Below are 66096 nucleotides of genomic sequence, written 5' to 3' on the forward strand. Positions count from 1 at the left end.
TTGATTTTTGCAGGATGACTTGCAGTTTTCATTGGTATCATTTTGGGGTAAAAAGCACTTTTTGATCGCTTGTTATTAAATTTTTTCTGTGGCGACTACGAATAAATTAGCAATTCTGGCTTTTTTTTTTTTTTTTTTTACTGCGTTCACTGTATGGCATAATTTATATGATATTTGTGTAGTGTGGTTCATTACAGACACGGCAATACGAAGCATGTGAGGATATTTTATTTTTGCTATTTTTTTCATTGATAAGTGTATTTTAAATGAAAAAAAAGCATATTTTTTATTGGATCTTTTTTATTTAGTTCATTTTTTTTAAACTTTTTTTTACCACTTAATAGTCCCACAAGGGGGGGGGGGGGGGACTATAACAGACAATCTTTAGTTGCTTCTAAAATACAATATCCTTATAGAGCATTGCATTTTAATGTTAGCGCTATACTGACATTGACCAGCAGAGAGGTGCAGCCTTCTGGGGAACACTCAAGGCAGGCTTGGGGCCTACACCAGGTCCCAGCCAGCCTATAGACACATCGGCACCCCGCAATTGCATTTGCAGGGTGCCGATGGAAGATAGAGGGAGTCCACTGGTGGGTTGCCCACATAGTTTGACTGTATGTTGTCTGTCCAGCCGACTGCAGGGATTGCCAGAGAAGATTGATTTGCTTTGCTATAGCATCATTATCATCTACAGGAAACTGGAATTAGCCTTGGGGAAATTCATTGACAACAGCAGAACACACAGAGCTAGGAAGATTTACAGTTGTCACCCTGTTTTCTTAGATTGTTGCTATGCAGGCACATGCTACCTGATATTTTATTATTTAGAAACCCACAAAAGACAGCAGTGATATCGGGTCAAGATTACAGGAAATCGCTTTGGAAACTGTGGTTCTCACCAGAGTTTTCTTTCAAGGCAGTTATGGTAAATCAAGAACTTCACTCAAAAACAATGCTTTAATGTTCATCAGCTTTGTCATCACATGTACAATATTGAGGCAGTTTTATTAAGCAATGTCAATAAAAACAATAGTAAAATTCTTCGAGGGATAAAGTATAGTGCAACAATTTGTATGTCCCTGAATTTAAGGAATTCTCCACTGAAATTTATTGTCATAGAAATCGGATTAATAAGGCAGGAAGAGAGTTCTGCTGAAAGCATCTGCCCCATCTACCTTGAACTGAACACCTGAGTAACATTAAAACAGAATGGTTGCTATGGACGAGTAGCTTGACAACCTTACTTACAATTAGTTGTTAGGCAGTGAATCCCTAGCAACCAGACTCAAATACATTTAGTCCAGAGATCCTCAAACTGTGGCTCTCCAGCATTCACAAAGGTCCAAATCCCAGCCAGAGGCTTGGGACCACTAAGACCATTATTAATCTGATTTTTAAAAGAGTAAATTTAAGGGCAGATCCCTTTTTAATAAAATCTACATATTAACAATACCATTCATTTAGATTACATTACAATACAAGGGACACAATTACACTAGTGCAGAATTGTATGTTAATTATTATAACAATGCCGACACAGATTAGTAGAATTTTTTTCTATGGTAAATTGGAAATTAATTTCAAACGACATGATTAGTTTCATTAAGAATCTCCTCTGCAAGGGCAGTGAAGGGGTCAAAAACGTCACTCACCTTATGGAAGCCCTGCCGTTCCAATGCCACAGATCCCTATGCAGTCAGTGATGTGCCTGCCATTCTTGCACATGTGACAACTGAGGTCAGTGATTGGCTGCAGCAGTCACATGGATCAGAACAGCATGTCATCACAGTGGACCTGAATTAAGGGAGACGGGAGTGGTGGTGTTGGAATAGCTGTCTTTCATAAAGTGTTTTTTTTTTAACACCCCCCTTCCTATCCTGCCTCTGCTTCACCTTAAGTTAAGGTTGGAGCACCCCTTCAATGATGATTATGAATAATAAAACTAAGGCTACTTTCACACTAGCGGCAGCCATCTCCTGCAGGTTGTTCTGGCGGGGGAACAGCCTGCCAGAACCGTGCTACCGCTCGTGCACGCATGCCGCCGGAGGTCTGCTTCGGCCCCATTCACTATAATGGGGGCGGGCTGGAGGTCCGGTGGCAGCACCGCAAACATGCCAAGAGGCGGCCGGAATAAAACTATGACAAGTTGTAGTTTTATTCTGGCCGCCTCTCGGCATGTTTGTCGTACTGCGGCCAGACCTCCGACCCATCCCTCCTTATAGCGAATGGTTCCCCTGCTGGAACAGCCTGCCAGAGAAGGCTGCTGCTAGTGTAAAAGTAGCCAAAATGAGGTACCATTACAAGTTTTCCAATGCAGCCCCATTGTTACTTTTATGTGCATTATCCCAGTTTGACAGCACTATTCTTGTCTTGTGGCATCACTGTGCACATTATCCTTGTACTGTGATATAACTGTGTGCATTATTGCATACCTTGTAAATATATGTTTGCATTTGTATGTAATACAACATTGGATCTGTACTGTATTGTTTAGCAATAAAGTGTATTTGAAAAACACATTATTCCTGTGCTGTGACATCACCGTGCACATTATCCTTGTACTGTGGTGCCACTGTGTGCATTATCCTTGTACTGTGACGCCACTGTGTGCATTATCCTTGTACTGTGACATTTTTGTGCATGATCCCTATACTGTGAGCTATTGCATGCGTGTTTCTTGTGTTGTAGCAGCTAAGTTAATTATCCCTTCACTGTGAAGTTGCAAAGTGTATTATCTCTATGCCATATCATGGTGAACCAAATGCAAAATGGTTATAGGCTTTTCATGTTCTCAACATGATGGTGGTCATGCTGGAATGCTTCCAAGACATAGCACCGACCCCATGATTATTTGTTACGACCCTGGATAGGAGTTAGGGCTATAGGCAGACATTAGCGATTCGGGGATAATTTAATAAAAATGGCTTTCCTAGTACATATTACTGACATCCAGTGCAGAAGTGCAGCAGTACTAGAGAGTTCTTGTACCATTTGTCATGTATTCCTCATTAAGACTATGTTCATCTCTGCATCGTATTCCCTAGTAATCACTCCCTGCAATCCAGTATTATCCTATTATTTTCATTTAGAAATGTTAGAGGATACCATTGGTAGTCTGATTAAGCATAATGAAGAGCACTCTAAACAGTGTATTACATGGGCAGATTTTGTGCGTAATAATCGCTAACAAGAGTTTGTATGAACGTTCGTTAGCCTTCATCTTGCAGTGTAATACTGCCACCGATTGCCTGATTAATGGGTAAACATTCGTTCATTGGGCAATCCAGATCATTCAGCATGCTTAAAGATCAGGATTTGCTGGCGGCAGATCATTCTGTCTAATTACGATCTGCCGCCAGCGAACCACTGCACAGCATGGGGAGAAGAGTTGGCCTAACGATCGCGCCTCCCCAGGTCTCCTCCGCTAATGAGAAGCCGATTGCCAGGAAGGGACTCTTCCCTCCTGACAATCGTCTGCCTGATAGGGGAGTCTAATACACCCTTAGGGGGAGATTTATCAAACTGGTGTAAAATAGAACTGGCTTAGTTGCCCATAGCAACCAATCAGATTCCCCTTTCATTTTTGACAGCTGCTTTGGAAAATGAAAGGTGGAATATGATTGGTTGCTATAAGCAACTAAGCCAGTTCTACTTTACACCAGTTTTATAACTCCCCCCCTTAATATTTTGGGCTTTCTTTGGAGACTTCTTTGGAGATATCACAGAATCACAACTGATGGGAGAGCCATTAAATTCAGTAGATCTGTGCACTGCATGCCGAGGACTTTCACCAGTGCTATTATCTGACTTTTGCCAACCAATGAAATTTCAGAAAATATTAGTAGTACCTAGAATATAGCAAATATATTTTATGCAATGAGCCAATATACATTCATGGCTCTGTTTGCTGGACTTCTTGAAGACTGCCTGTATTCACTAGACAACAGGTCTAATAGTTTAAAGAAGTTTTCGGCTTTGGTCAATCCATTTTTCCTAGAAGGATTCCTGAACAATAAGCTATCTTAACCCTTTCATGACCAAGGGTCATTGATGCCCCAGTGTCCAGGTCAAAATTTACAAATCTGACATGCGTCACTTTATGTGGTAATAGCTTTGGAACACTTTTATTTATCCAATCCATTCAGAGATTGTTTTCTCGTGACACATTGTACTTCATGTACTTTCATTTATGAAAAATTCCCAACTTTACCAAAAATGTTGAAAAATTCGCAATTTTCAAAATTTTTATTTCTCTGCTTTAAAAACAGAAAGTGATACCTCATAAAATATTTATTACTTAATATTTCCAGTATGTCTACTTCCTGTTGGCATAATTTTGTAAATGTAATTTTATTTTTTTATAGGATGTTACAAGGCTTAGAAGTTTAGAAGCAATTCTTAAAATTTTGAAGAAAATTTCCAAAATCCACTGTTTAAGTACCAGTTCAGATCTGAAGTCACTTTGTGGGGCTTACATAGTGGAAATCCCCCATAAAGGACCCCATTGTAGAAACTACACCTCTCAAGTTACTCAAAACGGATTTTACAAACTTTGTTAATTCTTTAGGTGTTTCACAAGAATCAAGGAAAATGCAGATGAAATTTCAAAATTTCACTTTTTTGGCAGATTTTCCCTTTTAATACATTTTTTTCTTTAACACATTGAGAGTTAACAGCCAAACAAAACTCAATATTTATTACCCTGATTCTGCGGTTTACAGAAACACCACAAATGTGGTCGTAAACTGATGTAAGGGCACACGGCAGGGGGCAGAAGGAAAGGAACTCCATATGGTTTTTGGAAGGCAGATTTTGCTGGACTGGTTTTTAGATGCCATGTCCCACTTGAAGCCCCCTTGATGCACCTTACAGTAGAAACTCTCAAAAAGTGACCCCATTTTTGAAACTAGGGGATAAGGTGCCAGTTTTATTACTATTTTGGGGTACATATGGTTTTAAATTGCTCTATATTACGTTTTTTGTGAGGCAAGGTAACCCAAAAATGGCTGTTTTGGCACAGTTTTTTTTTTTTTACAAGATTCATCTGACAGGGTAGATCATGTGCTATTTTTATTGAGCAGATTGTTACAAACACGGTGATATCAAATATGTCTACTTTCTTTGTTTTAGGTTTACATAATAAAGCATTTTTTAAAAAAGAATTTGTGTCCATTTTCTGAGCGCCATTTTTTTTATTTTTCAGCCGATCGTATTGTGCAGGGGCTCGTTTTTTGCAGAAAGAGTTGAGATTTTTATTGGTACCATTTTTGGGTACATAGGATTTTTTGATCATTCATTATTACACTTTGTAGGGCAAGGTGACCAAAAAATTTGTTGTTTTGGAACATTTTTATTTATTTATTTTTACAGCTTTCATCTGAGGGGTTAGGTCACATGACAGTTTTATAGAGCAGATTGTTATGGACGTGGCAATACCTAATATGTATACTTTTTCTTATTTTTGTTTTACACAATAATAGCATTTTTTAAACCAAAATTGGTACATGATTGGTACTATTTTGGGTGGCATATGCCTTTTTGATCGCTTGGTGTTGCACTTTTTGTGATGTAAGGTGACAAAAATGGCTTTTTTGGCACTGTTTTTATTTTTATTTTTTACGGTGTTCATCTGAGGGGTTACGCCCTTGTTACGGATGTGGCGAGCATCTTGTTACGGATGTGGCGATACCTAATATGTACACTTTTTTTTATTTATTTCACTTTAACACAATAGCATATTTGAAATAAAAAAAATGATGTTTTTGTGTCTCCATGTTCTAAGAGCTATATTTTTTTTTATTTTTTGAGTGATTTTTTTATGTAGGGTCTTATTTTTTGCAGGATGAGGTGATGGTTTTATTGGTACCATTTTTTTTGACATACACCTTTTTAATCGCTCTGTGTTTTTGTGATGTAAGGTGACAAAAATGTCTTTTTTTGACACAGTTTTTATTTTTATTTTTTTATGGTGTTTATCGGACGGGGTGGATTATGTGACATATTTATAGAGCCGGTCGTTATGGATGCGGTGATACCTAATATTTTTTAATTTATTTTTTTCATTTTTTTATAGGAAAAGGCAATTTTTTTTTTTAATTTACATTTTTATTTATTTATTTTAACTTTTTTTTATTTTCAATTTTTTTTTATCAAGTCTCACTTGGATCTTGAAGATCCAGTAGGGATGATGGCTGTACTGTACTTTGCAATGCTCTTGATACAACATACATTTCATATTTTCTTTAACCTCATGTGCCCATTGTCGCCTCCTGCTGGGCAACAATTTATTTGATATGATTACTTCTCAATTATTCAGCTGTTGTCCTGATATACTGCCACCTGGGGACAAGAACATGTAGAGGGAAAAAAAAAATTGCCATTTAAGCAAGTTTTTATATAGGGTTCCCCCTCAAGCTTTATGGTTCCAGATGATCCAACTTCGAAATGTGAATAGTGGTGCATAAAAAACAAGGTGTGGTCGATTTCCCTAGATGAAATATAGACGATCCAAGTAACTAGACAGAAATCCCCTTTGTCTTTATGAATCAGTCTTTAGCTTCGCTTGTATTTCCTATATGGTTAGTTTCAGCTTTGTCCTCTTCAGCCCTGTTGGGGTCTGCTTCTTCAGCCTGTATCTCGCTGGGTGGTTCCTCAACATGGGTGACTAGTTCAAGACTGGGGATAAGACATGAGGGATTCAATATACAGTAACTCAGATTTAGTTGCAAGAAAGTACAACCAATAAGATTTCCTTACAGGGATTTTCCAGGGATTTTGTACTGTAGGAAATTATCCTATGGCACACCATTGACATACATATACAGTGGATATAAAAAGTCTACACACCCCTGTTAAAATGTCAGGTTTCTGTGCTGTAAAAAAATTTGACAAAGAAATCATTTCAGAACTTTTTTCACCTTTAATGTGACCTATAAACTGTACAACTCAATTGAAAAACAAACTGAAATCTTTTAGGTAGAGGGAAGAAAACATAAAACCTAAAATAATGTGGTTGCATAAGTGTGCACACCCTCTTATAACTGGGGATGTAGTTCAGAATTAAGCAATCACATTCAAAATCATATTAAATAGGAGTCAGCATATACCTGCATCATTTAAAGTGCCTCTGATTAACCCCAAATAAAGTTCAGCTGCTCTAGTTGGTCTTTCCTGAAATTTTCTTAGTCGCATCCCACAGCAAAAGCCATGGTCCACAGAGAGCTTCCAAAGCATCAGAGAGATCTCATTGGTATAAGGTATCAGTCAGGAGAAGGGTACAAAAGAATGTCCAAGGCATTAGATATACCATGGAACACAGTGAAGACAGTCATCATCAAGTGGAGAAAATATGGCACAACAGTGACATTACCAAGAACTGGACGTCCCTCCAAAATTGATGAAAAGATGAGAAGAAAACTGGTCTGGGAGGCTACCAAGAGGCCTACAGCAGCATTAAAGGAGCTGCAGGAATATCTGGCAAGTACTGGCTGTGTGGTACATGTGACAACAATCTCCCGTATTCTTCATATGTCTGGGCTATGGGGTAGAGTGGCAATACGAAAGCCTTTTCTGTTGAAGAAAAACATCCAAGCCAGGCTACATTTTGCAAAAACACATCTGAAGTCTCCCAAAAGCATGTGGGAAAAGGTGTTATGGTCTGATGAAACCAAGGTTGAACTTTTTGGCCATAATTCCAAAAGATATGTTTGGCGCAAAAACAACACTGCACATCACCAAAAGAACACCATACCCACAGTGAAGCATGGTGGTGGCAGCGTCATGCTTTGGGGCTGTTTTTCTTCAGCTGGAACTGCGGCCTTTGTTAAGCTAGAGGGAATAATGAACAGTTCCAAATACCAGTCAATATTGGCACAAAACCTTCAGGCTTCTGCTAGAAAGCTGAACATGAAGAGGAACTTCATATTTCAGCATGACAACGACCCAAAGAATACATCCAAATCAACAAAGGAATGGCTTCACCAGAAGAGGATTCAAGTTTTGGAATGGCCCAGCCAGAGCCCAGACCTGAATCTGATTGAAAATCTGTGGGGTGATCTGAAGAGGGCTGTGCACAGGAGATGCCCTCGCAATCTGACAGGTTTGGAGTAAAGAAGAGTGGGCAAATCTTGCCAAGTCAAAATGTGCCATGCTGATAGACTCCTACCCAAAAAGACAAAGTGCTGTAATAAAATCAAAATGTGCTTCAACAAAGTATTAGTTTAGGGTGTGCACACTTATGCAATCATATTATTTTATTTTTATATTTTTTCTTCCCTCTACCTAAAAGATTTCAGTTTGTTTTTCAATTGAGTTGTACAGTTTATAGGTCACAGTAAAGGTGGAAAAAGTACTGAAATGATTTATCTTTGTCTCATTTTTTTACTTCACAGAAACCCGACATTTTAACATGGGTTTGTAGACTTTTTATATCCACTGTATGTCACGGAATGCCTTTAGTCAAAGGTTTCTCCCCAACTGACATTTATCACCTACCATTAGACAGAGCCCCCACTGATCACTAGAGCAGGCGCCCTAAACACACCATTCCTCCTCACTGCTCAACTCTTTTCAAACCTTTCACTGTGGTTATGAAGTGAAGGGTGAGCAGGGTCAATGGACGCCAGTTCTATTGTTTGTGGGGGTCATTTAAACATTTATAAATTCTCTGGTAAATCACCGATCACTACCTAAATGATGAGAGGTAGGTGGGGAGTATTCAAGATTTTGTATTAGGGTCCAGGAGCTTTATGTTATGACTCTGGTCACCTATGATGGCTACTCCAGTACTGCCATAATATCCAAGATCAGTCCTTAAAACTTATTTGAAGCTATTACAATCTAAGAACAACAGTATCAACATCCCATTATCCAAGCATATTCTGTAATGTTTAAAGGGGTACATATGCATCTGGTTCGCTGGCAGTGGGATCATTTTCAACTATGTTTGCCTCATCTAGATACAGATACAGTTTAAAACTGTGGGGGAATAGGAAGTCATCTGTCCCCTGCCCCCTCATTCACTCACAACCTTCTTTATAATTATAGGGTTGGGGTCATGGGCAGCATGGCAAAAAGGGAGATGAAGAGATCAGCAATGCTCCTCCCTCTGCCCTGCACGTCTTGTTACAGTTGAAGGACCTGCTTGGTCACCTAACCACATCTGTGTAGGTCCATGGAGAAAGGTCCTGTATCACAGATGAGAAGGATTGTCCCTGTGGTGGAAGGTTAAGAGGAAGTATGGAGAGTCTGGGAGAAGGGGGGGTGGAGGAAGTAGACCAGTCTGTGTGTGAACCATGAGCTGTAGTGTGTGTGTAAGGAAGAGAGAGGAGGAACCGTACGGAGCAATATTACAGAAAACAGCTACATGGAGACTAGTCTGTATGAGAGAGGGTGGTACGGAAAAGCATTCTATGAGAAAGATAGCATCTGGAGCATTATACACTTCTCATTTCCAGGGGTTACGACCACTCTGCAATCCAGCAGCGGTGGCCATGCTTGCACACTATAGGAAAAAGTGCCTGCATAGGCACACATGTGCAGTAGCTCCCATCCCGGTAACCTTATATCTGCACTGCAGTAGTGATCATAACCCCTGGAGACGAGCAGTGTATAATGTGATGGAAAAATTTATCCAGTCAGCAAAGGAGGCAATATGGACAATCACAATACATTAGTAAGTGCCTGGTATTAACTTTCTCTACATGATAAATGCCATTTACTGAAGTGAAACAGCCTCTTTAACTGGAAGGGCGGGGTTCACTGGAAAGGGGCCGAGGTCCAAATGCGTAGTTTTGTGTCAAAATCATGTCACAATTCTGAAAGTAAGCCAATAGTTGGTATAGAGTTAGACAAAGTGTCTACCCGTTCACCACATTTGTCATCCAGCCTGAGCCACTGTGATAAATCTGGTGCAGGTCTAGACTGCCTGTCTAAGGGCTGTATTACACCTGCAGATCAGCATTTTGATTGTCGGGAAGGATGCGTTCCTTCCCGACAGTCACCTGCTTGTCAGTGAAAGAAGCGTTCCTTCCCGACAATCAGCTGCTTGTCAGTGAAAGAAGCGTTCCTTCCCGACAATCACCTGCTTGTCAGTGAAAGAGAGGCCTACATTTACATGCATTGATCTCCTCCACAGTATGGGGAGGAGAGATCGCTAATGCCATTGCTCTTCCCCATACAGAATCATTATTTGCCGGCAGCAGAGCGTGATTAGATGGCAAACAAAGATTTTTTTTGTCTGTTTCATGGGATTATCAGCGTTTTGCACAGGGAGATCATTGCTAATGAGCTTTACTACGAACGTTTGTTAGCCATAATCTTGCGCACTATCTCCGGGTCTAATACAGCCCTAAGTTTATGCCATCTTTAGGATAAGTAAAGTGGATCTTTCATCAGTTTAACCCTAGTCTAATTATGATCTTACCTTATAGGGCGGCGCCCACTGATGCCATGGCACTTTTTTTTCCCCCAAAGATCCCTCCTCCCTGTTCGTCCGCTCTTGGCCCTGTTGATTTCGGCGGCGCCTTATATTATAATGGAGCCGACTCGGTTATACTAGGCGGAGACTTGCAGTTTCGCTGGGGGCGGTTCTCTTCTCCCTGGCTGTGAGCTCATCCAATCAGAGAGCACCGCTCTTAGCCAGGGAGAAGCGCATCCAATCAGAGCGCACCGCTCTTAGCCAGGGAGGAGCTCATTCTCCCTGGCTAAGAGCGGTGCGCTCTGATTGGATGCGCTCACAGCCAGGGAGAAGAGAACCACCCCCAGCGAAACTGCGAGTCTCCACCTAGTATAACCGAGTCGGCTCATTATAATATAAGGTGTCGAAATCAACGGGGACAGGAGCGGAAGAACAGGGGGAGGGGGGTCTTTGGAAAAAAAAAAAGTGCCATGTCATCAGTGGGGGCCGCCCTATAAGGTAGGACCATAATTAGGCTAGGGCTAAACTGATGAAAGGTCCTCTTTTAAGTATGGGTCGTAAATCATGCACCTTTGCTGAATTCTTGCCCTTTAGCTAAAATTTCCCAGCCAGCGCCTGCAATAAAACATGACATCATTTTCATTTTAACAAACGGTCTATTCAAGTATTGCACAGGTTTTCCAGATCGAGAGATGCCCTTTCTAGCAGTTCACTGTGGTGGCTATTAAATAAGGGTCCTGAAGAGGGAACACCCCTCTATTAACTCATAATAAGGTACTTGAAAATGTTTTTTTTTTACTATCCCTGTGAGTCATTACACTATTGGCATTGGATTATTGGATGTCGTAACTCCATATTTTAATCTATGAGGGAGTCATCATTGTATTGGCTATATTTGGGATGCTCAGTAATCCATTATGACATTAGGCTTGTTCCGCGAAATGTTTTTGTAAAACTGTGAAGTTTTGTTTAAAATGGCAAATAAAATCATGCAATAAATAAAAAATAATATGTCATTTACAAATTAGATCAGAGACAGTTCAGCTGATACTTACTGTGGATCAAAGCCTAAAAGGAAACGTCCTCTTTTTTGACCTAATGGGAAAAAAGTAATTTTGCGCATCTTAGACAAAGATGAAGCGTCACAATTTGAAATCATTTACTTAATTCACCCTACTAAAAACTTCAGATGGATTCAACCAATATGCTAAATATCAGCCACCTCTATTTTATGTTTCTAGATATCCAAAGACCAGGGTTATGGGGTCTTTCCATAAAACAAAGCCTCCTCAGTTTTAGAATACAATGTCAGCTTAAGAGTCCCCAATAAAATAAGCTGATTACATGGGACCCTCAGTGATCAGATGTAGGCCTCATGCACACGACTGTTGCAAATTGCGGATCCGCAAAACATGCATGGCGTCCGTGTCTGTTCCGCAATTTGCGGAATGGCATGGACAGCCATTGATATAACTGCTTATTCTTGTCCGCAAAACGGACAAAAATAGAACAGGTTATATTTATTTTGCGGACCACGGAACGGAGCAATGGATGCGGACAGCACACGAAGTGCTGTCCGCATCTTTTGCGGCCCCATTGAAGTGAATGGGTCCGCATCCAAGCCGCAAAACCTGCGGCTCGGATGCGGACCAAAACAACGGTCGTGTGCATGAGGCCGTAATCTGTGTTTAATCCCTTAGACCTCTTTCACATGAGTGTGACGAATTAGGTCCAGATGTGTTCAGGAAAACTCGCACCATTTTGCAAGCAAGTTCAGTCAGTTTTGTCTGCGATCGCGTTCAATTGTTCAATTTTTTTCCACGCGAGTGCAATGCGTTTGGATGCGTTTTTCACATGAGTGATAAAAAAAACACATCTCCTAGCAACCATCAGTGAATAACGCATTGCATCCGCACTTGCTTCCGGATGCAATGCGTTTTTCACTGAAGCCCTATTCACTTCTATGAAGCCAGGGCTGCGTGAAAAATGCCGAATATAGAACATGCTGTGTTTTTCACGCGACGCAGAACTGATGCATGAAAAAAACCTGCTTATGTACACAGACCCATTGAAATGAATGGGTCAGAATTAAGTGCGGGTGCTATGCGTTCACATCACGCATTGCACCAGCACGGAAAACTCGCTTGTGTGAAAGGTGCCTTAGGAAGTCTTTTTAATTTCCCTGCTGTGCCACCATGGTGGAAATTAAGTATTACATAGTGCCCATTGAAATCCATGGACTGTTCATGAAATGCAGTGATATGTTGAGTCCTCCACAGAGAAACCTTCACTATAGGCAGTCTCCATTCGGGTTCCTGAAAGGACCCCCCGTTAACTCAGAACTCCCTAGTAGGGTATTCTTAACCAAACAAAACCTTTAAATAATTTCACTCACCTTTTAATTTCAGAAGCATCACACAGATCACTATTAGTGCAATTAAAAATACGCTAATAGCAATGATGATTGTACTTTTATTCTGCAAAAGAAAGACATTTTAGAATAGTGGTCTAGGGAATCTACCACTTGGTATCTCAAAAAATCTTAGTTTAAAGGTTTTCCTATGGTATGATTTCATTACATACTGATTAGACAGGCTCGGACTGGCCCTCCGGGGAGGCGGGGGATTCCTCAGGAGGCCCCCAGTCTCCTGTGCCTGAGATAAGATGGAGGAGTAATTATTTCTCCATTCTCAGGAGAAATAATTATCGTAACCACTAGGTGGCAGCCTCCTACTGGTGTATATTGTACAGGAGGTCCCGCAGTATCTTCTAAACTTCCCTGGTGCTGGCAGTGAAGGAGGAGAGAACATGTCTAGCCTTCCTCCTGCCCTCCCTGCTGTCAGAAAACTGTGGTTGCCGGAAAGAAGGACTCTTCTGCGGTGCTGGGCTGATTTCTCAGGTGTGTGACAGTAGTGAGCTGTAGGAGACTGTAAGGGGGAAATAGGGGATTTTTTTTATAGCAGACACAGATATATGAATGTGTGCTGCTCTCTGCAGAGTTCAGAGTGGCATTGGGTGGACTCTGCCTATGTCCCCCCAATGCCTCTGCTTTAGGTGCACCCCTATCAGTGCCACAGCTCCAGATGCCCCTACTCTAAATGCACCTCTAATATTGCCTCTTCTCAAGTTGCCCCCCTAATACCTCTGCTCCAGGATCCCCACTATTACCCTGCCTCAGGTGACCCTAATGCTTCTGCTTTAGGTGCACCCCCATAAATGCCCCAGCTCCAGATGCCCCCACTCTAAATGCACCGCTAATATTGCCTCTTCTCCAGTTACCCCTGCTCCAGGATCCCCACTATTGCCCTGCCTCAGGTGACCCTAATGCCTCTGTTTCAGTTATGACCCTCCGTTTGTGCCCTTTGCTCACGTTGCTCCTCTGGCACCTTTGTTTGGGCTTTGTTAAAGGTTATGACCTGCAAAGTGGGTTGGACTTATGACTGAAAAATTCTGCACAGTGCGTCACATTCTCCAGTACTGACACGTATGGTTTATATGGTGGTAGTGATGATATTCCGTATTTACAGGCATCACTGCTGCCATGTAAAGAGATACTGGTGGAGTGGTAGAGGATTTAAAGGGGTTGGGTCCAGGTTTTCAAGTTATACTCTCCACACCATTGGGCATAACTATATGAATAATGGGGTCCGATTCTGCAACCCCCACTGATCCCAGGAATGGATCCTGTTCCCCCTTTTTGATGGTGTGGCAGGTCACACATATGCCCTGCTGCTCCATTCATTCTCTTTGGGACCACTGGAAATAGCCAGTGTTGTACATAGAGAAGGATGGAGAGGCAGGACATATGCTCGACCTGCCACTCAATCAAGAAGGGGGATCAGTGGGGACTCCAGCGTTCAGACCCCCACGGATCACTTAGTTATTCCCAATCCTGTGGATAGAGGATAACTAGAAAAGTAGACACAGGTCCTTTAACAGGCAAACATTTCTATTTTAGTTTGACCTTTAAGGATAGGGAGTGTGAAAAGGTCCAACAGCTATGACACGACAGGTGATAAGTGTCTGATTGATGGGACCTCCATGATTAAGGGAATGTTGTCCTAAAGAGGACCTTTCATCAGAAAATAGTGTGTTAAATTCTTATACGACCTTATGGGGCTGCTCTCACTGATGTCCGGACCCTTTTTTTTTTTTTCAAACGGACCCCCCGTTCGGCCGCTACGCTCTCCGTTAGTTTCGTCGCCTCATATGCAAATGAGGCGACAAAGTTATAGTAGGTGTTGTTCTCTAAGTTGTGGTGGGCGCGGTTATGCTCTCCCTGGCAGCGAGTGCATCCAATCGCAGCGCCCCGCTCTTAGCCAGGGAGAAGGAGCTCAACTTCTCCCGAGATTCGCAAGAACTTGAGCTTCTAGACATCCGGACCGAGCGCCATCTTGGAGTCCCCAGTGCAGAGCATCACGCTGGGGACTGCAAGATGGCGCTCGGTCCGGATGTCTAGAAGCTCAAGTTCTCGCAAATCTCGCGAGAACTTGAGCTCCTTCTCCCTGGCTAAGAGAGGGGCGCTGCGATTGGATGCACTCGCTGCCAGGGAGAGCATAACCGCGCCCACCAGAACTTAGAGAACAACGCCTACTATAACTTTGTCGCCTCATTTGCATATGAGGCGACGAAACTAACGGAGAGCGTAGCAGACGAACGGGGGGTCCATTTGAAAAAAAAAAAAGGGTCCGGACATCAGTGAGAGCAGCCCCATAAGGTCGGTCGTATAAGAATTTAACACACTATTTTCTGATGAAAGGTCCTCTTTAAGACCCTTGTGTACATAGATTAGCGGTAATGTAATTGAATGTCTAAGGACCTCTTTTTTCATGATCAGTGGGTGTTCCAGCAGTCAGACCCCCAGCAATCTGATATTTATCGACTATCTTGTAGATAGGCAATAGGTCATTATGGTAGGACAACCCTTTTAAATATACTGTAGATAATGTGCAATATGAGAGGTTAAGATTTGGTAGATCTCATGCCAGACATTTCTGCTTAAAGGGGTTAAATGGTTTGTCTCACTTCAGTAAATGTCATTTATCATGCAGTTAATACAAGGCACTTACTAATGTATTGTGATTCTCCATATTGCCTCCTTTCCATCACATTATACACAGCACGTATCCGTCGTTATTACCTCCGTGTAATCCAGCAGCGGTGGCCGTGCTTAGACACTATAGGAAAAGGCTGGAAGTGCGCATAGGGCAACACCTTTACCTATAGTGTCTAAGCACGGCCACCGCTGCTGGATTACACAGTGGTAATAACCACGGATACGTGCTGTGTATAATGTGATGGAAAGGATGCAATATGGACAATCAAAATACATTAGTAAGTGCCTTGTATTAACTTTCTCTACATGATAAATGCCAATTGCTGATGTGAGACAACCCCTTTAACCCCTTTAAGTGTGCTACACTTAATAGGGTTAGGCATAAATGTCTTGGTGTGTGCATTGTGTGTTTCCTATGTGTGATTGGTGTGTGCTATATATGATCTATGTATCAGTGGTGTATGTTCAGTATGTGACATATGCATAAGTGGCATGTGACCCATGTATAAGTGTCTTGTGTGCCACATGTGTCCAATTAGTGATTGGTGTGCGCTGCATGTGTCTTGTTTCTGACTGATTTAAGTGCAGGATATCCATATATGTGTAAATTCTGCCACATGTATGTTTGTGCATTTTGCTGTAAATGTCTACCATCATACTTCATCTTGAATATTCCTGTTATCACTGTAAGTGCTCATGAACACGACCGTTGGATGTTTTGCAGTCTGCAAATTGCGGATCCGCAAAACATGGATACCGGGTGTGTACAGAACAGCCGGCCTCTAATAGAACAGTCCTGTCCTTGTCTGTAATACCGACAATAATAGGATATCTTCTGTCATTTTGCCGGCCATGCGGACATACAGACATGGAATGCATAATGAGGCTTTTTTTTTTTGGGTGACCCCATTGAAGCGAAGTGAACTGTACAGACATGAAAAAAAAAAAGAAAGTTAGCATGCAGGAGCCCTAAGGTGGGCCCCCAGAATCAGTTACACTGGTGGGCCCCTAAGTACCCCAGTCCGACACTGTGATTAGATGTCAGAGTTTAACCCCCACCGATCATGAGTATAATATAGTATAGTCTCTTTAGCTTTTCTTCATTAACAGCATCGCCCCCTGCCAGCTGCTATCCCATAAAATTTTTAAGAATCCAATCATTATTATAAATGTAGAGGTGCCGCATTGTCATAAATTCCAATTTAGGGGGCTGTTCAGATGGAGTTTTTTGCAAGCTGAATTTAGCAAAGATCCCATGCCTAAAAGTCAATGACCATCCATGCCGAAATGGCTTCCCATTGTTTTCAATGGTAGGACACGGTTTATAACCATGATCACACCAAGAAAGCGTATGTCCTTACTTGGCACAGTCAAAGCAATAAACCACAGCCTTCCAATGAAAAGAATTGTTGCTGCCTCTTAATGAAAATAATGGTTGGCGGTTCCAGTGGGGCTACACTGTACCAAATTCAGCCTGCAAGACATTTAAATACTACAATCATTAATACATACTTATGCTGTCTTACATACAGTTCAGACACATATGCATATTGGTTGTTACTCTGGGTTCATTAGCAGTAGTGGATTAGTGAAAGGTTAGAAACACGCCTAAGGCCTTGGGTTGATCCCTGATGCTAGTAGTAATGATGCAAAGGGCATAGTATGGGTATGAACCAGAGTATGGGGCCTCCTTATATCCAATATCTGCTGATATTGGCCAGCTACTGACCCATAGAAGACTTGCTATCAGTAATTAATACTATAATCTAACTTGGAGTTTTTTTGGCCCATACTAGATTTTCAGGATAACTTTTGGTACCATGTAGTCAATAACTGTTCCTGAAGTTTTACCTTTTTCAGTAGTGTTGTGACATCTTCATGAAACAAATCTGAGATGCCTACAAATAAAACAAAAAAGTTAAAGTGACAACACCCAAAAAATATATGTTTGCATGACTGTCCCCCAAACACTTATTGTGCCAATGCAGTGACCCAGTGATTCACTGCTAAAGTTATCGAATGGTTCACTGCTAAAAGGTTTAGCAATATGGTTCACTGCTAAAAGGTTTAGCAATATGGTTCACTGCTAAAGCTGTTAAAATGTCAGTGGTACAAATGGATAAAGTGTCTTAACTATGCAATATGTATTCCAAAAGGCTGTATATGGGTAAGAAAAGTTAACTGGCAGTTCTTAGTGATAGTTGCTGGGTGGTGCCAAGAGCGAGGATGTATATGCAGATGCTGGTGTGTAAGCCAGAAAAGCTAAAGCAGGAGAAAATAAATCTCTCCAGGGTGAAACCATTCCTGTGAGGGAAAAGCTGCCAGAAAAGCAACTGTGCTAAGAACCAACCTCTGAGGGAGAACAGAACAGACTCTTTACAGAAGGTGGAGGACCATTAAAAGAGACATTGGTGGACATTTATCAATGACTTTACGCCACAATTGCATCTGTGCACCATAATTTGTGACTTTGTGGTTCTTGGCACAAAAGGGGCATGGCTTCACGACGCTCGCCGAATTTACTATAACTTTCCCCAGCAAGTGGCGGAAGTTATAGTTGAAGTTGGCGTAGACTTCCGTTTTTGGCGCACAACAGGGCAGGGCACAACAGGGCAGAGGTGCGCCTGATTTGTTAAGTGGCTTCTACATTTCTGAATTTGATTTCTGTTTTCTGTATTATTTTGTCGCTAGTCATTTGTTATTTTGTCTCCCTTTTACGAGTACCAATTCGGACCATGCACTTACATAGGAAGGGACTGATGACTAGTTGTGGGCTGCTATTTGGGGTGGATCGTGCAAATAGGTAGGGACAGTGCTTAGGCAGGAGTTCAGGGCTCACTGTTCCCTACCGTGACACATATGGTATGCGTTGGATATTGCAAAATTCATTTATCTTCGTATTTCACATACAGGTAGAAAAACTCAGAGTTTTGTCCATTATGGATTGAACTGTTTATGGACTTGGATTTTTTTTGGCTATACTTTTGAATTAAGGAGACCCCAAAGTTCAGTGTGTGCCTCTGGGGTTATAAGAGTTGCAACCCTCCCAGCCAGGCCTGGGAGAGTGCTGAAGCAAGGTTACTGTAGCTCGGGGTTCGGCAACTATGAACATAAAGGGGCTATGCCAAAACATTGTATTTAAGTCCTACTTAGCTTCTATTTTTCAAATGTTTCTGCTGAGCTCACAAGCATTTATATTAAAGGCGAGAATGTTAACCACTGAGCTATATGGCTCAATGTTAAACTGTTGCAGAAAAACCTTATAGTAGTGTCTCATGTATTAGGTATTCATATACAGGGGCAGTATCATTTTATATTTTTTTTAGTAATTGTAAAAAAAAATGTATGGCACAAATAAATATGTAATTACGAAAAATAATATTTAAAATGATACTTCTGATATATATGAATGCACAATACACTAGAAACTACTACTGAAGTTTTAAGCCATAATATATTTTCAGCAGTTTAACATGGAGCTCTATAGCTCAGTGGTTAAGGTTCTTGCCTTTAATGTAGATGGCTGTTAGTTTGAATCCTGGCAGAAACATTTAAAAAATAAAGGCTAAATAAAACTTAAATGCACAGGGTATCCCCAGCAGTGTAAAGTTTGATCTTATTGAAAAAAAGAATGGAGCAAAACGTAAAATATGATATATCACCTGTGTTAATCCAAGCCCCAAACCACGTCAACCTTTTTAACTTGTGTAAACTTTTGTTGGGAAAGGTGGCAACCCTAACAGAACCCCAGCTCAAGACCTCTATAGGCCGCCCATCCTCAGTCAGTGCTATAAACATCAGGACTCACTTTAGAAAAAACTAACATTTTTTCTGACCCTCATAACTTTTTTATAGTTAATTATACGGGGATAGGTGAGAGCTCCTTTTTTGCGGGACGATCTGTCGTTTTTGACAATACCATTTTGGGGTGTGTATGAATTGATCACTGTTGATTCAATTTTCTTGGTAGATAAAGTGATGAAAAAAATTAATTTTTTTCTTACACCATTCACCATATGGGCTAACTTTTTATTTTATTTTAATAGTACAGGCATTTTTGCATGCGGCGATGCCCATGATGTTATATTTTTTTTTGTTTATTTTTATTTTGGGGAAAGGGGGTGACTTGAATTGTTATATTTTAAAAACTTTTTTTTGTAACTTTTTGTTTGGTCCCCAAGTGGACCACAACTTGATATCAGATTGCAACTGAACTGCGATAGTGATTTCTATACAGAATAATGGAGCAATTTCCATCATTCTGTATAGAAATCACTATATTACAGTTCAGTGTTGCCACCTAGTGGCCTAAACTGGGATATACTAATAATCGCCAGGGGAAAGCGTGCCTCAACAGGAAGCCCGTTTCCGGTTTTTAACACTCTCAGATGCTGTGGTGACATTTCACCATGGAATCTGAGTGGTTAAATGTCCAGGTCAGCATTACCGCAGATCGTGGACATTGGTATAAAACAGCAGGCACCCAGTTGCTATGGCACCCACTCCGCTCCAGGCCAGGCACCATCTTTAATGACCCGACACGTGCCTAACATTTAAGACGGATGTCAGAAAGATGCTAAGGGTCACATGACTAAATGTGTATAGGACAGAGCTTTCTCTATGCACGGATTGCTGAAGCTCGTGGAGGTACTTTGGGAGAGAGGAACTGTGTATGCCTGTGAGCAGCCATGTAAGGGAGGGTCCAGTGGTGTGCAGTGCAGTCCTGGGGTACATGCTGTATGACGACCTGATCCATTGCTGTAGATTTTTGTGAGTGAAGGAACTCCTTGCTGTGAGGGAAGGGGGCATGTGGCATATTCTGGGACAATGAGGGTGAAGATCTGTGTGAGGAGTGTATAACTCTGTGAGGACCGAAATCGATAGAATGTGACTGTGTTGTTAGTACATTATTAGAAGATTTGAGGCCCCAATTTTAATTTTGCCCAGGGCCACATTTTGTCTAAAACCGGCCCTGCCTGCGGGCCAGCATGCAGCACTAATTCCTTAAATTTGTTCATGCAGGAATTTAATATTACACAAGCAAAACCTATAAAAGAGCCGCTTGACTATTACAGGCTATTTACAGTTCTGGTGTCCTGTGATATTGCAGAAACCAGGGCCTAGGGGTATCTACAACCTCTGCTCCTGGAACCGTTACAACTCTGACTGGAATCAAAGGTCCAGTACCTTACCCATCCTACATATGACAAAAATAATGCTGAAATTAGCCAGTAGCCCCCAAATAGCATTTTCTGTGCCCAGAACCAAAGTATGGAAAAATCAGGTCTGCTGCTGAACGTTGTAGGCACTATTTTTGTGGATGTGACTTAATAATATTAAATCATTTAAATCACTAAAACAGGAGGGGTGCGAGGAAGCACTAAAAAAACATTGAACAAAAAATTTAATATTTAAAAAACAAATGAAAGCGGCCAAACTAGAGACCGAGAGATGAATTGCCAAAGAGAGCAAAACTAACCCTAAAATGTTCTTCAATTATTTAAATGGTAAAAAGTATAAATCTGAAGGTGTCGGGCCTTTACAGAGTAATGAGGGGGGAGTTGCTGAGAGCGATGAGGAGAAAGCAAAGCTATTAAATATTTTTTTCTCCAATGTATTCACTGAGGGAAATAAACTGTCAGATGAAATGCATAATGTAAAAGTTAATTCCCCATTAAAAGTGTCCTGTCTGACCCAGGAAGAAGTACAGCGGCGTCTTAAAAAGATTTAAATAGACAAATCGCCAGGATGGCATACACCCCCGTATCCTAAGAGAATTAAGTAATGTTATAGCCAGACCCTTATTTCTGATATCTAAGGACTCTATACTGACAGGGAATGTCCCATAGGATTGGCGCATAGCAAATGTGGTGCCAATATTCAAAAAGGCTACAAAAACAGAGCCGGGAACTATAGGCCGGTAAGTTTAACATCTGTTGTGGGTAAACTGTTTGAAGGCTTTCAAAGAGAGGCTATCTTGGAGTACCTCAATGAAAATAAGCAAATAACGCCATATCAGCATGGCTTCATGAGGTATCTGTTATGTCAAACTAATTTAATCAGTTTCTATGAGAAGGTAAGTTCTAGACGTGACAGCGGCGAATCAATGGATGTCGTATACCTGGACTTCTCCAAAGCATTTGACACTGTACCACATAAAAGGTTAGTATATAAAATGAGAATGCTCGGACTGGGAGAAAATGTCTGTATGTGGGTAAGTAACTGGCTCAATGATAGAAAACAGAGGGTGGTTATTAACAGTACACACTCAGATTGGGTAACTGTCACTAGTGAAGTACCTCAGGGGTCAGTATTGGGCCCTATTCTCTTCAATATATTTATTAATGATCTTGTAGAAGGCTTACACAGTAAAATATAAATTTTTGCAGATGACACTAAACTGTGTAAAGTAATTAACACTGAAGAGGACAATATACAGCTACAGATGGATCTGGATAGATTGTTGGCTTGGGCAGAGAAGTGGAAGATGAGGTTTAACACTGACAAATGTAAAGTTATGCACATGGGAAGGAATAATGCAAGTCACCCGTACATACTGTGACGGTATGCGAGGCGAGGTGGTGGATGATAGGTATGTTTCACCTCGCATGCGCTCTGTTGTGAGGGACTGAACCGGAATCCGACCCGGGTTTTTTCCAGCCTCTAAGGCAGGCTTGGTTCCGGTCCAGAGATTGTGGTCCACTGGAGTTCACCTCCAGGTGGACTTTAAATAAACAGGAAGAGAGCACAACAGGTCTCTCATGTGCTGAGTCTCAGGATTGTAACCTGTGTGGCTGAAGGGAGAGCTATGTTTGGATGCAAGAGAAACTAAAGGTTTGCTTTACCATTTGTGTTGGCGGTGTCGGGGAGCAGCCCCACACCGTATAGTCAGGACATAACTGTATAGCTTAGCGCCGGACGGCAAGGATTTACTTTCTGTTTTGTTTGTTTTCTGCTGTGCAAACCTTTTGGGCTAAATAAACCTGGCAACCAGCCAGACTTTCAAAGAAACTGCCTGCATACGGACTGTCTGTTTTCAGAAAAGGTGATCCCCACCAGCTAATCTCCCACACGTGGTGGACTCAGCGGGCATTTTCTGAAAATGGAGGAAATGTTAAAGGCCCTGCTACAGGCCAATGCAGCTCAGCGGGAATCCAACCGCCAAGTCGCAGAGGCCGCTGCAGCACAACAGGCTGCCCAACAGGAGATGAACCGGCAGTTCGCAGAGGCTCTTGTGGAGCTGAAAAAAGGGTTCGCACCTCCTGCGCCAGGGGAACCAAAATTGGTACGTGCCTCGTATCACCTACAGAAGATGACACCTACTGATGATGTTGAGGCCTACCTTGCGACTTTTGAGAGAGTTGCTGTCCGCGAGGAGTGGCCAAAAGAACAGTGGGCGGGTCTAGTGGCCCCGTTTTTGACCGGGGAACCTCAAAAGGCGTACTTTGATCTCGAACCGGAAAAGGCCCAGGACTATGAGACACTGAAGACGGAGATACTTGCACGCTTGGGTGTCACCATGGCAGTCCGAGCCCAGCGTGTGCATCAGTGGACTTACTCCAGCGGCAAGCCACCCCGTTCTCAAATGTTTGACCTGATCCATCTCACCCGGAAGTGGTTGCAGCCAGAGACCTTGACCGGCCCTCAGATCGTGGAGCGTGTAGTAATGGACCGGTACCTGCGTGCGCTCCCTGCGACATTGAAGAAGTGGGTCGGACAGGGGGACCCCAACACTGCAAACCAGTTGGTGGACCTAGTGGAGAGGTACCTTGCTTCTGAGGACTTGTTGAATCCGTCTATGCCCCACCGTGGAGCGTCTTGGGACGCAAGATCACCCCCAGGATCTGGTAAGACTGTTCCAGGGTTCAAAAGCAGGGGTAATGTTAAGACTGATTTTGCAGCTAATGAGACTGTGGGTCCTAGACCTGGAGACTGGCCAAAGAAGCCAGGAAGGTCTTTGGGACCCTTAAAAGGACTGGGGGTAGAGCACATACAGTGTTATCGGTGCCATGCATTTGGGCATATTGCTGCAAACTGTCCGTTAAGCGATGAGCCTATGCAGTGTGACTATGCTTACAGGAAAAGACACATTTCTCTTTTTGCACAGGTCGCGTGTACTGCAGCATGTTCGAGTCACAACGAGAGACAAATGTGTGCTATCTCTGTGGATGGAAAACCACTCACAGCCCTGCTAGACTCGGGTAGTGTGGTGACACTAATCAGGAAGGATTGTGTAAACCCCTCCAAACTACACCCCAGTACTATCGGGGTCATTTGTATTCATGGGGACACACGGGACTACCAGACAGCAGTGGTCGAGGTTGATACCCCTTGGGGCAGTGTGACACATTCAGTCGGGGTGGTGCCGTCACTGCTTCACGAAGCGTTAGTGGGGAGAGATTTTCCCCATTTTTGGAGCTTATGGGAAGGCAAGGGGAGACTGGTAGATAGAGCTCCCCCTGCTGGGGAGGCACGGGAGCTCTCGCCAGATCCTTTTTTCCAAAGGGAAGGGGACGTTGTTGAGGAAGCGGGAGATCCTCTTCCTTTCCCTGTCTTGGCTGGGGAGCCGGAGGACCGGGAAGCTAGCCCTCAGTTCGAGGGTAATGAACAGGAGAATGTCTCTGACCCTGACAGTGAGAGTAGTCCAAATGTTATGCCAGATTTAGAAGTCAGGAGAGAGGATTTCTGTACCGAACAACTGCGAGATGTCACCCTCATTAGAGCTAGGGAAAATGTTAAGATGGTGGATGGGGAACCGGTGGTCCCTAACTGGGGGGTGTCCTTCCCCTACATGGCCCTCAACAACAATTTACTGTATCAGGTGATAAAACGTGGAGAAGACGAGGTCGAACAGCTACTGGTTCCCAAACCCTTCCGCAGGGTCGTACTAGACCTGGCACATAGTCACGTGATGGGGGGACATCTCGGTGTTGAAAAGACCAGGGAGAGAATCGCCCAGAGATTTTTCTGGCCTGGGTTGCATGCAGATGTCAGGCAGTACTGTGAGTCGTGCCCCGAGTGCCAATTGTCAGCACCGGCGCCCCACTTTCGCAGTCCCCTGGTCGCTCTACCAATAATTGAGGTCCCTTTTGAACGGATTGGCATGGACCTGGTGGGGCCAGTGGTGAAGTCTGCCCGGGGTCACCAGCATATTCTGGTAATCCTGGACTACGCAACACGCTACCCTGAGGCCATCCCCTTGCGTAACACCTCCGCTAAGACTATCGCCAAGGAGTTGGTCCAGGTGTTTAGTCGAGTGGGGATCCCAAAGGAGATCTTAACCGATCAAGGCACCCCATTTATGTCCAGGGTCACCAAGGAACTGTGTAAAGTATATAAAATTTCCCATCTCCGCACCTCGGTCTACCACCCCCAAACGGATGGACTTGTGGAGCGATTTAATAAAACGCTGAAAAGTATGCTGAAAAAGGTGGTTGACAGAGATGGGAAAAATTGGGATTTTTTGCTACCATATCTCATGTTTGCCATACGCGAGGTTCCGCAGGGGTCCACAGGGTATTCCCCCTTTGAGCTCTTGTATGGTAGACATCCCAGGGGGCTGCTAGATGTCGCCAAAGAAACGTGGGAAGGAGAGGCCACCCCGTATCGAAGCGTCATAGAGCATGTCTCCTTGATGCAGGATCGAATCGCAGCTGTCTTGCCCCTGGTTCGTGAACATATGGAGCGAGCCCAGGAGGCCCAGAGGAGGGTCTATAATCGGGGTGCCAAGGTCCGTACTTTCAGCCCCGGGGACCGAGTGTTGGTACTGGTTCCCACGGTTGAAAGCAAGTTCCTGGCTAAGTGGCAGGGTCCCTTTGAGGTGGTTGAAAAAGTAGGAGAGGTCAACTACAAAGTCTACCAACCTGGGAAACGGAAGCCACAACAGATTTATCATGTAAATCTCTTAAAACCCTGGAAGGACAGAGAGACTTTATTGGCCACATCTCCGGCTGCAACAGTCCGGCGACCAGTGATCCCTGACGTCCCCATAACGGAATCCCTATCCCTGGTGCAACAAAGTGACGTTAGGGCGTTTTTGTACAAAAATAGAGACTTTTTCTCCCCCTTACCCGGACGAACCAACGTGATTCGGCATGACATAGTGACAGAACCTGGGGTTCGCGTAAATGTAAAGGCATATAGAATACCGGAGGCCAGGCGAGAGGCAGTCGCAAAGGAAATAAAAATGATGCTAGAATTGGACGTGATAGAAGAGTCCCACAGTGATTGGTCGAGCCCCATAGTGCTGGTCCCAAAACCCGATGGCACTGTTAGGTTTTGTAACGACTTTAGGAAACTCAACAGTGTCTCCAAGTTCGATGCCTACCCGATGCCTCGGGTCGACGAACTCGTGGACAGGTTGGGACAAGCCCGCTACATAACGACCCTAGACCTGACGAAAGGCTACTGGCAGATACCCCTAACTGAATCGGCCAAGGAGAAAACTGCCTTTTCCACTCCTGAAGGCTCGTTTCAGTATAAGCGGATGCCTTTTGGTCTGCATGGAGCTCCTGCATCATTCCAGCGAATGATGGATAAAACTTTGAGCCCACATCGCCCGTATGCAGCTGCTTACTTGGACGATGTGGTCATCCACAGCCCAGATTGGGAATCGCACCTGCTTCGGGTACAAGCAGTGGTAGATTCACTTAAGGAAGCAGGTCTCACGGCCAACCCAAAAAAGTGTGCCATAGGCCTGGAGGAAGCCAAATACCTTGGCTACGTTATTGGCCGGGGACTGGTCAAGCCCCAGACCAATAAGGTTGAGGCCATTCAAAAATGGCCCCAACCGATAAACAAAAAACAAGTTCGGGCCTTTATTGGCATTACGGGGTATTACCGGCGGTTTATACCCGACTTTGCCACCATTGCCGCCCCTCTGACCGACCTGACAAAGGGCAGGGGGTCGGCCATGGTTAAATGGAATCCTGAAGCCGAGGAGGCCTTCCAGAAGTTAAAGCGGGCCCTTTGTGTACTACCGGTGTTGGTAACCCCGGACTTCTCAAAGGAGTTTGTGGTACAGACGGACGCCTCTGAGGTGGGCCTAGAGGCTGTCCTATCCCAAACCAGAGACGGTGAGGAGCACCCAGTGGTATACCTGAGCCGAAAGCTGAACAAGCATGAAAAGAACTATGCCATTGTCGAGAAGGAATGTCTCGCTATTAAATGGGCCCTAGACTCGCTGAAATATTACTTACTGGGAAGGTCGTTTAAGCTCGTCACCGACCATGCACCCCTAAAGTGGATGTGTGACAACAGGGAAAAAAATAGCCGCGTGACAAGGTGGTTTCTGGCCTTACAGCCCTTTAAGTTTTCAGTAGAGCATAGGCCGGGCAAGCTCCAAAACAATGCAGATGCCCTCTCCCGCATGCATTGTATGCTGGGGACAGTTGCTCAGCCGCGGGGGCTAGAGCAGAGGGGGGGGATATGTGACGGTATGCGAGGCGAGGTGGTGGATGATAGGTATGTTTCACCTCGCATGCGCTCTGTTGTGAGGGACTGAACCGGAATCCGACCCGGGTTTTTTCCAGCCTCTAAGGCAGGCTTGGTTCCGGTCCAGAGATTGTGGTCCACTGGAGTTCACCTCCAGGTGGACTTTAAATAAACAGGAAGAGAGCACAACAGGTCTCTCATGTGCTGAGTCTCAGGATTGTAACCTGTGTGGCTGAAGGGAGAGCTATGTTTGGATGCAAGAGAAACTAAAGGTTTGCTTTACCATTTGTGTTGGCGGTGTCGGGGAGCAGCCCCACACCGTATAGTCAGGACATAACTGTATAGCTTAGCGCCGGACGGCAAGGATTTACTTTCTGTTTTGTTTGTTTTCTGCTGTGCAAACCTTTTGGGCTAAATAAACCTGGCAACCAGCCAGACTTTCAAAGAAACTGCCTGCATACGGACTGTCTGTTTTCAGAAAAGGTGATCCCCACCAGCTAATCTCCCACAATACTAAATGGTAAAACACTCGGTAACACTGACATGGAAAAGGACCTAGGAATTTTAGTGAACAGCAAACTACGCTGTAGAAACCAGTGTCAGGCAGCTGCTGCCAAGGCCAATAAGATAATGGGTTGCATCAAAAGGCGCATAGATGCCCGTGATGAGAACATAGTCCTACCACTTTACAAATCACTAGTCAGACCACACATGGAGTACTGTGTACAGTTCTGGGCTCCTGTGAACAAGGCAGACATAGCAGGGCTGGAGAGGGTTCCGAGGAGGGCAACTAAAGTAATAACTGGAATGGGGCAACTACAGTACCTTGAAAGATTATCAACATTAGGGTTATTTACTTTAGAAAAAAGATGACTGAGGGGAGATCTAATTAATATGTATAAATATATCAGGGGTCAGTACAGAGATCTCTCCCATCATCTATTTATCCCCAGGACTGTGACTGTGACGAAGGGACACCCTCTGCGTCTGGAGGAAAGAAGGTTTGTACACAAACATAGAAGAGGATTCTTTACGGTAAGAGCAGTGAGACTATGGAACTCTCTGCCTGAGGAGGTGGTGATGGTGAGTTCACTAAAAGAGTTTAAGAGGGGCTTGGATGAATTTCTGGAGTGTAATAATATTACAGGCTATAGTTACTAGAGAGGGGTCGTTGATACAGGGAGTTATTCTGATTGCCTGATTGGAGTCGGGAAGGAAGGGAAAATTGGCTTCTACCTCAGGCCCCTTTCACATGAGCGTGTCCGGATTAGGCCCGGATGCGTTGCGGCAAACCCGCGCGAGTAGGTACCCAATTGCAGTCAGTTTTGACTGCGATTGCGTTCCGTTGTTTAGTTTTTATCGCGCGGGTGCAATGTGTTTTGCACGCGCGTGATAAAAAAACTGAAAGTGGTACCCAGACCCGAACTTCTTCACAGAAGTTTAGGTTTGGGTTCAAGGTTGTGTAGATTGTATTATTTTCCCTTATAACATGGTTATAAGGGAAAATAATAGCATTCTGAATACAGAATGCATAGTACAATAGGGCTGGAGGGGTTAAAAATATATATATTTTAAATTAACTCACCTTAATCCACTTGTTCGCGCAGCAGGCATCTCTTCTGTCTTCTTCTTTAAGGAATAGGACCTTTGATGACGTCACAGCGTTCATCACATGGTCCATCACATGATCTTTAGCCATGGTGATGGATCATGTGACGGACCATGTGATGATCGCAGTGACGTCATCAAAGGTCCTTTTCCTGTGCACAGCAAATAAGAAGACAGGCTGCACGATCAAGTGGATTCAGGTGAGTTATATTATTATTATTATTTTTTTTAACCCCTCCAGCCCTATTGTACTATGCATTCTGTATTAACCTCTTCAGGACACATGACGTACTGGTACGGCATGTTGTCATGGTACTTAAGGACACATGACGTACCTGTACGTCATGTGTATTTCCGATCACCGCCGCCCTGCTGGCGGTGATCAGAATAAGGTGCCTGCTCAAATCATTGAGCAGGCACCTTGGCTCAATGCCCAGGGGGGTCCTGTGCCCCCCCCCCCCCCCATGTCGGCGATCGCCACAAACCGCAGGTTTATTCAGACCTGCGGTTTGCGGCTTTTACATGCGGCGGCGGTTGCGATTGGCGGTGCCATCAGGTCCCAGTGGGGCTGTAGAGGGGACCCGATGGCATGGAAGGCAGCGCGATGCCTAAGGAAGGCATCGCGCTGCCTTCCGGTGACGAGCCTGTGAGATCCAGCCCCCTGGATCTCACAGGCAGGAAGCTGTATGAGTAATACACACAGTATTACTCATACAGCCAATGCATTCCAATACAGAAGTATTGGAGTCCATTGTAAAGGATTAGACCCACAAAAGTTGAAGTCCCAAAGTGGGACAAAAAATAAAGTAAAAAATAAAGTTGAAAAAATTAAGTTTCCCCCCGCCAAAAATTCAAAGTTTCAAGTAAAAATAAACAAAAACTTCATTTTCCCCAAATAAAGTTAAAAAAAATAGGTAAAAAATAGGGCGAAAAAAAAGTTGACATATTAGGTATAGCTGCATCCGTATCGACCGGCTCTATAGACATATCACATGACCTAATCCCACATGACCTAACCCCACCGTAATAAATAAAAAATAAAAACTGTGCTAAATAAACCATTTTTTTGTCACCTTGCATCACAAAAAGTACAACAGCAAGCAATTAAAAAGGCGTATGCCCAAAATAACCGTCACCTCATCCCACAAAAAATTAGCCCCAACCTGAGACAATCGCCCAAAAAATAAAAAAAATATGGCTCAGAATATGGAGACACTAAAACATATTTTTTTTGTTTTAAAAAAGCTATTATTGTGTAAAGCTTACATAAAAAAAAAAGTATACATATTAGATATCGACGCATCCGTATCATCCGGCTCTATAAAAATATCACATGAACTAACCCCTCAGATGAACACCGTAAAAAATTAAAAAATAAAAATAAAAACTGTGCTAAATAAACAATTGTTTGTCACCTTACATCACAAAAAGTGTAATAGCAAGCGATCAAAAAGTCATATGCACCCCAAAATAGTGTCAATCAAACCGTCATCTCATCCCGCAAAAAATGAGACCCTACCTAAGATAATCGCCCAAAAACTGAAAAAACTATGGCTCTCAGACTATGGAGACACTAAAACATGATTTTTTTTTTTTTTAAATGATATTATTGTGTAAAACTTACATAAATAAAAAAAATGTATATATATTAGGTATCGCCGCGTCCGTATCGACCGGCTCTATAAAAATATCACATGAGCTAACCCCTCAGATACACACCGTAAAAAATAAAAACTGTGCTAAATAAACCATTTTTTGTCACCTTACATCACAAAAAGTGTAATAGCAAGAGATCAAAAAGTCACACGCGCCCCAAAATAGTACCAATCAAACCGTCATCTCATCCCGCAAAAAACATACCCTACCCAAGATAATCGCCTAAAAACTTAAAAAACTATGGCTCTCAGACTATGGAAACACTAAAACATGATTCTTTTTGCTTCAAAAATGAAATTATTGTGTAAAACTTACATAAATAAAAAAAAGTATACATATTGGGTATCGCCGCGTCCGTGACAACCTGGTATATAAAAATACCACATGATCTAACCTGTCAGGTGAATACCGTAAAAAAATCAAAATAAAAACGGTGTAAAAAAAGCCATTTTTTGTCACCTTACATCACAAAAAGTGTAATAGCAAGCGATCAAAAAGTCACACGCACCCCAAAATAGTGCCAATCAAACCGTCATATCATCCCGCAAAAATCATACCCTACCCAAGATAATCGCCTAAAAACTTAAAAAACTATGGCTCTCAGACTATGGAAACACTAAAACATGATTTTTTTTTGCTTCAAAAATGAAATCATTGTGTAAAACTTACATAAATAAAAAAAAGTATATATATTAGGTATCACCGAGTCTGTGACAACCTGGTCTATAAAAATACCACATGATCTAACCTGTCAGATGAATGTTGTAAATAACAAAAAATAAAAACCGTGCCAAAACAGCTATTTCTTGTTACCTCACAAAAAGTATAATATAAAGCAACCAAAAAGCATATGTACCCTAAACTAGTACCAACAAAACCACCCTATACCGTAGTTTCTAAAATGGGGTCACTTTTTGGAGTTTCTACTCTAGGGGTGCATCAGGGGGGCTTCAAATGGGACATGGTGTCAAAAAAACAGTCCAGCAAAATCTGCCTTCCAAAAACCGTATGGCATTTCTTTCCTTCTGTGCCCTGCCGTGTGCCCGTACAGCAGTTTATGACCACATATGGGGTGTTTCTGAAAACTACAGAATCAGGGCCATAAATATTAAGTTTTGTTTGGCTGTGAACCCTTGCTTTGTAACTGGAAAAAAAAATATTAAAATTGAAAATCTGCCAAAAAAGTGAAATTTTGAAATTGTATCTCTATTTTCCATTAATTCTTGTGGAACGCCTAAAGGGTTAACGACGTTTGTAAAATCAGTTTTGAATACCTTGAGGGGTGTAGTTTCTAGAATGGGAGGTTTTGGGTGGTTTCTATTATGTAAGCCTCACAAAGTGACTTCAGACCTGAACTGGTCCTTAAAAAGTTGGTTTTTGAAAATTTCTGAGAAATTTTTAAGATTTACTTCTAAACCTCTAAGCCTTGTAACGTCCCCCAAAAATAAAATGTCATTCCCAAAATGATCCTAACATGAAGTAGACATATGGGGAATGTAAAGTAATAACTATTTTTGTAGGTATTACTATGTATTATAGAAGTAGAGAAATTGAAACTTGGAAACTTGGAAATTTGCTAATTTTTCCAAATTTTTGGCAAAAAAATATTTTTTTTTACTTCATTTTACCAGTGTCATGAAGTACAATATGTAACGAAAAAACAATCTCAGAATGGCCTGGATAAGTCGAAGCGTTTTAAAGTTATCACCACTTAAAGAGGACCTTTCACCGATTATGACAATGTGAACTAAGTATACAGACATGTAGAGCGGCGCCCGGGGATCTCACTGCACTTACTATTATCCCCGGGCGCCGCTCCGTTCTCCTGTTATGCCCTCCGGTATCTTCGCTCAGTAAGTTATAGTAGGTGGAGATTTCAGTCACTAAGGCGGAGTCTGCCCTTGTTCTGCTGTAGCGCTGGCCAATCGCAGCGCAGAGCTCACAGCCTGGGAGATTATTTTCTCCCAGGCTGTGAGCTCTGCAATGCGATTGGCCAGCGCTACAGCAGAACAAGGGCAGACTCCGCCTACCATAATTTTGTGACCGAAGATACCGGAGGGCATAGCGGGAGAACGGAGCGGCGCCCGGGGATAATAATAAGTGCAGTGAGATCCCCGGGCGCCGCTCTCCTTGTCTGTATTCTTAGTTCACATTGTCATAATCGGTGAAAGGTCCTCTTTAAAGTGACACTGGTCAGATTTGCAAAAAATTGCCTGGTCCTTAAGGTGAAATAAGGTTGTGTCCTTAAGGATTTAAGACTGCTATTATTTTTCCTTATAACCATGTTATAAGGGAAAATAATAATGATCGGGTCCCCATCCCGATCGTCTCCTAGCAACCGTGCGTGAAAATCGCACCGCATCTGCACTTGCTTGCGGATGCTTGCGATTTTCACGCAGCCCCATTCACTTCTATGGGGCCTCCGTTGCGTGAAAAACGCAGAATATAGAGCATGCTGCGTGAAAATCACCGCTCGCATGCACAGCTCCATAGATATGAATGGGTCCGGATTCAGTGCAGGTGCAATGCGTTCATGTCACGCATTGCACCCGCGCGGAAAACTCGCTCGTGTGAAAGGGGCCTTACAGGGTTTTTTTTTTTGCCTTTCTCTGGATCAACTTGCAGGATAACAGGCCGAACAGATGGACAGATGTCTTTTTTCGGCCTTATAAACTATGTTACTATGTTATATACTATATAATAGTCTGATATAATGCTTCTCAGTTTGACAAATTAGATTATTATAAGAGATTGCACTGTGCATGTTACCACCTAAAAACCAAAGTCTAGATCTGCCAGTACCGACTTTGCTAGATGATCTAAAACATTTAAAAAAAAAAAAGTTATATTTGAACACCCTCTACCAAACCCTTACCACCAAAAATAGGGTGTAATTTATCATAAGGGGAAAATTTAGTCTGCTTTGGAGGACTTTATGCCACATTTATGAAATATCTGATGTTGTTTGATAAATTTGTCTTATCCTTAGAACTAATACTTTTGTCTAGAGAAGCTCCTCCAGTTTCCCTCCTTCTGGAGTGAGATTAGCACTCTTTTGTTTTAAAAGTCTAATGATACACACATGCAAGCAAGTGAGTGCAAAAAGTCGCAAAAGCCCTATATTTGTGACTTTTTGATACCAGAATTCTGGAGTGAAGGTATAATAAAATCAGGGCCACAGTGTTACCATTATTATTTGGGGAAAGACTTTCGGTCCATAGAGGAGCTTCAGTGTTTTCCTTGACTTTACCCTTTGATTCAACAGAAGTGGTCAGTTTATGATCAGGAACAAACCCTGGGATAGCTAGAAAAGGACAAACACAGAAAAAGAGATTTTTAGTAAAAAATGAGCACTTAAAAATTTCTGTTTTCCATAAATTTTCTGGTATTACAAAATACCATATACTATTTTGGTGAATATGAAACATTTCCCTTAGCCCACCTGCTTCTGAATCTACAGAGGTGACCCCAGTGGTCTCTGCCTCTAAGAAATAGTACGTACAGCATACGAGTCATTAAACTGTCTTTCCTCCTTCCTCTCCATTCTCCTCGGCTTGGGCATCATCTGACCCTCTTGAGGCTCTTATTCACAGTTTTGTGAACCCCAGTACAAGGTCACTATATTCCAAGTTTAACTTGATGTAACACAACTGTTTAAGAGTATTAAACCAATGAATGTGAGCTGCAACCACTATACTGTACCACTTATAGAGGACCTGTCAGCAGTGCTGAAATGCCTGTTTCAGTAAATAATTGTATTCCACATTGAATAGCTATCCTGGAGCATCTTATGACTGTGTGTTGTGTCCTCCCTCAATTATTCCTGCAAGACGTTTTAAAATTATGAATTGTTACCAATTTTGGGGTGTGTCCCTGCACAGTCTGCCATTGCCAGCACTGATTGAACAGTGTCAGATGGTGCAGGGATATCCTCTCCACTGATAACACCAACCAGGCAAATCATTCATAACTAGTAGGAATAACAGGAACAGAAACAATACAGTTGAGTCAGTAGAATACTCCAGAATAGCCATGTAATGTGGAATACAACTGACAGGTCATTTTAAACCCTTTAAGGACGCTTCCAAGTTTGTTACTTTAAGACAGAGAGGTTTTTGTTATTGCATTTTAATCTAGCCTTTTTCCTGTTGACATAGCCATACAAGGGTTTTTTGCAGGGTGGGTTGTATTTTAAATGACACAATTTTGGGGTATATACAATGTGTTGTGCAACTTTTATTAATTCTTTTGGGGGCATGGAAGAAAAAACACACCATTTCACCATTTGCTTTTGCTTTTTGTTTTTACGGTTTTGACTGTATTTTATAAGTGGCAGGATAACTTTATTCTGTGGGTCGTTATGATTACAACAATGCCAAAATTATATCGTTCCTAAATAAATATTTTCCTATTTTTGCACAACAAAAACGATAGGGGAGATTTATTAAACTGGTGTAAAGTAGAACTTGCTTAGTTGCCCATACCAACCAATCAGATTCCACCTTTCATTTTCCAAAGGAGCACCGAAAAATAAAAGGTGGAATCTGATTGGTTGATATGGGCAACTAAGCCAATTCTACTTTACACCAAATCTCCCCCAATATTTCTGTGTCGTACTGAAAGACCTATAACATTTTTTTTTCCATTTTTCCATCAATAAAGCTGTGTAAGGGCTTGTTTTCATTGGGGCCATTTCAGGGTAAATACGACTTTTTGATCATTTTTAATCAATTTTGGCATTGTGTTTAATATTTTTTTTCACCAGGTGTGATAAATATTGTGATCGATGCATTCTATGGACCACTACAGACGCAGTACTACCAATAATGATTTTTCAAAACTTTTTATATGTGAAAATGCGATTTTTTATTATTTTTCTAAAAAGTTTTTTTTCCTTTTTATGACTGGGTAGGGGACTGTCACATGCGATGCTCTGATCGCTTATATAATAATATATTGTAATAGAACTGACCAACAGCCAATAGGGCCTCATAGGCTTCTGTACCTGGAAGCCCTGAAGGGCACCGTCAGCCTATAAGGCCTAGTAGGCTTCTGTACCTGGAAGCCCTGGAGGCCACAGTCACACCCATTGGAAGTATCTACAAATGCCTTAGAAAAAAAAATATGTGATGCTCTCCTGAGGTACCTGAGGTCTTGTCACCAGTAGGTTTTGCTTCTGGTGTTTCATTTCCAGTTATCACTGTTGGGAATTCTGCACAAAGAAAATGATATTCGGTCAGTGGTGCCCTCATACTTATGTATTTCAGATTCCTCCCCCCCCCCCCCCCCCCCTGTTATCTCTCAAATTCATATTCCCCAACTATGAAGACCGATTAAAGACTGTATAAAGTTTTTTTAGCGGTGTTATTCCATGAAAAGTATTACTATGCAATGAATAGGGCATTTCATAGTAATACTTTAAAAAAAGTATTACTGTTGTAAGGGATCGCTCTCTCACAGGGAGTCGCAATCACAGACTTTTCTGACAACGGGGTTCCAGATCCAAGTCCAAATGGTGCTTTATTCTGACACTTCAGCACCATCAGAAACATAAACCAAAATAAACACCTGCCCGTCTGGGCTCTAGCTAATACAGAGGTCTTCTCCCTGGCTCACCTCAAAAAATGCAGTTTACACACAGGGTCTCCGGCTCCAACCCTCTCTGTAGGGTCACTTTTTCTCCCCAGTCCTACACAGAGGGTTGTCTTATCTCTCCTTGATTATAGCCCAGCTGACCTCCTCAGCTAAAGGGAATACCTGTAGTGGACTAGGGGTCCAGACTGAGAGACTCCCACTACCAACCTGTCTCCCAGTCCAAAGAAATCCAGCCCATACAACTTTAAACAAAACAATCTCCAGCAAGCTGTGCCTTGCTGAAGCAGCACTATTTCTGGATTTTAGTTATCTCACCCATCTAAACTGAACCACCGGGTGAAATACACACCACCACCATACCTCTACCGCGCACTTCATCACACTGTATGTACATGCATAAAATTATTTTTCTGTTTTTGTGTACATTTTCCTTTCAGATAGCGCTTCCTGCTGTTTATCCTTCTGGTGAATTAATATGGTCATTAGTTTCCCTGCTCCCTTTCCCTCCCTGATGTTGTGATATCACAGTGAAGGAGGCGAAGCGACTCACATACCTTTCATTCATTCGTTCATTCATTCATGCATTCATTCACCGATACTCATAAATTCATAGAAATACATGGTCGAGCCACATTATCATGAGCACCAGTTAATATCCACAGTAACCGCCGTGTGCAGCATGGAGAACAGCTAGGTGGGCTGGCAGTGACTTAATAAGGTCTTGGTAGGTTGTCACAGGTATGTGGAGCCATGTGGGCTGCAAGGTATCCCACAACTGCTGGAGGGTGAGTGGGATAGGATTAGTGTTGAGTGAATTGAAGTTCACGAAGTGGACTTCGATCCGAATTTCAGGAAAAATTCGATTAGCCACAAAGCCGAATTTCCTCGTGCTTCATGGTAATGAATCGATAGCGGTATAAATAAAAAAAAATCATACTTACCCCAACCATCTTGCTTGGAGATCCCGTGTGAAATCTCATGCACGGTGGATCTTCAAGCAAGATGGCTAAGGGAACCTTTTTGTGATCAAATGGATGAGGTAAGTAAAACATATTTATTTTCCTAAAATTGCAAACACTATAATGCATTAATGTGTATCTCTTTTGAGTGGCTCAATGACTGGAGGGTGGCGCAATTGCCGTTCCCTGTCATTGCACCCGCTATTTACAAAGAAATGTAATAATTCATCAGTAAGCAAATTTTTGGGGAAATTCAGCGAAGCAGCCGAATCGAATTTTAGAGAACTTTGCTCATCTCTAGATAGGATCCATGGAGCGAACACCATGATCGAGGTGGTCCGACAGATGCGCGGTTGGATTCAACTCTGGGGAATTAGGGAGCCAGTGTAGTAGTTAAAAGTCTTGGTCATGCTCTTCCAACCAATGTTGGACATTTCTACCTGTGTGACAGGTTGTATTGTCTTGCTGGAAGATCCCATCTGCCACAGGGAAGACAATCAGTATTTATGGATGTACATGTATGGGTGCAAGGATGGATTCATACCCAAATCGGCTGAGAATGCATGATGAATTGGCCCAGCGCATGCCACAAAACATTCTGCAGATCATAATGCTGCCACTACCACGTTGTGTTCTTCCAGTAATAGCTGTTTGTTAGGTGTTTGTTCTCTGATGTTTCTCGCCTGACATGCCAATGTTCATCCGTTTGATGAAACAGAAAATGAGACTCATCGGAGAAGGCAACCCTTTGTCAATCAGTGGAGGTCCAATTCCGATACTGACACGAAAATGGAAGCCTTTTCAGCCAGTGCAACTTCATTACCATTCGTCTGCTTCAGAGGCCTATATGCAGTAAAATACTGTTGTGCCCCCTGGTACATTTTGGTGGTGAGCACACCTTTGCAGCCAACATTCACCTCTCACATCAATGGCACATTGTGCTCTGCAGTTTCCATATTGCTTATTCACAATGGTGCCATTTGTCCGCTCACCATACACTTTCACCACAGCATCATGTGAACAGTTCACAAACTGCACTGTTTCAGAAATACCTCCACCCTTGGCCTAAAAGCCAATAATCACCCATTTTACAACTCTGATAAATCGCCCCTTTTATCCATGACAGCAACGGGGGATATGTGTGCAGACAGTCTATCACACACCTTAGATAACCCACTAAGCCACCTCACAACATGTGACTTCTTCCATGAGCTACGAGCTGCCAACGTTGAAAGTAGGAAATGGTCATAATAATGTGACTCGTGTATCTCTGAAGATATATGTAAGGGACTATTTTCTTTGCAGGGGAGGAAGGGGTTAATTGCAATGCATCCTGGGAGATGCAGCTGCTATCCATCCTACAGATTTGTGAGTAAAAAAAAAAAAAAAGAGCTTTAAATGTGTGGGCTAACCCCTTTAACTCCAGTGCATCTAACATAATAAAATGAAATGATTTTGCAACTAGTTTCTATCAAAAATATCCTTATATTATGGGTATACAACTCCTATGCAAAGCTATGTGTTTCCATGGTTACAGACTACAAACAAACCCTGAGCAGTCTGATCAAACAGCGTTATTTCCCGTTCTCTTATTGTCCACCAATAATAGAAGAATAAAACTGGACCTACAGAATACAATGGACCTAACACAAGAGGAAGAAGAATCCACAATTGTTTCTTTTAGGCTAGATTTACACGACCCTATGTGTTTTGCGGTCCGCAAATTGTGAATCCGCAAAAAAATAAAAAAAACGGATGACATCCGTATGGCATCCGTTTTTTTGCGGATCCATTGTAACAATGCCTATCCTTCTCCGCAAAACGGTGAATGTAGCCTTAAACTGTTTCAGAAGACTCCATGTCTTCATGCTGGACACAAAATATGACGGGCAGGAACGTGACGATTTTATTGTGCTATATGCTTTTTGTCTACCGACTCTTGTGAGTAGAATAAAACCTTTTAAACCAACTTGCATAACGGTGCTTCACTATTCTGCCAACCTTCTTAAACCCTGTAGAGGAGGAGGTCTGTGGAAGATCGGATCCTTTGGGTGAAGAGGAGAGGGGTCGGTGCCCTGTGCTATCCACTGTTGACCGGGGAACATAGTCTCAAAGCAGCGCGGTTCCAAAACTTTCATTGACAAAATATGACATGTTTCATCAAAAATCAGTTACTATAATACAAACCGGATTCCAAAAAAGTTGGGACACTATACAAATTGTGAATAAAAACTGAATGCAATAATGTGGAGGTGCCAACTTCTAATATTTTATTCAGAATAGAACATAAATCACGGAACAAAAGTTTAAACTGAGAAAATGTACCATTTTAAGGGAAAAATATTTGAATCAGAATTTCATGGTGTCAACAAATCCCCAAAAAGTTGGGACAAGGCCATTTTCACCACTGTGTGGCATCTCCCCTTCTTCTTACAACACTCAACAGACGTCTGGTGACCGAGGAGACCAGTTTCTCAAGTTTAGAAATAGGAATGCTCTCCCATTCTTGTCTAATACAGGCCTCTAACTGTTCAATCGTCTTGGGCCTTCTTTGTTTCACCTTCCTCTTTATGATGCGCCAAATGTTCTGGACTGCAGACTGGCCATTTCAGTACCCGGATCCTTCTCCTACGCAGCCATGATGTTGTGATTGATGCAGAATGTGGTCTGGCATTATCTTGTTGAAAAATGCAGGGTATTCCCTGAAAGAGATGACGTCTGGATGGGAGCATATGTTGTTCTAGAACCTGAATATATTTTTCTGCATTGATGGTGCCTTTCCAGACATGCAAGCTGCCCATGCAAGCTGCCCATGCCACACGCACTCATGCAACCCCATACCATCAGAGATGCAGGCTTCTGAACTGAGCGTTGATAACAACTTGGGTTGTCCTTGTCCTCTTTGGTCCGGATGACATGGTGTCCCAGATTTCCAAAAAGAACTTCGAATCGTGACAGAACACTCTTCCAATTTTCCAGACTCCATTTTAAATGATCTCTGGCCTAGTGAAAACGCCTGATCTTGTGGATCTTGCTTAAAAATGGCTTCTTCTTTGCACTGTAGAGTTTCAGCTGGCAACGGCGGATGGCACGGTGGATTGTGTTCACTGACAATGGTTTCTGGAAGTATTCCTGAGCCCATTCTGTGATTTCCTTTACAGTAGCATTCCTGTTTGTGGTGCAGTGTCGTTTAAGGGCCCGGAGATCACGGGCATCCAGTATGGTTTTACGGCCTTGACCCTTACGCACAGAGATTGTTCCAGATTCTCTGAATCTTCGGATGATGTTATGCACAGTTGATGATGATAGATGCAAAGTCTTTGCAATTTTTCGCTGGGTAACACCTTTCTGATATTGCTCCACTATCTTTCTACGCAACATTGTGGGAATTGGTGATCCTCTACCCATCTTGGCTTCTGAGAGACACTGCCACTCTGAGAAGCTCTTTTTATACCCAATCATGTTGCCAATTGACCTAATTAGTGTTAATTGGTCTTCCAGCTCTTCGTTATGCTCAAATTTACTTTTTCCAGCCTCTTATTGCTACTTGTCCCAACTTTTTTGGGATTTGTTGACACCGTGAAAATTGGAATCAACGTATTTTTCCTTTAAAATGATACATTTACTCGGATTAAACGTTTGATCTGTCATCTACGTTCTATTACAAATAAAATATTGACATTTGCCATCTCCACATCATTGCATTCAGTTTTTATTCACAATTTGTTTAGTGTCCCAACTTTTTTTTTTTGAATCCGGTTTGTACCACACAGGCCCTGGTAGTTCAGTGTCGTAGTTCTTGAAATTTCCCTTGACATAAATCATTTACCTCAATCACATGCTGGACAGAGATCCACATTGCTATGTGTTCCCTAAAGATGGAAAAGGGAAGAGAACTGTACAAACTGCCTCAACTGTTCAGATAGAAAATACATTTTATTCCATATACAGTAGTCACAATCCATTAAATATGCATGACAAGTTGGTCAATCCTGAGCTCTTCCTGAACCTAGGCCCTGCCTGAACATGGATTTTACATGACTGTGGCTTCTTCTGGGGTAGTTGAGGTGATCTGCACTATTCTCTTTTTACATCTTTAGGGTACACAGATTAACAAGGTGGATCTCTGTCCAATTTAAAGAACAAGTTGTAATGGAGTAAATAATTCATGCCACAGGTAAAGTGCAAAAACTAAGATACTGAAATACAAATATAACCTTTGTGGTATTAAAAGTGGTAAGTGACTTTTTGTGGAACATTTAGATTTGATATGCACTATGTAGCCACAGGGTCTTCTGCAACAGTAGAATAGATGGCAGAGGGAAAAGAGTACTTCATGACTGCAGGATCATAGTTAATAGGGTTTTGTTTGTAGTCTGTTAGTTACCATTGAGACACAAAGGAATAACTGATCATGGCATGATCCTAAGTTCCTAGTCCTGGCAGAGGCCAGGCCTCATATGGATGGTGGCTCTCCATGTATGTCTGTGGAGGACAGTATTTATCCTTGTGTGTTATCAGTATAGAAACGGCAGCTCTTTAATTATCCAGTTTCAATCACTGTTGTAATGGAATAATCGTCATCCTGAGAAACTACATTATGTCAATGTACGTTAGTTTGCTGTCACTATATTAATTAGATTTCATGTAGAATTCTAGCAGAATCGTCCGACCGACTTACCATCTAATGTATACAGGGGTATCCACAACATCAGATGTTGGGAAGAGAAGCATTGGTCAGTTGAATTCGTTCTCACTGGACATAAGCCATCAGCAGATGTGTTTGGCAGCAGCTTACGCCCCTCTCCCCACTAAGAACACATTCACGCTCAGCTGTGCACATGTATGGGGTGGTGTATAAGGGAGTGTAGGGTCAGCTTAAAGGGGGTTTCCCATCTAAGACAATGGGGGCATATCGCTAGTATATGCCGACATATAAAAACAACCAAAGTAAAGAAGGGTGAACTGCGCATGCAAGTGTTGGCTCGGCTATTTCCGTCCCATGGAAGTGGATGGAAGCGGTGGCCCATTAATTTCTTTAGAGATTCCGAAAATAGCTGAGCGCTGGCTATTTTCAGTGGCCCGATAGGAACGCTTGGTGGTGGCTGGACCCGACACTGCCGGCCACCACTTTGCCAGCTTTGTTTTCAGCTGCATTTACAAGATAGATGTGGGTCCCAGAGGTGAGACCTATACCTATAAGACAATGGGGGCATATCCTAGCAATGTGCCCCCATTGTCTGAGATGGGAATACCCCTTTAAGTACTTTATGGACACTTATTTATGTTATGGAAATGTAGTAGTTATAGTTAATGTTTACGGTCAAGTGCAGGGGCAGTCTGGGAACCTAAAGTGGCCCTGAAAAAATTAAATAAATTAAAAGTGGCCCCATGTTGTAGGTGAGTCCATATTGACAGAAGGCGGGGCGACACAAATAGACAGGGTCAGCATACCCATAGCATAGCCATCACCATAGTGCAAAATACCGTCCCAGCAGAACCAGATACCACAGTGCAGCACAATATACTGTCCCAAAAGCTGTCATCATTAGCTGCCATTTTCCATCTCCTCCTCCAGTTGTCTCTGATTAAGGGCTTGTTCACACGACCGTGTCGTGTTTTGCGGACCGCAAATTGCGGATCCGCAAAACATGGATGCAGCCCGTGTGCCTTCCGCAATTTGTGGAACGGAATAGGAGGCCCATTATGGAGATGCCTATTTTTGTCCGCAAAATGGACAAGAATAGGACATGTCTCATAATTTTTGCGGGGTCACGGAAAGGAGCATCGGATGCGGACAGCACATGGAGTGTTGTCCGCATCTTTTGCGGACTCATTCAAATGAATGGTTCTGTATACGAACCGTATACGGAATGCTAAAACGGCCGGTATACGGAACGCAAAAAAACTTTAGTGTGAACAAGCCCTAAGAGATGAAGCAAGGAGTTTAGGAGGTGCGATGTGGGCCACAGCAATTGAATTTACCGACAAGCGCTCGTTATGTACCTGGCAGAGTGGAGGGCTTGGATGACCTCCCTGGGCATTGGCCCACCCGGATATTTCCCTGGTCAAGTGGGAAGATCATCTTAAAGTGAATTTCCACCCTTGAACACTGATTGGCTTAATAGATCAAAGATTCTGTGTTGATTCATTTCTTGATGTATCTTTGCAGCAATCAGAGCCCCATTTTTATATGTCTCTCTAAGGTCCCTTTCACACGAGCGAGTTTTCCGCGCGGGTGTAATGCGTGACGTGAACGCATAGCTCCCGCACTGAATCCTGACCCATTCATTTCAATGGGTCTGTGTACATGAGCGTTGTTTTCCACGCATCAGTTCTGCGTTGCGTGAAAATCGCAGCATGTTCTATATTCTGCATTTTTAACGCAGCCCTGGCCCCATAGAAGTGAATGGGGCTGCGTGAAAAACGCATTGCATCCGCAAGCAAGTGCGGGTGCGATGCGTTTTCCACTGATGGTTGCTAAGGCCCCTTTCACACGGGCGAGTTGCGATGCGTGAGGTGAACGCATTGCACCCGCACTGAATACCGACCCATTCATTTCTATGGGGCTGTTCACATGAGCGGTGATTTTCTCGCATCACTTGTGCGTTGCGTGAAAATCGCAGCATGCTCTATATTCTGCGTTTTTCACGCAACGCAGGCCCCATAGAAGTGAATGGGGTTGCGTTAAAATCGCAAGCATCCGCAAGCAAGTGCGGATGCGGTGCCATTTTCACGCATGGTTGCTAGGTGACAGTCTATTCACTGTATTATTTTCCCTTATAACATGGTTATAAGGGAAAATAATAGCATTCTGAATACAGAATGCTTAGTAGGTGATCAATTGAGGGTTAAAAAAAAATAAAAAAATTAACTCACCTTCTCCTCTTGTTCGCGTAGTTCCCGGTCTCTTCTTTACTTCTTTAATGATGAGCTGTGGGCTAAAGGACCTTTGGTGACGTCAGATCACATGCTCCAATCACATGGTCCATCACCGTGGTGATGGACCATGTGATTGGAGCATGTGATCTGACGTCACCACAGGTCCTAGCCGGTAGTTCATCATTATAGAAGTAAAGAAGAGACTGGGAACTACGTGAACAAGAGGAGAAGGTGAGTTAATTATTCTTTTTTTTAACCCTCAATTGATCACCTACTAAGCATTCTGTATTCAGAATGCTATTATTTTCCCTTATAACCATGTTATAAGGGAAAATAATAACATCTACACAACACCTAACCCAAGCCCGAATTTCTGTGAAGAAGTTCGGGTTTGGGTACCAAACATGCGCGATTTTTCTCACGCGAGGGCAAAACGCATTACAATGTTTTGCACTCGCGCGGAAAAATCACGGGTGTTCCCGCAACGCACCCGCACATTTTCCCGCAACGCCCGTGTGAAAGAGGCCTAAGAGATGTTGTTTGTAAACATTCCGTTTTTTATCACGCGCGTGAAAAACGCATCAAAACGCATTGCACCCGCGCGGAAAAAACTGAACAACTAAACGCAACCGCAGACAAAACTGACTGAACTTGCTTGCAAAATAGTGCAAGTTTCACTGAACGCACTCTGAACGCATCCGGCACCAAACCGCAACGCCCGTGTGAAGCCAGCCTACATCTCCTGCATAGATAAATTCTGGCTACTTGGAACTACCACTAGAGGAAGCATAGGAGCTTATTGCATACAGTGTGCATAAACAGTATGCAGTAAAAGCTCCTGAGATCCCAAGTGGTAGCTGCAGGGAGACAGACTTAGATCCTTTTTTTTTTCAAGAAGTTTGAAGCTATGTATCAGAAATTTCAAAGCAGGGCTAAATATTTGTTGGTGGGCTATGGCCATATTTTCAGTCTCACAAGCTCACACTCAAAAAATGCACTATATACTAAGAAATTAATATTGCTAGTTTTACCTGAGCTTCTCCGTGTCAGTCCTGTGTGCTCTGTCATAACAGAGGGGAAGACATTCGGTGATGAAGTAATAGTCCGTGCAGTTGAAGATGATGGAATGTCTGTCTTGGTAAGTGGTGATAGTGGTTGTGATGTATTATTAGTAATGAGTGGAGGTGGTTGAGTAGTTGCCTCCACAGATATAGTTAATGGATTGGTTGAGACATAGGACGGTCCTGAAGTAGTCTGAACAGATGTTGGTGTTGGAAGTGCTTGAGATGTCTTCATGGTTGTGGGTGCTTCAGTAGTAGTTTGAACTGTTGTTGTCGGTGCTAAAAAAAAAGTGCATTATGTTTTTGTAAGAACCTAAAATAAATTCATAGTATGACTGGTCAGATACATTTAAGTCATAGGACTACTGCTCTACTCTAGGGGTAACTAGTTAATAAAGTTGCAGGATGTATCATCTTTAAGGTCTAATAGCTTATTTGTGAATCAATCCAAAAGAAGATGACTGTAGTGACAAGTGGTTGTCTTCTGCTGTATCTTTGAAGACTACTACAGAAACTTATCCTTTGGTGGGTCAGTCCAACTTTGTCCCACAACAGTTGGTGCCAGATAAGCAGTGCCACATTACGGCTGTGTATTGTATAGATAATTTCAGGCAGGTCATGCTTGATATTCAAGAGCATCACTGCTAACGGTACTTGCTCCAGATTCTAAAGCTCTAGTCTTCTGCCTATCCCACTGCACCTTATTGGTGACTACCTTAGATTTTAAGATCCATGGCAGGTGCACTATTTGCATTCATTAATTTACATTCATAAAGGCACTATGTGAATTGATATCACCTAAGGAGAAAGTTTATAGGTTGAATTATTGGAGCCAATCAACTTGCCACCATTTTTTTTAAGTACATTAATCCCAATACAGTAATATCAATCACATTAATTAAATTATTTTAATAAATTACCTTTTTCAACTGTAAGCTGTATGTTGTTCTTCTCATCGTTAAACCACCCCTTATGTTCGATACGGCAGCAGTAGGTGCCAGTATCTCCAAGGCTTGCTTGATCGATGGTGAGAGACACTATCCCTTGTCTGATTTTATGCTTGAGCTGGTAGCGTGAAGATGATCGAAAAGTGACCTTGAAACCATCAGTCCAGATGAGTTGTTGATTGCACTTTGAATTTGGGCAACTGCCTTGTCCCCAGCACATACTGGTGAGGTCGCTGCTTCGGCTAACTTTGTACGAACATGGCAAAGTAACAGGTTGTCCTTCGATTCCTTTTACTGTTTTTTGACATAGCACAGTGACTGCAAGAAAGACAAATATAAAAATACCATGATAAATGGTAACATCATCACAGCCTGGCCCGGTCAAAGTGGAGAGGGTGCTGCAGACACAGAGAGAGCAGAGCCTCTAGGTGGACATCAATGCCACCATTGCTCCTAGAGGCTCGTTTGCATATATTAACCCCTTAGGCCTCTTTCGGACGGGCGTTGCGGGAAAATGTGCGGGTGCGTTACGGGAACACCCGCGATTTTTCCGCGCGAGTGCAAAACATTGTAATGCGTTTTGCACTCCCGTGAGAAAAATCGCGCATGTTTGGTACCCAAACCCGAACTTCTTCACAGAAGTTCGGGTTTGGGATCGGGGTTGTGTAGATTGTATTATTTTCCCTTATAACATGGTTATAAGGGAAAATAATAGCATTCTGAATACAGAATGCATAGTACAATAGGGCTGGAGGGGTTTAAAAAAAAAATAAAAAAAAATTAACTCACCTTAGTCCACTTGATAGCGCAGCCCGGCATCTCCTTCTGTCTCCTTTCTTCAGGACCTGGGTAAAGGACGTCACTCCGGTCGTCACATGGTCCATCACATGATTCATCACCATGGTAAAAGATCATGTGATGGATCATGTGATGACCGGAATGACGTCACCACAGGTCCTTTACCCAGGTCCTGAAGAAAAGAGACAGAAGGAGATGCCAGGCAGCGCGAACAAGTAGACTAAGGTGAGTTAAATTATTTATTTATTTATTTTAACCCCTCCAGCGCTATTTTACTATGCATTCTGTATTCAGAATGCTATTATTTTCCCTTATAACCATGTTATAAGGGGAAATAATAATGATCGGGTCTCCATCCCGATCGTCTCCTAGCAACCGTGCGTGAAAATCGCACCGCATCCGCACTTGCTTGCGGATGCTTGCGATTTTCACGCAACCCCATTCACTTCTATGGGGCCTGCGTTGCGTGAAAAATGCAGAATATAGAGCATCCTGCGATTTTCCCGCAACGCACAAGTGATGCGTGAAAATCACCGCTTATGTGAACTGCCCCATAGAAATGAATGGGTCGGTAGTCAGTGCGGGTGCAATGCGTTCAACTCACACATCGCATCCGCGCGGAATACTCGCCCGTGTGAAAGGGGTGATGTGAGGCCGCACTGGCCACCAATGATGGGGGATTTGGAACGTGATTTTAATTAGGGGGGGGGGGGGGGAGGGGAGGCCGCACTGGCCACCAATGAATGTAATACAGGGGAGGGAGGGGGGGTCTGCCCCCTCCTGCCTGGCAGCACCTGATCTCTTACAGGGGGCTATGATACGCACAATTAACCCCTCAGGTGTGGCACCTGAGGGGTTAATTGTGCGGATCACAGCCCCCTGTAAGAGATCGGGTGCTGCCAGGCAGCAGGGGGCAGTCATGTACACAATTCGTAGGATATTCTAACTTGAAGCGTCCCCATCACTATGGGAACGCCTCTGTGTTAGAATATACTGTCGGATCTGAGTTTCACGATCTAACTCAAATCCGATGGTATATTCTAACATAGAGGCGTTCCCATGGTGATGGGGACGCTTCAAGTTAAAATATACCATCGGATTGGAGAAAACTCTGATCCTATGGTATATTAACTCCTGACTTTACATTCAAAGTCAATGGGGGACGGATCCGTTTGCAATTGCACCATATTGTGTCAATGTCAAACGGATCCGTCCACATTGACTTGCATTGTAAGTCAGGACGGATCCAGTTGGCTCCGCACGGCCAGGCGGACACCAAAACGACTTTTTTTTCATGTCCGTGGATCCTCCAAAAATCAAGGAAGACCCACAGACGAAAAAAACGGTCATGGATCACGGACCAATGGAACCCCGTTTTGCGGACCGTGAAAAAATACTGTCGTGTGCATGAGGCCATTTTTTACGGTGTTCATCTGAGGGGTTAGTTCATATGATATTTTTATAGAGCCGGTCGATACGGACGCGCGATACCTAATATGTATACTTTTTTTTATTTATGTAAGTTTTACACAATAATATCATTTTTGAAACAAAGAAAAAATCATATTTTAGTGTCTCCATATTCTGAGAGCCATAGTTTTTTCAGTTTTTGAGCGATTATCTTAGGTAGGGTCTCATTTTTTGTGGGATGAGATGACGGTTTGAGTGGCACTATTTTAGGGTGCATATGACTTTTTGATCGCTTGCTATTACACTTTTTGTGATGTAAGGTGACCAAAAATTGTTTATTTAGCACAGTTTTTTTTTTTTTTTTTTTACGGTCGTCATCTGAGGGGTTAGTTCATATGATATTTTTATAGAGACGGTCAATACGGACGCGGCGATACCTAATATGTATACTTTTCTTTTATTTATGTAAGTTTTACACAATAATATCATTTTTGAAACAAAAAAAAATCATATTTTAGTGTCTCCATATTCTGAGAGCCATAGTTTTTTCAGTTTTTGAGCGATTATCTTAGGTAGGGTCTCATTTTTTGCGGGATGAGATGACGTTTTGAGTGGCACTATTTTAGGGTGCATATGACTTTTTGATCGCTTGCTATTACACTTTTTGTGATGTAAGGTGACAAAAAATGGTTTATTTAGCACAGTTTTTATTTTTTTATTCTTTTACGGTGTTCATCTCAGGGGTTAGGTCATGTGATATTTTTATAGAGCCGGTCGATACGGACGCGGCGATACCAAATGTAAATGTAAATGTAAATTTTTATTTTATTTATGTAAGTTTTACACAATAACAGCTTTTTTAAAACAAAAAAAATGACGTTTTAGTGTCTCCATATTCTGAGCCATAGTTTTTTATTTTTTGGGTGATTGTCTCAGGTAGGGGCTCATTTTTTGTGGGATGAGGTGACGGTTAGATTGGTACTATTTTGGTGGGCAAACGCCTTTTTAAATCGCTTGCTGTTGTACTTTTTGTGATGTAAGGTGACAAAAAAATGGTTTATTTAGCACAGTTTTTATTTTTTACGGTGTTCATCTGAGGGGTTAGGTCATGTGATATGTTTATAGAGCCGGTCGATACGGACACGGCGATACCTAATATGTATACTTTTTTTCCCCCCTATTTTTTACCAATTTTTTTTTACTTTATTAGGGGAAAATGACGTTTTTGTTTATTTTTACTTGAAACTTTTAATTTTTTGTGGGGAAAACTTTATTTTTTCAAGGCATCGAGCTGCCTTCCATGCCATCGGGTCACCCCTACAGCCGCATGGGGACCCGATGGCACCGCCGCCCGCCGGATAAGGTAAAGGTCTGAATTGACCTGCGGTTTGCGGCGATCGCCGATGCGGGGGGGTCACATGACCCCCCCCCCCCCCGGCGTTGTGACAGGATGCCCGCTGAATGATTTCAGCGGACATCCTGTTCCGCTTAACCCCCGCAGGACCGCAATGTCGTTTTAAAGTTAGGATGTACCGGTACTGGGTCCTTAAGGACTCGGCAAACATGGCGTACCGGTAAGCCCTAAGTCCCTAAGGGGTTAAGGGGTTTTCTCACCAATGCGGCCACATATGACCATGGGACCAATACAGAGGACTTCAGCTGACAAGCGCACATGTAACAGGTCAGCCAGTTCCATAGGTACAAATCTGCTGACAGATGCCCTTTAACCCCTTCCCAACTGCTTAACATAAATTTACATCAGCGGTTGGTTATAGCCGCCAGGTGAATGCTGTTTTAAGTTAACCTGGTCTATCTTCTCTGTCTGTACTCCAGTCAAGTTCCCAGCCTGCCTGCCTTAGGCCAGGATCACGTCACTGTTTAGTTTTCCATTCTTCTGATCTGTCAGAACAGAAAGAAAAAAAAGAATCCTGTATTTTGGTCATCTGTTATGCTCAGTTAGGGCTCATTCAGACTACTGTGTCTGTTTAGTGGTCCGCAAATTGTGGATCCGCAAAACACAGACACTGTCCATGTGCGTTCTGCATTTTGCGGAACGGCCAGCCCTATGATAGAAATGCCTATTCTTGTCTGCAATTGTGGACAAGAATAAGACATGTTCTATATTTTTTGCGGGGCCACAGAACGGAAGTACGGATGCGGACAGCACACTGTGTGCTGTCCACATCTTTTGCGGACGCATTTAAATGAATGGGTCTGCATCTGTCCCGCAAAATTGCGGAATGGATGCAGACACAAATATACGGTCATCTGAATGAGTCCTTATGTACATTTTGCATATGTTTGAGCCATTTCCGCCTGAGATCCATTATTTTAGACTGAAAAAAGTCCTACACAAAGTATTTTTTTCTATCTAAAACAATGGATCTCAGACGGAAATGGCTAAAACGGATGCCAAATGTGCATAACTGAGCATACTGGATGCATAAAACACAAGATCCGATGGATCAGAAGAATGGAAAACTAAACGGTGATGTGAACCTGGCCTTACAGGTATCTGTGTCTCACTACTACCCGCAAGTTTTTCCTGTGTGTACGTTAACTGTGCACTGCTTGGATCTCTTAAACCAGCATTCAAGTCTTGGTGCCTGTTCAGACTGTACCTGCAGTTTTCCTGTGTTTTTGGTGCATTTTCTATATCCATTGCTCCCCTGCTTGCACCAGAGTCCCTGACCCCAGCAGGTCATCTGCCAACTACACCGGGACTATCCCAGGCGGTTGCAGTCGATGTCCAGATACCTGTATAGGGGTTAAAGGCTAAATACCAGCAAAGCGCAAGAATTTTGGCGTAGGCTTAGCCCTACGCCAAAATGGTTAGTTGCCACAATGGATTCACACTCACTGATCCGTAGCAATAGGTATCTAACTGCAGTCAGTTGTCAGAAGTTTCACTTTAGACCATTGTATGTTTAGCCATTACTATGCATTCTCTGTACTATACACTCACCTAAAGAATTATTAGGAACACCTGTTCTATTTCTCATTAATGCAATTATCTAGTCAACCAATCACATGGCAGTTGCTTCAATGCATTTAGGGGGGTGATCCTGGTCAAGACAATCTCCTGAACTCCAAACTGAATTTCAGAATGGGAAAGAAAGGTGATTTAAGCAATTTTGAGCGTGGCATGGTTGTTGGTGCCAGACGGGCCGGTCTGAGTATTTAACAATCTGCTCAGTTACTGGGATTTTCACGCACAACCATTTCTAGGGTTTACAAAGAATGGTGTGAAAAGGGAAAAACATCCAGTATGCGGCAGACCTGTGGGCAAAAATGCCTTGTGGATGCTAGAGGTCAGAGGAGAATGGGCCGACTGATTCAAGCTGATAGAAAAGCAACGTTGACTGAAATAACCACTCGTTACAACCGAGGTATGCAGCAAAGCATTTGTGAAGCCACAACACGCACAACCTTGAGGCGGATGGGCTTCAACAGCAGAAGACCCCACCGGGTACCACTCATCTCCACTACAAATAGAAAAAAAGAGGCTACAATTTGCACGAGCTCACCAAAATTGGACTGTTGAAGACTGGAAAAATGTTGCCTGGTCTGATGAGTCTCGATTTCTGTTGAGACATTCAAATGGTAGAGTCCGAATTTGGCGTAAACAGAATGAGAACATGTGTTCATCCTCTGTTGGCTACTTCCAGCAGGATAATGCACCATGTCACAAAGCTCGAATCATTTCAAATTGGTTTCTTGAACATGACAATGAGTTCACTGTACTAAAATGGCCCCCAAAGTCACCAGATCTCAACCCAATAGAGCATCTTTGGGATGTGGTGGAACGGGAGCTTCGTGCCCTGGATGTGCATCCCTCAAATCTCCATCAACTGCAAGATGCTATCCTATCAATATGGGCCAACATTTCTAAAGAATGCTATTAGCACCTTGTTGAATCAATGCCACGTAGAATTAAGGCAGTTCTGAAGACAAAAGGGGGTCCAACACCATATTAGTATGGTGTTCCTAATAATTCTTTAGGTGAGTGTATATTCTCTGAGAGTGAAATGTTTGGAATTTTCTTAGGCTGTAAAAATGTTAAAAACAGGAAGCTAATGTAATCAACAAAATATGAAGAGATAGTTGAATCCTGGCTCCATAATGGCTGCCATATAAAAACCTAACTTCCTTGGGAGGACACTGAAGAAGAGAGAAAGTGTAAATCAGCAAATTCACTTCCTTACATGTAATAAGGAAGTTTCATAAGTATGAAAAGTAAAAAAGAAACACAAAATACCTCAAGTGTAAGCCACTTGACCTGAAACAATTTCACATGCTAGCACTTTGATTGTAGCTTTGGGTTATGTGTCAGTGGATGAGGGTCCTGAACAATGCCAATATTAAGATATCGGGTGAACTTCTCTAAACATATGTAAGATATAGGAAAGATATGTGCTATCCGCAATGGAAAGAGCAAGATGGAATCTTGAAGATCATTTGTTGTGTTTATAATTCATGATCCCCCAATTTATAGCACCCTTAGGTTACATTTCCATCTTACAGTAATTTATCCTGGGCTATCATGGGGGATCATAAGCATATACACGGTATTGGCTTTATTTGTATTGTACTACTTTACATTTGTACTACATGTAGTACACTGTTATCTACTTGTGCTTCAGCACTGGAATGGTTGGACTTTCTAAAGTTGCATTTTTTTTTAAATATATTTTTTGTATTCTCCTCCTTCTTAAATCCATTTCTCAGTTTAGTTGTACAATCGCTTTACAAGACTGTTTAGAGAGAAAATGCCAATAATGTACATGCTACCTCATATATACTGCCTCCCAAGTGTCCCTCACAAGTTAATGGACATACATGCCACAATGCTGGGCTAGTCATAAGTTAGCATGGGGGCTATACTGCAATACTGTTATACTTACTACATCTTCACCCTGTATAGCATATTCCTCAAGGCTATAAATAAAGTTGTCCAGGAGGACCTTTTGGCCGAAGCACACAAAGGGCTGGGAGATGCCACAGCTGCGGATATGGAGGAAAGGCCAGCCACACATTGCATGGTAGTTAGCTAGCAAGTGGAGGTGAGTGACCCTTGTGAATTGGTGCATTACCTCAGGGACTATGGCAGAGAAGCAATAACACACTGAACAGATGGGGAGTACTGAGCAAACGTAGCTGACTTGGACTTTCTAGCTGCCGTACCTATTGAGCGTTAAGTGGGCCTGAGATAAGCCAGTTGAGGATCAGTTTGTTGTGGTAAGAAATGCATGTGTAAAGAGTGGTATAATGGACTGTGACAGTGAAGATAGTTGTTGTGTGTACAGTACTGGGGAGAATCTGTGGCTTGCAATAAACAGCAAAGTCATCTTCACAGTGTTGTTGTCACCCACGGAAATTGGGTACAATTTCAGAAACTTGTTGCTAGAGTAGATAAACAGCCTGATAGAGTGAATAAGCCTGTTGCCACAAATAACAACTGTGGGAGGAATATATCACAGACTTACACCAGAAAACTGGCCTTAAAAAATTCACGTTTTAGCGCAAGCCTCATTTGGGAAAAATGTGAAACTTTTGGTTGTTTCCTGCTGCCGATGCCACTTCCTCAGAAAGTGGGTGGGCTTAGCAGAGGGGGTGTGGCCTGTCACAGCCCACCAAATATACTCCATTACCTGGTAAATTGTAACTCAAATCTATATCAGCTCATAGCTGGCGTAGATCTAGCTTTCTGGCACATGGACAGCAAGCACAGCGTGGCCTATCGCGCAAAGGGGGCGGAGCTATATTGTATAAACATCCGGTCTTTTGGCAGCCGCTTTACAGCCGCACAAGTGCCGGTGGTGTTGCCTCTGAAAGAGTGGGGCCACACTAGGCTGCTAGAAATGTAATTTGGTATAAGATCTCTTAGCCTTGCAGACATAAAATATTTTATTGTCAGGGCCTCCTCAACAGTATTATAGAATGACATATACAGAGACACTGTAGGGAATGACTGGGGCAGCTGCGAGAGAGCGATCTTGACTAGCATCAGGAGTAAGGATTTCATGGGAGGAGAGGGTTGCGAAGTTGCATGGGGGACCCCGTTCAAAAATTTGCGTGGGGCCCAGTAAATTCTAGTTACGCTCCCAAGTTTAATGTTATGATACCCGCAAAATCCAACTGGAGTAAATGCTGTAAAAGAGCAGTAAGGGGGAGACACTTGACTGGTCACATTGCAGCGCACTAAAATGAGCCCATCACTCAGCAGGAAGAGGGTAGGGAGAAGAGACAAAAACGATGCAGCCCCAGAACATTGATCTTGACGATTACACCTTGATTGACCTCTGCTCCATGCAGGATTAATTAGTCATGCCTGCTCTTCATGAATGGAATAAATTAGCGCAAGAATTGCTATCTGATATTAATCTATCAGAACCGATTTCCTTAAAGGTGTTGTCCGTGCTACAGATATTGATGACTTATCCTTAGTATAGGTCATATATACCAGATTGGAAGGGGTCCGACTCCCAGTATTCCCCGCGATCAGCTGTTTAGAGGGGCCGTGGCGCTCATATGAGTGCTGTGTCCTCTTCAGCGTTTACCTGCACTCCGTCTAGTGGTGGCACAGTGTAATTACAGATTCCTCTCCTATTCACTTTAAACAGCTGTTCGGTAGGGGTGCGGACCCTCAACGATCTGATATTGATGACCTGTTCTGAGCATAGGTCATCATTATCTATAGCTTCTTTAAGACAAAATGATAGATTTAAAGCATGAACTAAAATTCATCCAAGAAGGAAGTAACAAGTCATCCAAGAAGTGATAAAACCTCTCAGAACATCATCCAAAGAACTGAAACCAACTCACCTCAAGGCTTTAAATAATACATTGCAATTAGTGTTGATCGAATAGAAATCCACAAAGTGGACTTTGATCCGAATTTCAGGGAAAATTCGATTCACCGCGAAGCCGAATTTCCTCATGCTTCATGATAACTAATCGGTTTTCCCTGAATGGTGATAAAAAATGTAAATAATCATACTTACCTCATCCGTTTGAGTGCAAAGAGCTGGCTGCTGCCATCTTGATTGAAGATCCCTTGCAAAATGCCGTGCGCGGTGACGTATGACGTCACCACGCCGGCCGTCGTGTTGACATCATCATGGGCCGTGCAAGATTTCTCGCTAGATCTTCCATCACGATGGTGGCGGCCGACTCTTCGCAATCAAATGGATGAGGTAAGAATGATTTTATCAATTTTTTATTTTACACTGTAATATAAATTTCAGATGCCGCGATCAGCTATGAACGCGGCATCTGAAGGGTACAATCCGCTGCTCCCTGCAGTGGCGGATTATAATTGGGGCGTTTGGGTCTGTAGCCCCGGGCCTGGCATTGCTGTGGGGCCCAAAGCCGACCCAAACGCCCACAAACTACAGAGGGGCATGGGAGCGCATAGTTCCCTGCCCCGCCACCATCCGCCGATCACCGCCATAGGCTTCAGGCCTAGTAGGCCTGAAGCCTATGCGGTAGTATAAACCTTGACGTGTGTGTGCAGAGTGAGCGCCGACTGGGGGAGAATGTGGGGGCCAAATAATATTGTGGGGGCAAATTACTACCATGGGGTAATGAATACTGTGAGGGCAGTGTGGAGAAATTAATACTGTGGGGGCAGTGTGGGGGGCAAATTACTTAATGGATGGCAGTGTCGGGGCAAATTAACTAATGGGGGCAGTGTGGGGGGTTATTACTTGATGGGGCAGTGTGTGGGGCAAATTACTTAATGAAAGGCAATGTGGAGGGCAAATTACTTAATGAAGGGCAGTGTGGAGGGCAAATTACTTAATGAAGAGCAGTGTGGGGGCAAATTATTTAATGAAGGGCAGTGTTGGGGGCAAATTTCTTAATGGGTGGAAGTGTGGGGGCAAATTACTATATGAATGGCAGTGTCGGGGCAAATTATTTAATGGATGGCAGTGTCAGGGCAAATTATCTAATGGGGGGCAGTGTGGGGGGCTATTACTTGATGGGGCAGTGTAGGGGGCAAATTACTTTGTGGGGGGAATTACTACATGGGAGGCAGTGTGGAAGAAATTACTATATGTAGCAGTGTGGGGAAAATTAATATATGTAGCAGTGTGGGGGGAATTACTATATGTAGCAGTGTGGGGGAAATTACTATATGTAGCAGTGTGGGGGGGAATTACTATATGTAGCAGTGTGGGGGGAATTACTATATGGGGCAGTGTGGGGGAAATTACTATATGTAGCAGTGTGGGGGAAATTAATATATGTAGCAGTGTGGGAGAAATTACTATATGGGGGCAGTGTGGGAGAAATTACTATATGGGGGCAGTGTGGGGGAAATTACTATATGTAGCAGTGTGGGGGGAATTACTATATGGAGCAGTGTGGGGGAAATGAATATATGTAGCAGTGTGGGGGAAATTACTATATGTAGCAGTGTGGGGGAAATTAATATATGTAGCAGTGTGGGAGAAATTACTATATGGGGCAGTGTTGGGGAAATTACTATATGGGGGTAGTGTGGGGAAATTACTGTATGGGGGTAGTGTGGGGGGAATTACTATATGGGGTAGTGTGGGGGAAATTACTGTATGGGGGAAATTACTATATGGAGCAGTGTGGGGGAAATTACCATATGGGGATAGTGTGGGGGAAATTACCATATGGGGATAGTGTGGGGGAAATTACTATATGGGGCAGTGTTGGGGAAATTACTATATGGGGGTAGTGTGGGGAAATTACTGTATGGGGGTAGTGTGGGGGGAATTACTATATGGGGTAGTGTGGGGGAAATTACTGTATGGGGGAAATTACTATATGGAGCAGTGTGGGGGAAATTACCATATGGGGATAGTGTGGGGGAAATTACCATATGGGGATAGTGTGGGGGAAATTACTATATGGGGCAGTGTGGGGGAAATTACTATATGGGGGCAGTGTGGGGGCGTTTCTATTAGGGGACATTATTTTTGGGGACACTATATAGGCATTATTACCTGGAGCACAATATAGGGTGTTATTATTACTGGGGGCATTCTAGAGGACATTATAACTGCTGTAGACACTATAGGGACCTTTGGGGTAATTCTTTCAGCCGCATCTCGTCTCTACAGAGTTTGTTATACAGACACGTTAAAGTTCTCATAATTGGGGTCATTTATCAAACTGGTGTAAAGTAGAACTGGGTTAGTTGCCCATAGCAACAGATTCCACCTTTCATTTTTGACAGCTCCTTTGGAAAATGAAAGGTGGAATTTGATTGGTTGCTATGGGCACCTAAACCAGTTGTACTTTACACCAGTTTGATAAATGACCCCAATTATGAGAACTCTAACGTGTCTGTGTAACAAACTCTGTAGAGACGAGATGCGGCTGAAAGAATTAGTCATGGCGGTCTGGGGCAAACGGAGGAGAAGAGGAAAGAGAAGATCTACATGACAGGAGATGTCTCAGAGGTATATGTAGAGCTGGCTCACCACTGTCACCTGCGTCTCATCTTCTCCTCTAAGTCTTTTTTTATCATAATCATATGTATTTTAAATTTGGCAACTAAAATTTTAATTTGTCACCTGCAGTCCTATGTAACAGCCCAGATAACAGTGATAGCTTTCTGTGTACAGATAATGTAGTAGATGTTCCATGCAGTCCTATGTAACACCCCACATAACACAATAGTTTACTGTGTTATGTGGGGTGCTACATAGGACTGCAGGTAACATCTATGAAATCTGTTCTCAGAGAGTAATGACACTCACACTCAGCTCTGCTACATCTGTTCATGGCCATCTGCATAGAAAATATGGCAGTCTACAATACATCTGCATGTCCCAAATTGTAGAACATTAACCTTTTGGCTCCCTGAGAGTCAGTAATGCATTCCAGCTCCCATGACAGTGATGAGGTTAAGTTGTTACCAGATCCTTCTAGACAGAATATGAGACCCCCTCAGTGTGGCCCCCTCTCCCTGTAAACCACACATTCCTTTATAGCCCCCTCATAGTGCTTATTTTTACTGCAGAACAATAGTTAACATTAATATTACAAACTCGCTATAAGTCTTTCTGTCTTTTTATGATCCACTCCTGATTATGGCTCACAAAACTGCGCCAGGAAACCTGACCGCGTGAACGCACGCTTATACAGTAGACTGGTGGGTGTACGTATGCCACACTAGGCGTAGAGGATGTCTTTTAAACAAATATAGATGTAGCAGAGCTGAATGACCGTGTGCATTCTGTATTCTGCAGAAATGAACAGCTGGCCCCTAATTGACCAGTCTTATCCTTGTCCATAATGCGGACAATAATAGGACATGTTCTATTTTTTTGTGGAATGGACACGGAGTTAGTGTTGAGCGAGCATGCTTGGCCGAATACTGTGTATGCTCAAGCACAATTGAACACAATACAAAATAAATGGGAGACCCGAGCATTAAACCAGGCACCCCCTGCTCTGAAGAATAGATGATATCTGGTTCACAGAAAAAGGTTAGAAATTGATGGAAACACCATTAAAATTGTTTGGAAACAGCATGGGGAGGATGTCCGGATGCGTCTTGGACTCCCATTACCTATGACATACAATAGACAACCACACAAAGGCTATATGCCAAAAGCCAGGTACAGATGTAGCCGGGGTAACACACACACTCAACTCAAAATTCTTAACTCATCGCGTTATCTTGAAACAAAAGCCATTGAAAAGCAATTGCTTAACGCATTTAGTTGCATTTAGTTTAGATAACATGTCTCATAAAGCATGTGTGTTAACCCTGCTACGTCCGTCCGTATGTGCAAGTCAACAATCTATCCATGAGACAGATACCAGCCAGCATACCTTACAATGGCAACCTTGTGCACTATGAGACATTCAAAACCAGCTCTCATCTGACTGAGAACCAGTAAGCCTCAAAGTTGCTTCATATCTGTTGGATGGCTTGGGTGGACCTGCGCACCTAGATCAATATCATTAGGGAGACAAAAAGTTTTCTGATTGTCCTAACATAATATTCAATAACCTTTCTATACAGTTTTCTTATGTACTTTGGTGCTTTGGTGCTCGATCAACACTACATGGAGTACTTTCCGTTTTTTTGTGTGAAATTAATGGTTCGACATACGGTCTGCAAAGAAAGCGGAACAGACAAGGAAAAAAAATACCTTTGTGTGCTTGAGCCCTAAGGCTTACTGACCTCAAAAGGTCCCTCTGCCTCACATAAGTTATCCAGTACCACAAAGTCATTCTATACTAATAATTCAACAACTAAAGTTCTATAATATATCCATTTGTCGCTACATTGTCTATATGCATTGTGAAGTGTTTGCTATTTGTGGGATTTTTGTTTTTGCTTAAAGTCGTATGTGGAGCCAAGGGGCGGCTATATTTAGGCTAGGTCTACACAACTACATTTTTTTGCGCGACATTTTGTTGCACCAATGTCGCGCGACAATTTTTATAATGGCAGTCTATGGTGTCGCACTGCAACATGCTGCCACTGCGACGCAACAGTCGCAGAAAATCCCTTCGAGATGGATTTTTCTGCGACTGTCGCGTCGCAATTACAGTATGTCGCATGTTGCAGTGCGACACCATAGACTGCCATTATAAAAATTGTTGCGCAACATTGGTGCAACAAAATGTCGCGTGACAAATGTTGCAGTGTAGTTGTGCCCTATGTCGCGTGACAAATGTTGTCGTGTAGACCTAGCCTTATGGAAACAGTCAAATGGGCTCTGTTACACAGTTTCCGTATGTCCCATAGAAGTGAATCTGAGCTCCGTGATGGTGAAGCACATGCGGGCCATTCTACGCCGTTTCCTTAGCTCCCATTCACGTCTATGCTGTTTCTGTAACTGCGACCACCTCGGCCACAGCATAAGACAGAAATTTCGATCTCAGCTATGAATGGTCAAAATTGGAATACCCCTTTAAGAAGTCATCTTGGTACATGAGTAACATTTAAATGTCAAGTTCCGCTCTACTACATCTGCAGCGACATTATTTCCAATCCCGTCTCCTACACCGATTCCGTCTACTAAGTCCTAATTACAATCTAAAAGTTTTGATGGGATCTGAAGGGATATCTCAAGCAACATTACAAGTAATGCAGAAAATACAGATGCAGCAACGTTGAGTATGCCAATATAGCAATCACAGTACATTTCCAACCATTATGGTTTTACATAGGAGGCCGCAAAACCTACTTAAGGTGGGTTCACACTAGCGTTAGGGATTCCGTTATGGCTTTCCGTTATAACGTGGTTATAACGGAAAATAACGGAATGCCCAGACAGAATGCAAAATGGAAGCCTTTAAAAGGCATTCCGTTTGCTTTCCATCCTAATCGAAGTCTATGGGAATCAAAGCGGATCCGTCTGGGTCCGGTTATGCAAGACAGAAAACAAAGTCCTGTCAACAGGACTTTGTTTTCCGTCTTGCATAACGGGACCCAGGCGGATCCGTTATGCATTCTCATAGACTTCTATTAGGACGGAATGCCTTTTAAAGGCTTCCGTTTTGCATTCTGTCTGGGCATTCCGTGGTTATAACGGAAAGCCAAAACGGAATCCCTAATGCTAGTGTGATTTGTAAAACAGTGAAATAACAAATTCAGCTCTGCTTCATCTGTTTGTATCAGTAAGTTCTCTTGAAAGGAAACAATGCAGTTATTTAAAGTTTTCGAAGGCATCGTACAAGACGGACGGTGAGAACTGATGAAATGTGGAGATGTTCTTACCTGAGCAGCTGAGCAGAAGGAAGGAAATTTGCAGATTCTCCCTCCAACTCATGCAGAACTTCATCCTGACTGCTGCGTGCTGGTCACTTCTGCAGGGACTGACAACTTATGATACAATACATGTAAGAGGTCACTCCCACATCCAGCTCATGTCATCCAGAACTACATACAATACAGAAGTATGCAGCATAGGGGACACGCGTATATGCATGTATGCAGACGTGTTCTAAGGGGGATATAATAAACCAACATGAATCTACAAAAGTAATCTGAGACAAAACCGCTTCTTCTGGTACCTCCATGACATCAGTGTTGGCTCTAGTGCCAAGCACACAGGGTGGGGGTGCTGGATTCACGTCCAGAGAGACTCCTTGCTTAGCGAAGAAATGTTATTCTCTAAAATGATGCTGAACAAGTTTATTCAGAGCACAAATCTACTCATCCTGGTGCTCAGGGATGATGACTAGGTCAAAGGCTGGTCCCAAGACTTCAACATTTAGTAATTATCAGTTTCAGTAATATGGGTTGGGTTCCAGCATATAGGCATGAGTGTGGAGCACGAATATTCGAAAAGCTAATTTTTATCTCGAATATCGCAACTTCGAGAATTTGCGAATATTTTGAATATAATGCTATATATTTGTTTTTTAGAATATTCGACATTTTTTTCCATCTGAAGTCATGATTCCTCCCTGCTTAAGTTGCTTGTGGGCCCACAAGCAAGAAGCAGGGAGGAATCATGTGTTCAGATGGAAAAAATTACGAATATTCTAAAAACAAATATATAGCACTATATTCTACAGTGCTATATATTCGTTTTTGACCGACGCCTGTATTGATCGCGTAATATTCGCATATCCTGCGATCATTACCTTGCTGATTTTCGAGTAAAAAAAAAAAAGAATGTAGAACATAATATATTCGAATTCACGAATATTCGACGAATATTCTGCAAAATATTTGCGAAATATCACGAATTTGAATATGACCCCATGCTGCTCATCACTAATAGGCATCAGATGAGTGATCAGTCAGACCAGAGTGCTATGCTGTCAACAGTAAGGTTGGTGCTTGGGATATTGAAGGTGGCCACTGATATAGAGAACCTTGTCGGTGGGTTTAGGAGCACTGTGGCTTTTATTATTTTACTTTCTCTGCTACACATATTGAGGCATTTTAGCTAGAACATTTATGGGGCACTGTGGCAGGCACTCACCTGGAAGCACAGTAGCTGGCACTGTTATGTGTTTTCAAGGTATCATGATACAAGATCATTGAAGGTTAGATCAGTCAGGGCATATGCCTAAATATTTTTAGCACCCCTATTTCTCTATAGCACCCACCGATCATTTCCTAGTAGTTGAATGTGTTGTCATTAAGCACCCTGGAGCTGCATAGGAAATGCCCCCACTGCTGGTCAGTATATTTGTCCTCTGTAGATCCGTGACCACTCGAGTGAAGGTCCTGAAGATGCTTCAATTAGACCTAGAAATGGATGACAAACTATCGCCAAGGCAAAGGACTTTAGGCAAAACAAACTTGGGTGGGATGCAATGCTACATGAAACCTGCTTTTATTCAGTCCTTATTGGGTAAATGATGCATTAACACTTCAGAAAATGGGAGGAATGTGAGGTACCTTCTTCTCTTTACACATAGGAGGACAGTAGTGCTAGAATGGGTGGTGTAGTTGGATAATTGACTATATCAGTCACTTGTGATCCCTTTGGAGAAGCAGCCCCGTGCAGGTATACAGTACCCTTGGTAAAGAACAATAGGTCAACCTGATTTGGGCTCACATGCCCAAGAACAGTCTGTGAAATGAAGGAAACTAGCTTGCCAGTCGGGTAGTTAAACATCGGTGTCCTGCATCTCGCTCCAATTCAGAGTGCAAACATCCAAAAGTGAAGTTATTCAGAATCAGGAGTATTTAAAATTTGCCAACTTTATTCCATTACTATTAAAATCATCCACAGAAGAATCGGGTAACTAATAACAGCCACCTTGGTTGCCTCTATGCCCTTTGTATGGTAGCGCCCTGATGGTATGTCCTGTGCGTACAATGATGACAACAAAGTTTACCATGTAATTAAATTAGTTTTCCGATTGACACAAAATATATCTAAACTAAAAAGAATTCTGTGGAAAAACCCCCCCAAAAAAACACATATTCCCCTCCTGGATCCACTGCTGCTCCCGTTCCAACACTTTCTCGTCCCCTACTGATCTCTATTTCCTAGACCAGTGATGGCATATTGACACAGGGTCACTGCAGTCAGTAGTTTACAAGACTACTATGTATAATACAGGAATGTGACTATAGTCTTATGGACAAATTTTAGACCTGGGCCCCCTCCACCAGCTTGTTGTTTTGATGCATCGGCCCCATTTTAGCTATAAGACAATTTGAATATGTATGATAATATACCTGTTAATAATACAGTCATATAGTTACCAAATAACACTATAGAAAAAACTAATATTATCAACATACTGTGCTCTGTGGACAGTGATTACAGCACAGTTAATTCCTGGTGACATCTTCACTGATTGGAGGTATTCATTTCATCTTCATCCAGCCCGGACCACCATGAATACTTCTTCCAGCCATGACCTCTCTCTACAGAGTTTTTCACACAGGCATCTCGGACTCATCGATTTTCCAGCACCCTCCTCAATTTTTCTTATCACAACACAAACTCCTCATCCATAGTGCCCCAGATGATAATAAAGACCCATATGGTAATAATGCCTCAATAGCTGCCTCACTGCTCTAGTACCCTTATTGCCTTTTGTGCACTACACAGTTATACTTCCTCTTTTGCATGCAACACGCTAACAGTGCTCCTCTTATAGTGCCCTCATACAGTAATATGGGCTTCATACACAATAATGCCTCCCTTTGTGTCCCCTTTAAGCCCTTTATCAGTAGTAATGTCCCCCCGAGGTGCTCTGATATGACAGCTGTCCTTTTTTGTGCCTCCATATAGTCTCCTCCACTAAGGCCTAGTTCAAACTTCACTGTTTTGGTCAGTATTTGCATCAGCGATTGCGAGCCAAAAACAGGAGTAAAGCCTACTCATAGATAAGGTATAATGAAAAGATCTGCACCTGGTTTTGGCTCACAATCACTGACCAATACACTAAAGTGTGAACTAGGCCTTGTGCCAATGAAAATAAAAAAAATCTTCGAAAGTCATCTAACCCTGTTTCCACGACATGCACTTGGCGGATATAGATGCAGTTGAAAAGGTTGCTCTCTCAGGCTCCATTCCTCTTTAGGCACGGTCACTGCTACTGCAATCTTTACGTCACTTGTACCATAGAGGCAGATGATAAGTTGCTATGGGGTCTTTGAAAAGAGGGGACTCTGTTACGTTAGCATCCATCCCCTTTGCTATTAGGTCAGATGACCTATGCAGGATTCTCCAGAGGAGCTGTACTGTTAATAAACTAAGGGGGTAGGTAATTGGATCAAGTTATGGCAAAGGAGTGGCCCATTGTCCTCTTGGCAAAATCTAGCTCCATAATGGAGGACCCTATTTGACCACTGCTATGAGGCTCATCACTGCTGTGTATGTCACTGGTATTTATATGACTAACACCATTTTATGAGCCGTGTAACTGGCTCTATTAGACTCAAATATAGTGAACTCCACAGCTCACTGTCATTTGTGATTGTAAGTGACCTCAGGGTCAGACTGGCCCACCAGAGGACCCTCTGGTGGGCCCAAGCTCTGACACAATATTGCACCATTATTAGAACAGAGCCCCTAAGGTCTAGCAGAGACAAACTAACATAAAAGGGGCCCATATGCAGCATCCAGATCCAGTGTCACATTATACTGCAAAAGAAACTGCAAACAATATTTTTTATGTGTAATGTATGCCTGTATGCAGATGGTTCTAACAGGCCATATTCATAGCCACCTCTAATGGGGCTATTGCCACCCTCTATGTAAAGAAAGGAGTTAGAAAATTCTAGTCAGTGTAGTGTAGTCTAGCCTACCTAGGGCTAGAGAGAGGAAGCTCATGTATGGAGCTGCCACTCAAGCTCACTTGTCCTGGAAAAGGTACCACCCAGGACATCTATAGAAGTACGCCAGATGAGGGAAGTCGAGATAATTGTCTAAAAAGGAGTGCATATTGAGGAAGATTAATTACTAAAGAAACACCTTGGGCCTATTACTACCTGTCCAGCTGTGAAACCTGTAACATCTGTGAAATTGCATTTTGTAAACCACTTTTGGTCCATGGCAAGGTAAGAACTGTCCTGATCTGTCTGTATTTAAATTCTTCAGTAAAGAACTGTTCTGATGCACTGCTTCCTCCTCATTGCTTCCTCCATTACTATTGCACTGAAAAGTGCCAGGACCCTTGTACCTCAGAAACCGTCACAACCAAGGGCACCTCAACCGTCCTCAGGCAGGAGGACCCCAGAACCGGAGGGTTCCCTGAAGGGAAGAAAAGGTGCTCCCTTTGTGTCACTGTACTGTGGCCCAGGGATCATCAGAACCGTGATTACAAACTACTACTGCATCTGGCCACCCACTCACTCACACACCCCTGTGGCCCGATGGCTGCACATATACTTTTCATGCCCAGGGGCCCTTTCCTGAGGATCTGGTAGGAAGTTAAGCCAGACCTGCATATCTATCTTATATACAGTATGAGAAATTTTCCAATGTAAAGCTTCCTAAACAATGCATAATGATAGTACAAATAGTAATAATAAGGTGTAATACTGTAGGTTTGTTTTCCCAAAATATACTTTAAAACATGGGGCTGTTATATGTCCTGTAGACAGCATGTCTTCTTAGCAACCTTATCAGCAAAATTCCTGGTCTTGTGATTCTCTATTAACTCTAAATAGTTTTAAAAACAGGAACAGATCCCTTAGTTTTGAGGTAATTTCAGTTTCTATGGACTTTCCGCATTTGGGCAGATTTTCATTGTCTTCAGTCCTGGTGCCCGGGCATTTTGGATGGTGGAAAAATAATTTATTTGCTGTTGCTTGTACACTGCGTGCAGAATTATTAGGCAAATGAGTATTTTGACCACATCATCCTCTTTATGCATGTTGTCTTACTCCAAGCTGTATAGGCTCGAAAGCCTACTACCAATTAAGCATATTAGGTGATGTGCATCTCTGTAATGAGAAGGGGTGTGGTCTAATGACATCAACACCCTATATTAGGTGTGCATAATTATTAGGCAACTTCCTTTCCTTTGGCAAAATGGGTCAAAAGAAGGACTTGACAAGCTCAGAAAAGTCAAAAATAGTGAGATATCTTGCAGAGGGATGCAGCACTCTTAAAATTGCAAAGCTTCTGAAGCGTGATCATCGAACAATCAAGTGTTTCATTCAAAATAGTCAACAGGGTCGCAAGAAGCGTGTGGAAAAACCAAGGCGCAAAATAACTGCCCATGAACTGAGAAAAGTCAAGCGTGCAGCTGCCAAGATGCCACTTGCCACCAGTTTGGCCATATTTCAGAGCTGCAACATCACTGGAGTGCCCAAAAGCACAAGGTGTGCAATACTCAGAGACAT

The 66096-nt window shown here is 42.7% G+C and overlaps 1 protein-coding gene across 3 annotated transcripts; it reads right to left on the minus strand.

Annotated features, from left to right (window-relative positions):
- Positions 1 to 6215: 6215 nt before the first annotated feature.
- LOC121007039 (T-cell immunoglobulin and mucin domain-containing protein 4-like) lies at positions 6216 to 60721 on the minus strand. 3 transcript variants are annotated; one of them, XM_040439187.1, is made up of 9 exons: positions 60547 to 60721; positions 45591 to 45935; positions 44641 to 44949; positions 35320 to 35385; positions 33361 to 33477; positions 17328 to 17374; positions 12816 to 12897; positions 11476 to 11515; positions 6216 to 6678 (listed from the first exon to the last, which is right to left on the minus strand). In XM_040439187.1, exons 1-9 carry the CDS (start codon positions 60608 to 60610, stop codon positions 6549 to 6551), a joined length of 1200 nt encoding a protein of 399 aa, XP_040295121.1. In that variant the 5' UTR covers positions 60611 to 60721; the 3' UTR covers positions 6216 to 6548. The 3 variants fall into 3 exon arrangements, with proteins under 3 accessions (XP_040295121.1, XP_040295122.1, XP_040295123.1); XM_040439188.1 differs by lacking the exon at positions 35320 to 35385 and having other exon boundaries at positions 60547 to 60715; XM_040439189.1 differs by lacking the exons at positions 33361 to 33477; positions 35320 to 35385 and having other exon boundaries at positions 60547 to 60716.
- Positions 60722 to 66096: the final 5375 nt, after the last annotated feature.

Source organism: Bufo bufo, chromosome 1 (assembly GCF_905171765.1).
Source record: "Bufo bufo chromosome 1, aBufBuf1.1, whole genome shotgun sequence".
Classification (NCBI taxonomy): Eukaryota; Metazoa; Chordata; class Amphibia; order Anura; family Bufonidae; genus Bufo; species Bufo bufo.

Bases quoted from the DNA above. Each gene is read 5' to 3' on its own strand.
- LOC121007039 (XM_040439187.1), bottom strand. From the start codon at position 60,610: ATGAAGTTCTGCATGAGTTGGAGGGAGAATCTGCAAATTTCCTTCCTT. The intron at 44,950-45,590 runs GTAATTTATTAA...CTTTTTTTTTAG, and splicing joins ACAGCTTACAGTTGAAAAAG to CACCGACAACAACAGTTCAA. The intron at 35,386-44,640 runs GTAAAACTAGCA...TTCTTTGTGCAG, and splicing joins ACTGACACGGAGAAGCTCAG to AATTCCCAACAGTGATAACT.